The sequence below is a fragment of the Dermochelys coriacea genome, chromosome 24 (genome assembly GCF_009764565.3).
Source record: "Dermochelys coriacea isolate rDerCor1 chromosome 24, rDerCor1.pri.v4, whole genome shotgun sequence".
Taxonomy (NCBI): domain Eukaryota; kingdom Metazoa; phylum Chordata; order Testudines; family Dermochelyidae; genus Dermochelys; species Dermochelys coriacea.
Window position 1 is genome coordinate 6,220,755 of NC_050091.1, and position 72,089 is coordinate 6,292,843.

The window sequence follows — 72,089 nt, forward strand, 5'->3', positions numbered from 1 at the left end:
TACATTGTAGGACACAAAATAAGCAGCTCACCAGGACCCTGGATGGCTGAAGTTTTGGTGCTGGGCAAGCGTGTTATTTTTTTCAATCTTGTGATTTTTAAGACAATCTCCTGATTTTGGAGGGGCATGACTCGTGATTTTTTTTCAGGGCATGGGGCTTTAGAACAGCAGGTACAACCCAGGGTTCTCTGCTCCGTACCCTTCTTGCTGTTGAAAAGGAGGCGATGTGGCTAGTGCACTAGACTGGGATGCAGGAGACCTGGGTTTTATTCCCAGCTCTACCACTGGCCTGCTGGGTGACATCTGACAAGTCACTTCCCCACTCTGTGCCTCAGTTTCCCAATCTGTGAAATGGGGATAATAACACTCACCTGCTTTGAGAGCTAGTGATTAAGATTCTTGTCTCTTTTACCTCACTTTCATCCCGGCACCTTTCATTTGGCTTCTGTATTTAGCTACCTCCCTCTTCATAATGGGGAAGCCACCAGTAGGTCTGTGCTGAGCCCCCCAGAAATCCACTCCTGCAGGAGTCAAATAGACCAGCACCTTCCATCAGCACTGGATTCACTTTGGAAAGTAAAGGTCATCATAAATAAATAAATAAATATACAGTAACAGCCCATACAGAGCAATTTTCAACTGTAGAGCATAGCAGTAAACATCAAAGCATTATTATCCCTATTTTACAGATGGGGAAACTGAGGCACAGAGAGGCCAACTGACTTGCCCACGGTCACAGGTCAGCCCAGTGGAGTGGGAGAAGAACCCAGGTCTCCTCAGTCCTAGTCTAGGGGCCTAGCCACTGGTGACTCATGCTATAATGCTCTGTGAATGCCGATTAAAAGTATATCTAAGGCCCTACTTAATTTGCGGAAATTGCAGATCCTGCAATATTAGGCTTCCATCACATTTTTTATTTTAATTAGCTTACTTTGCACAGTCCACAATTTTGCACACATTTTGAGGTTCACAACATACCCTTTTTACCCCATTAGTACAGTAGTTCCCCATTTATCCGAGCTGACAGCGGCTGGGGCTTGGGCTATCAGCCCCACACCTTAATGACTGAAATATAATTGCAGCAAAATGTCTGGTTTTCAAAAAAAGCAGGCATAACTTAATACTTGAGCATTTATATTGTTCCAAACAAATAGGTCTTCTTCGGCTTTTCCAAATTACCAATATTATTAAAGGTCCATTATTACTTTTCTGTGATTTTCCATATCTTGTCCACGACTCAACTGCAATTGACCCCTACAGCAGGGTCCAGCCCAGGGATCCTATAACCAGCAGCCCCAGTGCCCCATTGCTGTCGCTTCTTCTACCAAGCCTCTCCATCTTCTCGTGCCTGGTTCTGGCTTTACCGTGGGAGTGTACTCCGCTCCCTGTGGCTACCACACCCCCTTCTAGCTCCTTACCAGACACCCTAGTCCAGGGCAGGCTCTCAGGGGTGACTCTCCCCCTAGATTTCCCCTTGCCCCCTAATAAGCCCAGCCTCCCAGGGAATGCCCACAAACTTCTCCCCTGACATCTGTCTGCAACTTCCTGTCTTTCAAATGCTGTCCCAGCCCTTCTCCAGCTGGGCTTCACTTTCAATTAACCCTGGTCCACCCTCTCCCAAGCAATGCCCAGTAACCTAACTGGCCTCTCGGGGCCCTCCTTAATCCCACCAAGGCTGGCATGGGGTGCACACCCCAGCACCGGGGATCTCCACAGACATACCAACTGCTGAAAAAGGGTGAAAGACCCATCGCTCCCTCCGCAAATGGCCTTGAAGTACTTTATATTCCAAGTGCTCAATGTCAATTTTTGCTTCCAGCACATAATGTTTTAAGAGGATTCTAACAGCACAACAGAAGTACATCATCAGTATTCTCACGGCATTACTTCCAAAGTACTTGTGTTAAAATATAGTCGGCTATCAGCAAAGGGTGGGTGTGTGCCAGACTAAAGAATCAGGTTGAACATTTCCACTGTAAAGCTATATCTATCTATCTATCTATCTATCTATCTATCTATCTATCTATCTATCCCCATTAACTCTATCTACCTAGCCCCATACACCCCATCTATCTATCTATCTATCTATCTATCTATCTATCTATCTATCTATCTATCCCCATTAACTCTATCTACCTAGCCCCATACACCCCATCTATCTATCTATCTATCTATCTATCTATCTATCTATCTATCCCCATTAACTCTATCTATCTATCTATCTATCTATCCCCATTAACTCTATCTATCTATCTATCTATCTATCTATCTATCTATCTATCTATCCCCATTAACTCTATCTATCTATCTATCTATCTATCTATCTATCCCCATTAACCCCATCTATCTATCTATCTATCTATCTATCTATCTATCCCCATTCACCCCATCTATCTATCTATCTATCTATCTATCCCCATTCACCCCATCTATCTATCTATCAGCAAGGTATGTGAGCCCCAAAGATACCATGACACCAGTCCTGCACTGTGATGGTTCGGGTATCATAGAACCCGACGAAGGACCCCCAAAATGAACAAAACACCAAGCCCCGGCAAACCCCCGCCCCCCTTCACACACACGCCAATCCCCCCTTTTCAGGGAGTGTGACAACTAAACTCTGAATTATTGCCGTTTGAGCCCGTCTTTACCAGGCACTAGCCCTGGCGAAAACCCCCCTCTCCCGTTCCCGAGGTCTCCCCCCCGCACCCACCCACCCTTAAAACAAACAGGAGGGAGGAAATTGTCCCCTTGGCGGGTACTTCAGCTATTGCACCGCTCGTGGCTGCCGCCGATCCCCGGGAGCCAGCCCCTGAGCCCGCGAGGGGGGCTCCTGGCTCACAAGTTTAGCGGTGCCCTGTGCCCAGGCAAAGCGTCTTGCTCGCCTGGGACATCTGACAACACCCAGCCCTGCCCAAAGCTCGCCCCGGCCCCTCCGAGCCGGCAGCGAGTCAGAAACAAAGAAGAAACCCCTTTGTGGGCTGGGATTCGCCCTTTATTCTGAACAAGGGGACGTCACACTCGCCTGGCTATAGATGGAGCTGTGGGGTCCGAATCAGCCCTTCCGTGCAGCCCCATGTGCCTGGCCATGGAGGTGTGTGTGTGCCACAGAGGCAGGCTGCTCTGTAATGTAACTGGAGAGCTTCTGTGATCTACAAAGGGCGAGGAGAGAGAGAGAGGAGGTCCCCTGTGTATCTCCCATATACCCTCCCCCTACCACCCAAGAACAGACACATCAAATCCAGCCTCATTGCTGTCAGGAGCTCCTCTCTGATCCCCCCCACCCCAAACCCCTCCCCCTCTCCCCTCCAGCCTGATCACACCAAGGAATGATGAAAAAAAATAATTCTGCAAAAAGGGTGAGTTGAAACGGCTTCTTCTTTGGGGTGAGGGGTTCTGGGGTATTTTGTGGGTGGGGGGGGGTGTTTCTTTATCGTTCTGTTGAGACTTCCTCCCACCCCTCTTTGCAAAAAGAAAAAAGAAAACCAAACAACAACAACAAAAACCCCGATCCACCCCTTCTTTCTTTCTCTCCAGCTTCACAGTCTCTTCCTCGACTTGAATTTGCCAGGAAATCCAGTCGTGTTGTGTAGTGTAAAAAAGGATGTAGGATCATGCGGTTTTCATTTTGATTGCAAGGAAGGCATGAAACACACATAACAGACATTGTGTATCTCTCTGTGTCTCCTACCTATATGGAGAGTCTCCGTGTAGTGTACCTATGGATTTATCTGTGTGCCTTTCAAGAGATGGCAAATAAAAACCTGCGCTTGCCTTTCGCCCCCAGGAATAAATTCTTCTTCAAAGGCTCAAATATGCAATTTGCACTGCAGTAAAAAATCAATTAGTTGGAATTCCTCCCTCCCCCGTAGCAAATGCATGTTGGATGAGATGGATGCAACATCACAGCCGTTCTTGTCTCATGCACAGAATGAGCTATAGCTTGTGATTTTTGCTCTATGCCTTGGGTATTATTTTTGCTTCATGTCTGCAGGGGGGAATCTCTGCAGAGTGAAACTGGAAAAGTATCTAAGTGTCAGCATTGGTGGAGAGTGGGCAAGGTGGGAGTGAGGGGGGGCAAACTTGGAGAAAAAGACAGGGTGAAGGATAGGAGAATAAAACCTCTAATAATCCCTTTTCTCTCTCTTCCTCCCCCTCCCTTTGTTTCAGGGGCCACAGGATGGAAACCAGCAATCCATGCAGCCAGAGAAGGTTGGCTGGGTTAGGAAATTTTGTGGGAAAGGCATTTTTAGGGAAATCTGGAAAAACCGTTATGTGGTTTTGAAGGGAGATCAGCTTTATATCTCAGAGAAAGAGGTAGGATTTGTTTAATATGTCTCTCTTCCCCACTTCCCCCTGCAACCCATCCTCCCTTTGCCTTTTGAAAGCAAACTGAGCAGCCAAAGTGTTTATCCAACACCCCTTCGAAACTGGGGAGTCTCCATCCGTCGTGTTTATTAACCATCATGTAATTTGCTAGCTGGAGAGTTTCTATGGGGAATTCTCTTTTCGCTTTCTGGCTCTGCATTGTCAGTTCAAATGAGACCTGGGCTGGGTTTGTGTGTTGATTTAAACAACAACCACCACAACGGTGCCCTGGAGTCTCCCACAGAGGACTGGCAGGGAGACATTTTCCAGCGCCGATACATGAAACGATTTGCTTGACAAATGTTAAAGCTGTTCATCTCTCCTTTCGCCATAGTCACGTATTTCCTTATGTCTGCCCTCTGTTATTGAGTTCCACAATGGCATGGTTTGCAGCCTCGCGCCCTAATCGTTTTCCAAATGGAAATAACAGCAGGGTTAGGATGCCAGACCAACCGATTTACAAGTTGGGGTTATAGGTTCCAAGCCCAGTCCCTTATCGCTCAGTTTTTTTTTCAAAGGAAGGGACACAAGTAAAGTTTAACCACTGCTTTGACATTCTGTTAGTGCAGAGGGTGGACAAAGCACCCTGTCTCAGTTCCAACAGTCTGAGGGTTTTTGGTTTAATGTATTGGATTTAATTGGATGTGGCTTTCTGAGCACAGGCATTGCAATCTGTGACTGTTCTCAACTAGCAGGGGTTGGCTCATCCCTTCCCTATTTCACAGATGTTGGGATTAGTAAATCCACCCAATTGGGGGTTTTGTTTGTTTGTTTGTTTTAAACCAGATGGATCTTTCAAAACAAAATCTTGGTGTTAATTGGTGCCACATGTACCAGAAGCGAGGAGGGTATCGGTGTCCGGACTGGGGTTACAGGTGTGAATGAGGATGGAGAGATAGGCCGGGAGTAGATAAACAACCAAATTCCTCGGCCAGGGGTGCTGGAACAATTTTTATAGTGGGGGTGCTGAGAGCCATTGAACAAAACTGTTAACCCCGTATATGATGGAATCCACTTCAAGCCAGGGGTTCAAAAGCATCCCCTGCACCCCTAGTTTGAGCACCTATGCCCTCGGCCCCATCTCGCAGCACGGTTCACACCAGCAGCCCTTACTCATGTGTGTACAGCCAAGGGAAGGTCCCACTGCCTGCATGTCAGGTAACATCGCCCAGGTTATGGATGAGAAATAACGGGGCGCAGAGGGAGAAGAATCCTTTGGCAAAAAGGCTAATGACATCATTGAGCATTGCAGAGCATGTATGGATCTGAGTTTATTGCAATGGAGAGATGATTGAAGAACTAACTGCAGGGAGCCTGGTCTGGGCTTCCCATCTATCAGTTTTTCACAACTCACTCCAAATGTGCTCTCGATGGCCACAGAAACAGGGCATGGCTGGGGCTTATTCCTTGTAAATTAGGTCTGGGAACTAAGGGATCAGCACATTAGAAATGCACAGACCGAGAGAAAATAGACAGAGAGGTAGATTAACTACTGTAGCAAGATACTCTGGAAAGACTGATACTGATCATATGCTATATGGACAGACAGATAGATACGCAGATATGGAGACATAGATCAGTGCATTAAATAGTTGGGAGAATGTTTCCTTATTCACTGCCCAGAATGCTACCATTGTATGTTAACTGCTCTTCTGCATGAGGGCCCTGATTCAGGGAAGCACGTAACCGCACGCTTAACTTTGATCAACTTCTTCAACTCCAGTTGACTTGGATGGAATTTAAGCACGTGCTTCTGTGTTTTCCTGAATCAGGGCCTAGAAGAGAAATTCACTTTGCTGCACATAGGCCAAAGGGGAGCTATTTGCTCCACCCAAATACTGTGAGCCATCCCATTGGTGCAGGTAGGGAGGGGCTGGGAAAAGCTTGTATTATTGGCAGATAATAATAATGGTAAATTTACAGTGAGCTGCAGGGATTATGCTGAAACAGGCAGGCAGATGTTTAATGACGCTGGCAGGACGCTTTATGATTCTCTGAGCAGATGCGGTAACATCACCGGGACTGCTAACCAATATCCTCATTTGTAGCTGTCTAAGTGGTGGAGCTGAGTTTGTGCCTTTCCAGGCAGGAGGGCAGAAAGCCATGATTCAGGGGTGAGGATGGGGAGCTGGAGTCTGCAGATGTGGTCACCCCATCTCAAAAAAGATAAATTGGAATTGGAAAAGGTTCAGAAAAGGTCAACAAAAGTGATGAGGGGTATGGAACGGCTTCCATAGGAGGAGAAATTAATAAGACTGGGACTTTTCAGCGTGGAAAAGAGACCGCTAAGGAGAGATATGACCAAGGTCTATAAGATCATGACTGGTGTAGAGAAAGTAGATAAGGAAGTGTTGTTTACTACTTCTCATAACACAAGAACTAGGGGTCACCAAATGAAATTAATAGGCAGCAGGTTTAAAACAAATAAAAGGAAGTATTTCTTCGCACAATGCACAGTCAACCTGTGGAACTCCTTGCCAGAGGATGTTGTGAAGGCCAGACCATAACAGGGTTCAAAAAAGAACTAGATAAAGTCATGGAGGATAGGTCCATCAATGGCTATTAGCTAGGATGGGCAGGAATGGTGTCCCTAGCCTCTGTTTGCCAGAAGCGGGAAATGGGGACAGGGGATGGATCACTTGATCATTACCTGTTCTATTCATTCCCTCTGGGGCACCTGGCACTGGCCACTGTTAGACGACAGGATTCTGGGCTAGATGGACTCTTGGTCTGACCCAGTAGGGCCATTCTTATGTTCTTATGTTGTGCAGGATCAGAAATCTCTGGTGAAATCCTGGCTCTTTTGAATCTAATGGCAAGCCCCCCATGGCCTTCACTGGGGCCAGGGTTTCACCCTAGCATGCTAGTCCTGGTTGGGGAGGAGGAAGCCTCTCTGGGGATGACCTATATGTAACCCATGTTGCGTAACCTTCCTGAGTCTGCAGGGAGAGAGACTGAAATAGCCAGGAGCTGAGAGGCAGCTGTCCTGTCTGCGAGCCCACTGGGATCTCCGCTCCCCACACCCACGGATTGCAATGCGGGCTGGATTTTACTCTGTGTCTAACTTCCAGGACAGGCAGAGTTCCCTTCTTCCAACTTCCCCCATCCCGTGCATGCCCCTGGAGCACTAGGCAAATAGATGGATCTTCTGGTTAACGATCTACTGCCGGCTTGGTCAAGGGTTAATGTAAAGGCCCTGCCAGCCTCTGGCACCGACACCTGAGTAGCCTGGGCCCAGGAATTGTAGCACTGCGTGAGGCTGGGTTTTGAATGACTGACACTGGAGCTACTTTCCTCTTCTTTGAGGAGCTAAGGGGCAGCCTCTAAGAAGGGCATGAGTCTCTGTGGTGTAAACAGGCCCAAGGGTGCCGTGGGGTGCCATGCAATGTCTCTAGGCATAGCGGAGTAACGTGCATGTCTGTCTGAGAACTCGCATGTTTGTATCCGAATTTCAGTGACGATCATGTGAGTCTGTGCCAGCGAACATGTACGTAGGGAGAAATAACACATCTCTCCATCGCCTATCACCACAGTATTGGTGTGCCCTGAGCAGGTGTTTAAATGAGCAGTATGTCTGCATGTGAATAGTCATGTGAGTACCAGTTTCTAAATGAATAATGTGTATCCGTGTCAGTGACCAGGCATGTATCGAATGGTAGGGAACAACAAGGCGTGTGTCACAATAAGCAATGTGTGTGAATGAACATGTGCATGGAAGACTGTCCGCATTTGGGTATGAATAATGTGCGTTAGAGAACATGTATGTGTCTACCTGGAAGAATAACGTGTTTGTGGATATATGTGTCTTAAAGGGGTAACATCTGGCTGTGTATGTCAGCATCAAAATGAATAATTTGTCTCTGTGAACGTGTGTGTGTGTTTGCATAAATGAAGAATGGGTGTATGTGCAGGTGGGATATGGTCTCTGTGAGTCTCAACATATGAATGAACATGCGTGGGGTGGAGCAATTCTCCCTCATGTGACATTCTGCGGACAAACAAGCAACATCTGTGTGTTCTGCCTGTGTGCATGTGGTGCATGTGTGTGTGGTGTGTTGCATGTGCGTAAAATGGTCTCTCTCTGCACTTCTAGGTATAACACTCTTTTTAAACCAGATCTTGTGCAGTTTAGGATCTGACCCTGCTGTTTGCTCTCTTTTGGCCATGGCTGGCCCTTGGATCTCTGGACATTTTTGAGAACAAATGCAAACTCACAAGAACTGATGGAAATGAATGCATCCGATGAAATGAGCTGTAGCTCTCGTAAGCTTATGCTCAAATAAATTTGTTAGTCTCTAAGGTGCCACAAGTACTCCTTTTCTTTTTGCGAATGGCTGCTACTCTGAAACCTCTAAGAACTGATGGAAGGACATTTATAGCTTGCAGTTCCTCCCGCTCCAAGCAGCAGGCCCGTAGCCAGTTCCCCATTCATCTCCTCCCTGAACCATAGGTCTTCCCCTTTGCTGGCCATCCTGTGCAAGCTAGCTTTCATGGAAACAGGTGCCTGCAGCGCCTACAAAAAGGTTAATAAATCTGGGTTGGTCGAGCAGAGCAGAATGCAGCCTCTTTTGTTTTTTCACACACCAGATTACACCCAGTGGAGGAAATGGAGCCCCTGCTGTGCTTTCGAGCTGAGTTGAGATAGCTTTCCACTGACAACACTCTGCTACTAGGAAGGGCCTACAGGCAATCCCAATGAGATGAAGGGGGACGACACAGTTGAGGAGGGATCAGAAGAGCAGGTCCCTCCAGGAGATGTGAGCAGGGATAGTTTGTGGAGGTTGCCTAGACATTGGGATAAAATCTCAGTCTCACTTCCCTGGGTAGTAGAGAGAGAGCATATGCTGATGGGAGACTAGATTCCAGGGTCTGTTACAAAAAGAACAGGAGGACTTGTAAAAAGAAAAGGAGTACTTGTGGCACCTTAGAGACTAACAAATTTATTAGAGCAAAAGCTTTCGTGAGCTACATTCTATGCATCCAATGAAGTGAGCTGTAGCTCACGAAAGCTTATGCTCTAATAAATTTGTTAGTCTCTAAGGTGCCACAAGTACTCCCATTCTTTTTGCGGATACAGACTAACACGGCTGCTACTCTGAAAAGGCTCTGCTACAGTAACAGCTCCTCAGCCGGTGTAAATTAGCATCGCTCCATCAAAGGCAGCTATGTGGATTTGCACCAGCCGAGGACCTGGGCCTCTTGCTCTTAAATCTCATATTAACTAGGAAACAAACCTTGATGTTGCCTGTCAATTTCTGTAAAATGGGGAGAATGACACTGCCCTCCTTTTAAAGGGCTGTGAGATCTACTGAGGAAAAGTGCTGGGTAAGAACAAGAGATTATTATTTAGGGGCCCCCATAGGAGATGGGCTCTTCTGAAATCTGGACCCCATTGTGGGTTGAAACCCCCAGCCCTAGTGTATTGAGTTTTGTCAAGAAGAAATGTGAACAGTCTTAGTGTAAATTTGATCCTCACCCTTGTTTGGAATCTGTGCAAGACTTCGCCGACCTGCTCTGTCTCTAGTGCACCCTTTAATAAAGCCACGCACCTTTTGCTGGTTCATCGGCACACCAAACGCTAGCAGGGGCCGAAGGCTTTGTGTATCCGATTGCATCAACCTAACACACAAATCTTTAGCCATTGCTGCAAATTGGTCCCATAAACTATGCAAAACCTTTGTTATTTTGCTTTTGGTCAGTGGCCAGAAAGTTCCCAATATCAAAACACAGGCTGGTTGGAGTTGATTTCTGGTAAGCAGCAAGGCATTTTGCATTCCTTTCCCCATACCCCTCCCCAAACCCACATTTCTGGTAATTGTTCTCTTCTTTCTAGCACTGCTTTGTTATTGATTTACACTCGGGAATAACAGTCAGACTAACACAGCACACAGCTGGGCTCCTACCACTTCCTGCCAGGAAGCCCATGGCCATCAAAAATGGACTCTGTGCTAACAAGAAGTTAATGAGGAAGTGCTTTTCTGGTAGGCTTCCTGAAGCCGCTAATGCAAGCCTCGCCTCAGTGAGCACAAGAGCACTCGAAAACTTGGCTGTGCTCTCGGCTCGTGTTTGCTGCAGCATGTCTGACTGCTGGTGAGCTGCAAGTGCAGACTGGGAGGTTTGTGTTGTGTTGTTTGTGTACATTGTGTGAGTACATGGTGGTGCTGCTTTTGTGTGTGTTTGGAACAGCAGAGGCCACGGGGCTGGGGAGCCCATCTGGGCCAGAGCCCGACCACTTTGAAGCACCAGGTTGCAGTGCTGCTCAGGTTTGGCCCGGCCCAGTCAGGACAGTGGGGTGGCCAGGTCAAACCTGTGTGAGTGGTGGTCTGACCTGGCATATGGGGTTGCAGCTGTTCTCTTTACCTGACACGACACAGCCCCCCTGGAGTAGAGTGTGTTGACTCTGCACTGCGTGCGCGTGGTTGCACTGCTGCTTGTGTGGAGTGGGCTTGTTGCATGTGTTTGGGGGAATGTGCACATTGCGTGAGTGGTGGCGTGTCTCCTCGAGCATGGCATGAGTGTGCCTTGTAGCGTGTGTGCATGCTTACGGGTGTTGGCACATGCATGACAGACGTGTCCGTGCATGTTGTGCGTTGGAAGGCGTTACAGGTGGCGCTGTCATGTGAGCATGTATGGGTGTGACAGTTCTGGACCAGCGTGGCTGAGAGTAGTTAGCTTGGGGGGCTAGGAACTGTTCCCTCCATCCTGGCCTATTCCTGTTTTTGCCCTCCATTATCCAACTTCCTCCCCACCACTTCTCCATTCTCAGAGTCTAGTCCCTTCCCCTCCACTGTGCCCTCTGCAGCAGATCCCACACTCTATACTGTCTACACCTCCCACCCTCTCGTCTTTTCCCTAGGGACAGGGCTGGAGAACCCAGGAGAAGCACTGAGATCTCAGCCTGTACTTAACCTGCTCAGCAAAGAGTTTCCTTTGGTTTGCTACACTGGAGTCCTGTCTCTGCCCTAATGCTGCTGCTCAAAAGGTCCTCGGGTAGGGAAAACATATGGGACTTCCCCACAGAGGGGATATGCCAAGAACGGCCCAGGGTAGACAGGCATGGCAGAGCCTGGTTCGTGCCCTAAGAGACACCTGATGGGTCACTTTAGGGTCTGATAACTCACTTTGCATTAGTCCATATAATGTCATAGTGGTCCCAGGCCCCAGCATTGTCTGGACAAATATCATTCTGCACAAATATCTGCACAAATATCATTAATTTGCTGGTGGAAGGTACCGGCCCAAAGGCTGCTCTGTTCACAGCTGGTTCAGCATTAGAGGGGTGCTCTAAGCTAGGAGTCAGTGTGGCCTCATTGATAAGGGCAGGACCTCTGTAGACCTGGGTTCTATTCCAGCCTCTGCTGCTGACCTGCTGGGTGATCTTAAACAAGCCTCTTTTCTGCTCTGTGCCTCAGTTTCCATGGTGTCTATCTCAAGTGTAAGCTGCATTTGGGCCTTCGTGTAGATGAGTGCCAGGCCCTCTAGATTTAGTTCGCTTGATGATAATCAAAAGAGTTATCCCCAGCAGCCTTTGAGAACAGGCTTTTTGCTTCCTTGGCCCAAGTTTCTGCCCAACAAGGCCTGGGCCAGGTAGTTAGATTCCTGTACCCCTGTGCCCAGCCGGAGATATTATCTCCTGCTGCGCTATAGGGCTGACGCTGCAGTGCTCGGGGGGTGGCAGGAGGCAATGAGAAGGGTGTGGAATGTGAGGGGTGGGGGAGAGAAATGGGGAGGATCTGACCCGCTGCCAGAGTTTTAATAACGCATGAGTGATGACTTCAGCAAAATACCACCTGCTAGCGGCAAACCGAATTAGCCCCTGGACTCACTGCTCTGCCGACAAGGGCCTGGTCTGGAGCCCCAGCAGCTCCTGCTAACTTCAATCTTTAGGTGCCTAAATCCCTTTAAGGATCTGGTCCTATCTCTCTGTGCAGTCCCCACTGCACTGCCGCCTGCATCTTGGCTGGGCTCTCTAGAAGCTCCTGTAACATAAATCATCATCTTCATCATTGTAAGTGTCGTAAGTGGATGTTCCATTCATGGAACACTCCTCCCCGCCACGGCCTTCGCTCTTATTTATTATTTCAGTGCTTATGAAAAGTGCCAGATTGATCCCTTGGAGAAGGAATCCCTTTGCATGCACAGAGCAAGGCAGCAGCTGAGCAACCTTCCCCAGCAGCCATGCCACAGCCTGGCCATGGGAGCATGGAGATCTGTCTCCCTGGCCCATTCGCCCCTTCGCCTTTCTACGGGGACTGCCCGCCCAGGGGGCCCTAGACAGCGATGCATTTGGGCACATCTGTGCTTTGAGCTGAAAGTGTGATTTCTTGCTGGAGGAGACACACCCGTGCTAGCCGCAGCAGTGGGAAGAACTAGCCACCCTGAATCGGTCCCCATCCCAGACGCTAGGCACATACTCAGGGCACTTAGCTGTTCCTGCCCCTTCTCCACCACTCTGTTTCTGGTGTGAGTAGGCCTGCTTGAGCTAGGAATCACACCCCCAGCTTGAAGCTTTGACATATTCTGTGACTGTTCCCTCTAAGCTGTGTGCGTGTGCGCACACACAGATCCTAAACCCCGTGGACACAGCAAAACATCACACGCACAAACCTTTGCACAGAAGCACAAAAATTTGCACAGAAGAAATTTTTTGTGCATACGGCTTGTCAAAAATTAGAGGGAACATTGTGACCTGTGCACTAAGCTGAGATCCACCAACTCATTACACCCAACAGCTATTAGATAGTAGTGATTGCCAGCCCCTCCTAACCAGGACCAGATGGGAGCTAATGACCCCAACCAAAATCCCATTCCCAATTCCTTGAGCCATTCAGCTTCTGGGTTGCTACAGTGTGGGTTGCCACGGGGAACCCTAGCATAGGTGGTCTGAAAAAAATTCCTCTCTCCCTGCTGCTGACATGGGTCTTTGCAAATGTCCTGCTGGGCTGAGTTTGATCTTGAGAACGACTTTTGCTGACCAGGAATGTGCAAGAAAGAAAAATAGCCCAGCCAAGGGAGAAAGCGGGACTGGGAGAGAGGAGAGGACGGGGAAGGACGCAAGATATTCAGAGCCTTCAGCTGCATGATGCTCACCCTTCACAGCCCTAAAACGTGCACGTAAGAACTGCTCTGTCAGCAAAGATCACTAGCTGTTTAGCCTAGCGTAGATGCTGGCCTGTAAGGGCTGATACCAGGGCTTAACTTGTGCCGGGGCTTGGCAGGGCTGAGCCCTGGCACCTCTAGGCTTGGCAGTTCATAGCCCAGATACCTCTTTCATTACAAATTAAGCACTAGCAGATACCACCCCTACAGTCTGTTCAGACCCTTCCCTCAGGGTGCAGTTTGATTTTCCAAAGGAAAAACTCACAAAGTAACAACAAAACAAAGGTATTCCTCCCCCAGCAGAGCCCAGCAGGCTGTCCTCAGAACCCCCTTACTCCTTGTGGCTCTCCTCATCTGAGTAGCTTGATCTGTCCCAGCTTGATCTGTCTGAAGCAAGAGGGTTATTTGTAGTGACTGGAGTGTCTGAGCACTCCCCAGCGGGAATGGATCCGATGTGGTGATCTGAGGCAAACTGCCTTTCAAGGGGCTGTATCCTGCCTTCCTGAATCCCCTGTGGAGTTTCCACTGGATACAGCATTCTCTTTCACAGCCCCCTGAGAGGTACGGCACTGTCATTCTCCCCACTGTACAAATGGGGGAATTGAGGCATGAAGAAATTAAATTACATGTCTAGGGTCATCATGGCACCATGTCCCCAGGACTCCTGAGCTAATGTAACTCAGGATTTCTCATTAGCAAAGAGACTTTTTAGAGGCCTTCTGAGCTCTTGAACTCACATATATCATGTGGCTGGGGGTTCCAAAGGTAAATTTTGGATTTTGTTAAAAAAAATTCCTGTGATAAGTTTCCAGCGGGGTTGCCTTTTGGTTGCACTGAGCAGCTCCTTGGTCTTATCAGAAAGGGTCAATTGAAGCATGTGATCTAGTTCTCTGTCCCACTCATTGTTCTGTAGGCCTTTTTCAGGGATATGTAAATCTAAAGAGGCACTGGGCTTCTTTCAGACCTGCTGTCTTTTGGAAGAGATGTGAAAAACTCTGGTATGTGGTATCCAAGATCCCTGGGGTCATTGTAGTTACTAGGGCATTTTTCACAATAGCTGGTTGTCCTAGCCAAAGTGAGCTGTAGCTCACGAAAACTTATGCTCTAATAAATTTGTTAGTCTCTAAGGTGCCACAAGTACTCCTTTTCTTTTTGCGAATACAGACTAACACGGCTGCTACTCTGAAACCTGTAATTCAAGGGGTTTACATTCTGCCTTCCTATATTCCCCCTGGAGTTTCAAATGGTGACAGTATTCATTTCACTTTCTGCCCCAAACTGCTGCATGGTGTTAAACAGCTCACATTTTCCACTGAGAGAGGCCTGCATTTCAGTGCTGGGGTACATCTGGGACCCAAAGCACCAGATAAATATGAGGCTTAGTCTTCTGTTCTAAAGATATACTGAAGTCTCGCTATGTGTACAGGGTAACTTAACTCATTTAGGGAGGCAGTGTGCCCTATGGGACAGGGCACTAAACTGGGACTCGGGGCTCCTGGGTTCTATTCCTGGCTCTGCTGCTGGGTGACTATGGGCAAGTCACTGCCCCTCTCTTTGCCTTGGTTTCCCTATCACAGATTCCAAGGCCATTTTGATAATCTAGTCTGATCTCATGTATATCACACGCCATAGAACTTCCCCCAAAATAATTCCTAGAGCAGATCTTTTATATCAATCTCCTTGGTAAGGCACTTTGAGATCTACTAATGGAAAGTGCCAGATGAGAGCTATGGACTATTATTATTCATGTAATTTTTTTCTGGTTATCCTCTGCTAGCAGGTAGGCAGGTAGCTAAATGCATAGGGCCCAACCAAATTCACAGTCCATTTTGGTCAGTTTCACGGTCATAGGATTTTTAAAATCGTAAATTTCATTATTTCAGATATTTAACTCTGAAATGTCACAGTGTTCTAACTGCAGGGGTCCTGATGCAGCGCAGAAGTAAGCGTAGCATGGGACAGTTTTGCCACCCGTACTTCTGCTCTGCTGCTGGTGGGGTGCTGCCTTCAGAGCTGGGCGCCCAGCCAGCAGCCGCCACTCTCTGGCTTCCCAGCTCTTAAGGCAGCACAGAAGTAAAGGTGATAATACTGCGACCCCAGTACAATAACCTTGTTTCCCCCCCACACACACACAACCATTTTTTGGTCAGGACCCCCAATTTGAGAAATGCTGGTCTCCCCTGTGAAATCTGTATAGTATAGGGTAAAAGTACACAAAAGACTAGATTTCATGGTTCATGACACATTTTTCACGATTGTGAATTTGATAGGGCCCTATAGATGCATAGTGCATTCGCATATCAGACAACTGAGGATCAAAACCTACAGGGTACTGCAAACTTGGATTAATGGCGAACCTGACATAAGGATAACATCGCTCTTCACTGGGTCATTTCACCACCGTCTTGTCTACACTAATTACCTCACTGTCCACATAACTGGATCTGCTTGGCAAAGGAAAAGAAACTCCTTAGCTACTTAAGCTTTTTTCTGAAGCTAGAAGGTGAAATGGGAAAGCCTCTCGTCTTGGTACCAATGAATTCTATTCTCAGCTCTGTGTGGCAGGGGCCGTCTTTTTGTTCTGTGTTTGTACATTGCCTATTACCAAAGGTCCTGGCTATGGCTGGGATTCCCAGTGGCCTATTATGATAAAATCACCATCATCTCAATGCATTGAGTTTTAGCTTTAAGAACCACGGACTCCAATCAAGGACCAGGCCCACTATAATAAAAACCCCAACATCTCATCAAGCACTTTCCATCTGCAGATCTCACAGCACTTTACAAAGGAGAGCTAGTATTATTCTTCCCAGGAGACAGATGGGGAAACTGACATACAGAAAGGTGAAGTGACTTGCACGAGGTGACAGAGCATTTACAGCCCAGATATCAGACCTGTGATGGGTGTGGTTAGACTTTGATAGATATTTGGCTGCGTGTGTGTGTTCCCTCTGTGTGATGACCCAGCTCTGCACAGATAGCTGGCACGGCAGACCTCAAGCGAACCACCCAATGACCACAAGATCCGTTAAGGGACGAAGGCACCCAGCCAGGTTTATTAGTGTCCCGCAGACTCTACTAGACCTTGATACATGTATGCCCGTAACAATGGACCAGCTCAGTGAATGGCAGGACTTTCCAGACAAAGATACTTCCTCTGAGATACATCTTTATGCCCCAATACAAACAAGTTAGTACTGCCTCTTTGACAAAGCTAGTTACTGCCCCCTGACATTGCTAGTTATCACCCATCATCTTGTACATGTTGGTTTGATTAAAACATCTCTATTACATACTGACATCCTGATCTATCTTTTAGGAGGGGTCAGTGTGTTCCTGTTATCCTTGGGGAATGTTTTTGTACCATCCTTGATATCGGGATGTTCTGGTACCACTTGATATTGGGATGTTTGCGCAAGCACTCTGTGCCTAGCACTTCTTAGGAATGTTTTATTTCTGCAATATCAGCCCTGTTCTTGTGAGCAGGTCCTGCCTCATACCAGGCCTCTGATACAGGGGCTTATGTGTCAGGCCCTCTTCCTACTACAATGGGCAGCTAGAAAGGGACAAATAGGGTGGAAAGGAGGGTGAGGCAACAAAATGAACATAATGTAGCATAATGTAAGCTTGGCTCGTCGCTTGCCTGACCAATACTGACTTAATGCCCCTGTAGACTCCTTTTCATTTTGGGCCACATTCTGTCTGATTAAATTATTCTTACTATGTATTAGTTGTGTTGTGGTAGTGCCTAGGAGCCCCAGCCATTAGCCAGGACACTGCTTTGCTTGGTGCTGTACAAACACAGAGTACAAAGACCATCCCTGCCCCAAAGAGCTACCAGTAGAAGGGAAACCTTTGCAAATCCATTGGCTACAGTGACGGGGCATGGATGGCAAAAGAGGGCAGTGGATCTGAGTGTGATGAAACACGCCAGAGCAATAGCATTGGAGACCTAAGGTCTCAACAGACCAAATACAGCAGCAGGCCAAGCATCCTCCCCAACCTGCCTTGGTTACATGTCTCACCCCTGCCCAGGAGAGAACCCCCTCTAAGAGGGAGCGGGAGCTCGATCTCCATTTGCATCCTTGCCTGGAAAGAGTCAGGATGATTTTCATAGTGATCCTTGAATGGATCAAGTTCCTACTCTAGCACATACTTTCTCTGTGACATTGGGCAAGCCACTCCCTCGCTCTGTGCCTCAGTTTCCCCATCTGCACCATGAGGATAATAGCACCGCCCTGCCCCACAGAGGGCTGTGAATATAAATACATTAGAATCTGTGATCATGGGGGGTCATATAGGTGCATAAGTATGGTGGATGCTGCACAGAGGGACCGTAGTATAAATGAAAATCAGGCCCTGACAGTGCATTCTCTTCTGAAGGGGTTGCATAAACACACTGTGTGTGGAAGCAGCCGATGAGCTGGGCTAGCAGCCCATGCCCACCATTAATTGTCTGGGTTCCAGGCTGCTGTACCCTGTGCTCTGAAGTTTTGTGCTTTGATGGTTTTTTCCTTCGCGATAGATGAGGCTCAGCAACAGGGGATGTGGCTTCTTTGCCATATTAGAAACCTGGGACTGGCTCCTGAATCAGCTGTCGTTGCTTCTGTAATAATACAGCCAGGTTAAAAATAGAAAGTACTAATCTTTATCCTCCAGAACTTTTGTTGTGCCATCTTCCGAAAGGCACTGAGAGCTAATGTGATTGCATCTGCTAATCTAGAGACACACGCCCAGACGCTCCAGCTCACGCATGCACACACACAAAGGGACACAAGCGCGTGCACAAAGATGGAGCGCCCCTTGCTGATGCTGGTGTGACTCAGGATCAGTCTGGCTCAGCGGGTCAACAGGGGGACACTGGTGTAAAAATGATACGGAAGATGGAGTGTGTCTGAATTTTAGCTCAGCAGATCGTGTGCAGTGTTTTGGCACCATTTGGAGTTGATTTTCGAGGCGCGAAAACAAGACCAAAGCTATGTTTTTCAATACAGAATTATATATATTCCTTCCTCCAGCCTATGCCCGCGGTCTGGTCTGATGCATAAGTGGCAGGGAGGAGTGTTAGCCAGGGCAGGGATGTGATCAGTTGTGAGAGTCCAAGGGAGAACTGTAGTTCTTTCTGACAGGTCTGTCTGCAGATAATGGCCACCGTTTTGTGTGTGTAACCCACTGCGTGGCACAGAGCTCTCTGCAAACCCACCCCGCAAGCCAAGGAGTGGGATCTTATTCATCTCACAAAACGGGGCAAAAGGTTTGGTTCTCTTGGATGGGGCAGTGGGTTCTTGGGACTTATGATCCACAAGGGGGCCCTGATTTTGGAGGCCCCGTTTAAGACTCCCGAGGAGCTTGATTTTCAGAGCTGAGCAGCTACCTCTGCTGGTGACTTCCTTTGGTGTTGTGGAAGCCCTGCCCAAGCTGTCTCACATTGGGATCCCAAATACTGAGGAGCCCCGTACCCATAACCGCTTTAGGAAACACTGGCCATGAGCACTAAGCTCTTGGGGGGGGGGGGCCGTTAACAGCTTCCTTACAGCACGTTTTGCAATTTACATGGTTAATTTCATTGTGTGTATGGCTTTTAAAAATTGTAACAGTGCCTAGCCCTAGGCTGTGATTTTCAGGGGCCTAAGGAAGTTGGGCACTCTGCCCCCCTGCCCCCTTGAAATCCCTCAGGAATCAAGGAGGAGATTTTCATAAGGGTTTAAATAGAGGAGCACAAGGCAGATTGACTTTGAAAATCTCAGACTAGGTTAGAAATCAATGGAGCAGGTTTTCAAAGTTGCAAAGGATGGTTAAATAGAATTTGACCTTCAATGGGAATCAGGTCCCTGTGATAGTTATATGACCCCGCATCACTGTAGTACCTGAGCAGCACCTCACAATCTGTAATATAGTGATCCTCACAACCCCCAACTCCCTGAGATAGAGTGCTATTATACAGAGGGGAAATTGAGGCAGACAAAGTGACTTGCCCAAGGTCACACAGGAAGCCAGCAGCAAATCGTGGATTTGAACCCCAGGTCTCTTAACTGCTAGGCTAACCACATCCTTCCTCTTGAAGGGTAGGTGGACACCTAACTCCAAAGTGTGTCACTGGAAAGCACCCTCAAAAATAAATGAGTATACTACTCTGACATCAGTACTGGGTGGACTACAGACAATGTTCTAGCATCAGGTGTGGGGCTCTGTAGATATGCAGTGCAGCTCCAACAGTGGAAAGCAATTATAATATGCACACACAGAGTTACACCACACATGCTATAAATGTATAAACCCTGAGTGATTCCATCAAAGCCATCGCACCAGTAGCCAGTCTGGAGCGGAAGACCTTTCTCAGCTGCGGCCCGCCACTGACAGTTGCTACTTTTTGCTTCGTAGGTCAAAGATGAAAAAAACATCCAGGAAGTGTGTGACCTGAGTGATTATGAGAAATGCGAAGAACTCAGGAAGTCCAAAAGCAGAAGCAAAAAGAACCACAGCAAGTTCACGCTAGCACACTCCAAACAGCCTGGAAACATGGTACAGCTTCCTACACAGCTTGTGCTCACCTTCACCAAGAGATCAGGCTGTATTGACTATGGCAGCATGAGTCAACAGCCCAGTCCCCCCCTTTGTCTTTCTACAAGATCTAGTGTCCCCCCCATGCCCAAATTATTGGGCTGGGCACAAGAATCCCTGGGAGGAATTCTCTGGCCTGTGCCATGCAGAGGGTCAGCCTAGATCATCACAGTGGTCCCTTCTGGCTTTAAGACCTATGAACCTCCATCTGTTGGAGGCAGTAGGTCCTGCAATGATGAGTGATGGCTAGGAGTTTTTGCCATTGACTTGTAATGGCAGCAGAATCAGGCCTCTGGCATCTCTAATTAAATAAGCCAATCATTTAGCTCCAGATCCTTGGAGTGGGATGTTGTGAAGGCCAAGAATATAACAGGGTTAAAAAAAGAACTAGATACGTTCATGGAGGATAGGTCCATCAATGGCCATTAGCCAGGATGGGCAGGGATGGTATCTGTAGCCTATTTGCCAGAAGCTGGGACTGGGTGATAGGGGATAGATCACCTGATGATTACCTGTTCTGTTCATTCCCTCTGAAGCACCTGGAATTGCCCACTGTCGGAAGACAGGATACTGGGCTAGATGGACCTTTGGTCTGACCCAGTATGGCTGTTCTTATGTTCTTATGTAGTCTAAAGAAGGGACAGGCAAAGCATTTGGGATGGTCCCAACGTGGACCAGATCCTTCACCGGTAACTGAACCATTTAGCAAGACTGGAAACATTTCAGCTGTTAGTGGCAGTCATGGATTGACTGGTTGGATATGCTTCTTCTAGTTCTCTGCTACCATAAATTGTGTTCTGGGTGGAGCTGCGCTGGCTTGCATTAGCGGAGACTCCGGGCTTTGTACATATTCCCACACCCTTTTCTTGGCGGCTTCATGGTGGCCGGGGACCGAGCCGACGCGTTGCCGCCCAGGCGCTGTGCACAGCACTGACGTGAATTCCCTCTCTCCTAGGCACCAAATCTGATCTTCCTGGCCGTCAGTCCGGAAGAGAAAGAGTCCTGGATCAACGCCCTCAACTCCGCCATCACCCGAGCCAAAAACCGCATCTTAGATGAGGTGAGAAGCTCTCTTGGAGCTTGGCCCCAGCTTTGTTGTCTCAGCCTTAAGCTTGAGTGAAGCTTTCGGCTTCAGCTCTCCTGCCTCAGGTACGACTGCACAGCAGCCAGTCTCCCAGCCTGCTAAAAATAGCTGTGCAGGGGTTGTGGCTTGGGCTATGAAGCCTGGGGTGGGGGGTGGGCTTCAGAGCCTGAACCACGACTTAAAAGCACATTCTGCACAACTATTTTTAGCACAGTAGCACGAGCCCTGTGATCCTGAATGTGTCAGCCCGAGCTGGGAGGCTGGCTGCTGTGAGCTGCTGCTGGCTGTGAAGACGAACCTGTCGTGGGGAAGGCCCCCGGCACTTCCCAGGCCAGTGCAAGCATGTCCCTCTTTCTCAGCCTCAAAACCAATGGTGCAAAGCCACTGGGCTCTGGCTAAGGGCAATCGGTACACGGAGGGATCAGCGTTTGCAACGCTGGCTCTGGTGGACGCTCCGTGACCATCTAGCTCGTAATAAGCCAGCAGTGATTACATGCCGCGCAGCATGACTTCCATATGCCTCAGGCAACTCCTAGGTTATCTCCAGGGGCTATCTATCCTGGGAGAACAGCCTCCTGAGGCAGAGCCCCATAAAGCACCCAGGGGGTCACCTGGAAAACAGATGAGATGCGAGGCCCATCTTGCCCTCACCAAAGTGCACAGGAATCCACGCTGTTGTCTGTCTTGTCTGTTTAGACTGTGAGCTCCTTGGGGCAGGACTGTCTCTAGATAAGTGTCTGCGCAGGGCCTAGTTAATAGTGAAGGATGAATTTGGGCCTTGTATTTTTAACTACCCGGAGAGCAGCATCCCCTGCCCCATCTATCCCACCTCCCCATGGCAAGTGTGATGCAAAGGGGTAAAGATGAGAATGAGGCCCTGAGCAAGGCCTTACCTGCACCCAGAAGTTGCACCAGGTTAACTCAAGATGGTTTTTGAGCCAGTGAAAAGCCCTATGTGGATGCATGTCAGAGACCGAGGTGAGGATGGGTCATGCCTAGAGGTTGGAGCAATGGCAGTTGGGCCTGGGGGTCAGAGCTGGAATCAGGAGTCAAGAGCAGGGTGAGAACAAGTAAGTAGGGCTGGGAGCTGGGCTGGAGCAGGTTAAGGCCCATGAAGTCTGTCAGCTCTCTCAGGCACAGGACGATTCCAAGCCAGGAAGCTACATTGGATATACTGAGCTGCTCTTTCTCCCGTGAGGCTTATATACCTGCCCTGAGAGTCACCTGATCAGCTCCCAGTTTATGGATTGGCTGGAGCCTAACACAGGAGTGACTAATCCCTGCGTGGAGTTCAGGGATGACTCATCCCCTCACAATGCACTTGTATCATTTTAAAGCTGGCGGTCTCCATTCAGCTTGCGCTTGTAGGTGTGGCATGCACACAGGTAACCAGACAGGCCAATCCAGCTGTTCACCAATGCTCTGTACGATAGCAGCAGGAGGACAAACTGTAGGGGCACAGGCCAGCATGGGGATATGATCTCACTCCTGTTAGAATATTGTCACTTCCAAAGTGGCTGCATTATTGTGAACTAAAGTGCGGGAGGAACCAAAACAAGGCTGTTTGTGTGAGGATGCGAGGGAGTTTCTGCTGGAAAAAACAAAGATGTATTGGTCAAACTTCCCCATGCAAACAAGGCCTACATTTATCAACACAAGCAAAACTGATGCAAATCAGGTTTAAATAGATAGGAGTGTCCACACGCAAAGTGGCATCTGTTTAACTACATCAGCATAAAATTGCACCTTTATCTCAACTGGTGCAAGCAGCTCTCAGTCTGGGAAAGCAATGCTCTTGCATATGGTTTACCATGGCAGATATGGAGTCTGCAAGTCAAAGGAGGGCCATGAAATGGTTTAACAGCCTAGCAGATGGTTTTACACTCTTCCAGAACTCAGATGTGATGCCCTGTGATCAATCCAGCCCACATTCACCTGTAATTCAAGTCTAGGAACTTCCCTATTATGAATTGTTTTACACGGAAGCTGGTCAGATACTACAGTGATGGGTGGCAGTATAAAAACCTAAGATAGATGGTTAGATTCTCATAATTCTCTTGCTTTTGATCCCACCAAAAGCTCTACCATTTAGCGCTCTGCAAACACCTTTCAAGGATAGACAGCACATCACGTGAATCTTTGCCAGTGTCTGGAAGGTTCGGATGAGTTACCGCCAGTGGAATTCTTTTGCCCCTCCCAAATAACTGATTCCAGTTCAAAGCAAGTTATGATTCAAATGGTGTTTGGCAAACGTTAGAGCTTTTGAGTTTCACTGGTGCATAATGCAAAGCTGGGTTTTTTATTAGCTGACATATTTGCCAGGGGTGACTTGCAAACTGTATGTTTGACTGTCGGATTTGCAGTTTGCAATTCAAACAATCTGCCGGCTGAGAGTTACTCCCTGAAGAAATGAGCAAATTTTTCTGCACAGTGGCAACACTGGAAAATGTTGCCATCAGCTCATGGACAGATCTCAGACAGAAAGACAAAACTGGTTAAGTAAATTATGCACCAGGAATTATCGACCCGGCTCCAGTTGCACAGGCAGGGAGTGATGGCTTGTGGTTTGCATTTCTCAGGCACTGGGATGCTTGACGGCCTTTATTGTCACGCTTATGTGTCCTTGCAGGTGACTGTTGAGGAGGACAGCTACCTCGCCCATCCGACCCGCGACAGAGCGAAAATCCAACACTCCAGACGGCCTCCGACACGGGGACACTTGATGGCTGTGGTATGTAAGCTAAACCCTGGGCACAAGTTCAGATAGGTCACCTCCGACGTTAGCAATCCCTTATACATTTATTTATTTTGAGATGGATGAAAGAAGGTACAGAGTCTTTTATCTCTGGGTTGAAATGCAACCCGGATTAGTGAGGCCTGATGCTGTCTCCTGGCCTGTGTGAAATGAAAAGGCATGTCTCATTCTAGTTCCTAGTACAGAAGTACCTTACAGGTGGGAAACTGAGGCACGGGGTGGATTAAAAGACTTGTCCAAGGTCACAGGAGGTGGCTGTGTCTGAGCTGGGAACTGGACCCAGGTGTCCTGAGCCTCAGCCCCTAAACTCTCCCTGCTGATGGGCTCATTAGAAATGCACAGAGAGGTTGATTAGTGCTGTTGTTGCTATGACGCTCAAAGTAATGGGAGAGCAGCCTCTGCATCCATCCGCTCATGACTCCTGCCTTTCTCACCACACTCTGCAGGCATCTACCTCAACATCGGATGGCATGCTGACACTGGACCTCATCCAAGAGGAAGACACCTCTCCAGAGGACCACGGGACTTGTGAAGAGAGCTTTCGGGTGGACCTGGATAAGTCCGTGGCGCACCTCGCTGCTGGCCGGCGCCGGTCGGATTCGGAGAATGTCAAGTCCTTGGAGAAAGGCCGGACAGTGAGCCTGCTGAGACGGGAGGCAACCTCGTGGGACAAAACTGGGAAAAGCAATGACGCCTTCGACAAAGGGACCATGTACACCCCGCAGGTCCCCAAAAAGCTCTCGCACTCGGAAAAGAACAAATGTGCCTCCATGGAGGAGATTTTGTCTCGCCAGGACTCTTCCGCACACCGGGCGCTGCTGAGGAAGGGGCTGGAGGCTCAGGTTGCCTCGGGTGAGCCCGAGCAGCTGGCCCGGATACAGGAACTGGTTGCACTGAAACTGGAAAAAACTCAGGAACTGCTGACGGAGGTGAAGGGCTACGGGGAAGGGAAGCGAAAGACAAAAGATTTCGCTGCTGCTGCCACCACCACCTCTTCCTCTTCCAAGTCGGACTCTGAAAGCATCTTGCAGGAGACAGAGAGGTTGCTGGGTGAGGCCTCCTCCACCTGGAGCCAAGCCAAGAAGGTGTTACAGGAGATTAAAGAGCTGAGGGACCTGTACAAACAATTAGAACTGCAACCGTCGGACCCTAAACCCAAACAGATCTCACAGTCTCAGTACAGGAAGAGCATGATGTGAAGGCACGCTTCAGGGTAAGATGGTGGTGATTTCTTTTTATTATTATTTACAGTGTTCGAAACAGTACAAGGTGCCTGTTCTCATCAAAACTTCTCCTCAAGCTTGACCCCTTCCCCTCCCCAGATCTCCCCCTCTCCCCCCATCCCCAGATGAAACAAAAGGTGTTCAAATAAATCAGTTTGGATTCCTACTTTTTTTCAAAGTATCCTTTCTCTGCGTTCTTGGGCTGCTCATGTCATGCTTGCAGGATGGAAGATCACCAAGACCTGGAAAGCTCCTGGCATACTTGTGGGGACATATGCACAGCAGCAGGGTAGATATTCTCCCTCTATAGAAGCCCTGGGTTTGCTGCTCTGAACCCAGTGTTCTGCATTACAACTCTTTGACCAAGAGCATTGGCAACATGGCGAATGTTTTTCCTCCTCTTTAAAAAAGAGTCAGCACATGGAGGTCCCTTGTTATCCAAAAACTGCCTGGAAGATGCTTGCCAGTGACATCCAAGCCGGGGTTGGAATTCCGTTGTCAGAACAAGGAGATTCCCAGCCTGGAATGCAGTCTGACGTGTCATGAGAGGCATCGGGAGCTCCTTCCTGGACTGCAGTTAACAGGGCTCTTCTCTGGCATTGTTCCTGCACTGATCCCAAACCCTCTTTTGCAAACTCCTGTGGCAGGCAGCTGTTAATACATGTGGTACATATACAGCCCTCTGTACAGAGGCAACAGGTATGCAATCTGTGTTAAAACTAACCCTGTCTGTCAGCCGATGCTTCGGAGACACCCCCTGGCGTGGTGCAATGAGATTTAGCAACCACAATGTCTTCCTTCTTGTGCAGATGATCAAGGCCTGGAGTCCAATGGGCAGTCATTATTTGTTTTTCATTGTTCTTTCCTTCATTTAGGCTGGAGTGAAATGGAAAGTCAGGGTTTGGCACAGAGGGCAACAGAAAAGCTGAGAATTGCTGTTGGTTTAATGGGCCTGATTCTGTTCTCACTCACACTCTGTTTACACGATTGATCCTCACACAATTGTCTCTTAGATGACATTGATGTGAGGTCAGTATCAGGCCCACTGAAACTCAAACGGATCCCAAATTAGAGCTCAGATATCCTCGCCTCGTTGATGTCTAACACTTTTCTAAGTAGGTGGCTCAGCTTTCATGCACTTAAGCAGCAGGACAAGAGGAAAATATGCTAAGATTTCTCTCAGGGCTTAAAGTACACTGGCAAATTAACATCAGTTGTTTTTTCAAAGAAATCTAATTTCCTTGCCTATGTTGCAAAGAACCCCTGAGAATATTAAAAACAACTGAGTTTTAATGTCTAATTTCCTTTTCACTGTTTACATTTTGTACTTCTCACATATTTGAAATGAGACTAGTTATGTTGACATCTATGTCTGGTCAGTTTCATTCATATTGCCCACTAAGGCTGTGATGTTTGGGTTGCAAACGCTGCAAGGAAATGTTGATCTGTGTTTTTTAAAAGCTCTCACCAGTTGGAATTAAATAACATTGGTGGAAATATTTCCATTGGCCTAAGCTTCTTTAACAGTTGGTTGTTTGCAAAGCTTAAATTTGGGGCCCAATTTCACCTCACAATGTCCTTTTAAGATATTCATATCTCTTTTCAAAACCTATCCTTCAAACATCAGAAAAATCTCTGGCTCACTTCAGTTCTTATCACAAAGCCACACAGTCATGCTGTCATGATAGAAATGGGGAGATTTGGCTTTTACAGAATTTACAAGAAGTATCCTTTTCTTGATTTGTTTTTTTAACATTTTGACCACTCAATGGGTGCATTTTTACAGTCTGTGGAATCAAATTTCATCCCTTAAAAAAAAAAGAGAGATTTAAAAAAAAAAAACCCTGACATGTAAGCCATTCTGACAGTGCCCTTCTATGTCATCTCTCTTTGATCCAGAAGGAAACAAGAAAAAAATCTTCAAATAGTTTTCAGATATAATGTTAAGCATTAAAAATAACTCAAAATAGAAAAGCTGTTTTAAAATCTAGAGGTTCTAATTACACTGGATTAGCATGGACATGTGTCATGAGTGGGGTTGAGATTCTAGGCACTGGAATAATATCAAAATGTATGTATGTAAAAACACTGATTGAGTTATACAATTCGAGCAAGATGCCCAAAGTCTAAGGCGCATATGGGGTTACTGAACACACCTGAGAATCCCACAGTTATGTAGAAACTTGCTCCTTAAAAATCTGTCTTGTGCAACCTGCTAAGATAATGACAAAAACTGTTTGGTTAACAGGGGTGGTTATCTGACTATAGGGAAAACAAAACAGTCCTAGAGACTTCGTAGGTGTCTTGAATAATCACCTAAGACGGGTGGATTTGTCCATTGGAGGTGGGCTTGGTGCAAGTTTCACTCTATGGGAGTAATTACCCAGGGTTCCAGGCAGGTTTGTACAGTAGCTTTGCTACCTTGAAGCTAGCTTGGGTGTATCTACAAGAATGGTGGTTACATCCTGTGGCTACAGTGTAGACATACTCTGTGTACTTACGGAGCTAAGGAGTTGCAGCACCTGGGCAGGAGACTACCTGTTGGTTTGGAAGCAGGTTTGTCCTACAACGAAAACTCACAGGTCACATAGTTGTTGGAGCTGTGCAAAATTTTGCAACAGGTCTAAGCTTGGGACCAGGTTTTGCTGAGCTTCACCAACCTTCCTGCTAACCTACAGTGGACTTCTGGGCAAACGGGGGCGGGCAGATGGTTTGTGGAGGGAACCATTCCGGATGGATTTGCATGGTTTTGACGCCTGAATTGGGCAGTTGTGGGTTTGGTTCAACCCAAAAGTCCTGTGATACAAACCCAGTGAAGTGAGTTCAAAAAAGAAACCATCACACTAGTGCCCCTGAAAAGCAAAACAGGCAGGTTTCATACAGCTCTAGCCACAGCATTTATGTCTGGACATCATGATTCTGCATCAGAACAGAGTCATGATGTGATGCTGTGAGATCACGGTCTCCTCATCATGCCACGGTGACATTGATCTTACCCTGGAGCATCTCAAGAGATAGGGATTCAAAAATCACCCAATCAAAAACTGGGATGAGCGGCAACTCAAAGGAATTGGAATCCTCCCCATCCAATCAAATTCCTAAAGTCCCCCCTGCCCATGACCTCAGAGCGGATGTTGGGGATGGGAGGGAAAGAGGTACAGTGGGCCATCTCCCACTCCTTGCTTCTGTGCCTGGGTCATGAACATCACCAAGGTTTTCATGACCCTTCCGCGCCATGGGCACCTCCAAAATGCCTACTGCAGCTGCTTCTGGGTGAAATTCTGGCCCCACTGACATCAGTGAAGTCAGGATTCCACCTTCTGACTTGAAGCAGAGCTAACTTTAAGATTTTAAGGGTCCCAACAAAGGGGTTATTTTTGAGGTGCTCATTCCCCTTCTATATCCCACCTCCATCTCTCCTTCTCCCTCCCTGGTCAATGAGCATAGACAGCGCTTGGCTTTTACAATCCCATGCTGTGGCACAAAGAGAGGCCCCAAAGCTGGCCAGACCTGTCCCACTCCTTTGGCCTTTCCTCCACTCAGCAGTGTTGCCAGAGAATTTGGTAAGACTGCGAGTTCACATTATCATTCATTATTTGTAGAGCGGGCTGGAAATTTTCCAATGGAATGTTTTTCCTTTGGAATCCAAAACTTCCCATGGGAACATGTCGATTTTGATAAAATTTTGTTTCGGGGGAAAAAAGTGAGGGGGGAAAACAAGAGTTTTGATGAGTTCAAAACATTCTGTTTTGACATTTTCAGAATGGAACACGTCAGTATTTAGTTTTGAAATTTATATTATAAAAATGTAAACTCATTTTAAAACGCCAACACTGAAACAAGAGAGACAAGGTGGGTGAGGTCCTATCTTTTATTGGACCAACTTCTGTTAGTGAGAGAGACAAGCTTTTGCGCTTACATGGAGCTCTAAAACATTTCAATTGGCCCCAAACCAAAACTTTTTCAGAAATGTCAGTTTCTGGAAAATTTTGAAATTCTTTGGTTTTGTTCTTAGTTTGTAACTACGCAAATTTAGAGATCACTGAATTTCCTGCAAAACAGAAATTCCAATTCCCACACAGCTCTAGTCAGGTATCAGGACTCACTGTGTGAGATGTGGTACATTTTTATTGCTAGTAGGTCTATTACAGTAGTGCCTTAGAGTCCCGGTCTTGGATCAAGTCCCATTGCGCTAGGTGCTGTACAAACACAGAACAAAGAGACAGACCTTGCCCCCAACATGGGATACAATTCCCCCTCCATTCACTTGTAATCCCTTTTATTTTATTTTAAATTTCACCAAATTTTCCCCATTTGTTAATCCCTTTTGTGGGATTACAGAGAAAAGCCAAATACAAGAGAGAGTGGCATGTGTGCAGAAAACATGCCAATCAGTTTAGTACTGCTGTTACCTTCCTTCCCAAGCACATCTTTCTGAGTTAAAAACGGCATGAGGAATTGTGGTGGGGAAGGGAATAATGTGTGGGAGGAATGTTCGTGAGGACTCGGGGTCTGCGTAAGGAGGAGATGGGGTAAAGAGACCAAGGGTGTGATTCTCCATTCCCTTGCACTTTCTGCAGTCATGTGCGTCAGTGCAAAGAGGGTGCATTTTACACCCATTATGCACTGATACAAATGACTGAACAAGGGGCAGGGCAAACAGAGAACCCGGCCCCACATCCTGTCTGTCGTTGATTCATCTGACCTTTCACAGCAAATTGCAATTTTGATTTTAAACCTTCTGTGCATCAAGAAACAAAAAATCGAGTCAGTTTCACTGATGCTCCATAGTCGGATCTTTTCAATCCAGCTGTGCATGTTGGGAAGCAGCATGGCCTAGTGGATAGAGCATTGGACTGGGACTCAGAAGATTGGCATCCTACTCCCAGCTCTGCTGCTGGGTGAGCTTGGGCAAGTCACTTTCTGCCTCAGTTTCCCCAGCTGTGAAATGGGGAGAAAGATACTGACCTTCTCTGTAAACCACTTGGAGATCTATGGATGAAAAGTGCTCTGTAAGAGCTAGATATTATGATGCGCTGACTAGCTGCTCTCTGGTTTATAAGGCACTGCACACTACTGTGGAACGTTTGTATTGGTATTAGGTTTTCTGGTTCTGAAGCAATTGCATGGCCATTGTTTTCACTGTGTAGCTAAGGGACTGTCTGACCAAGGTGGCCAGTGGCAGCTCTGATGGCCCTCAGAGCAAGCCTGCATGCTCATTGCTCTGTTATACTGTATCCCATGCTCTTGAGGTCAAATTCCTTCAGGCCGCATCAATGCCGTGAGCAAACTGAGGAACCAAGGGCTACAAAGAGCGTGGCTGTAATGAATGGGTTTGCAACCAAAGTATTGTAACTCCTGAAAGACAAAGCCAGCAATCATCCAGGGAAGGGAATCATTCTCCTGTTCTCACTGACCTGCCACTGAAATCAGTAGGGGTATGTTGGGAGAATAGAGGACCTTAGAGTTTTTTTCCCCCAGCTTCCTCTGTAGTATGGTTCACCTGTGGTGATCATCCGGACATCTCAGCTAATCAATTCCCTGCCATTGCAGGAGCTTGGGATACTGGGGGCACCTTGGTCCCACTCGTTCTCTGCCTGTGGTGCAGTTTCATTTCCTGCAGACTGAAATGTTTTGGTCTAACTAAAATCTTTGGGCACAGCACAAGGGTAACTGAGTGAAATGTGATATACTGGAGGTCAAACTAGATGATCGATCTGATGGTCCCTTCTGGCCTTCAACTCAAGGAGCCTATGAAATAGCGGGGTGAGGAAATAAGGCTTAAGCTCCCCTGCTCAAATGGCGTTTTGTGACTCCTTTGACCCAAAACGTACAGTGAATAACACCATGGCCGTGGTTCCCCGATTCTCCATTGGCTGCACCATGTGTGATTCACCGCTGTGCCAAGTGGGCTATAATGCGACAGAATCAGAACACCAGTGTTTACTCCCACTTTGCACTGGTCTAAATGGGGTGCAGGATGATTGGGAAAAATCAAGCTTTGGGGCTTCAAAGCTAGTTTTTCACTCAGTGCAGTCCACCCATTTGCTGGCTCTGCGCTCAGCCAGCTGAGACCAGCTCATGTTTAGCCTGAGCTAAAAAGACAGAGCAGCAGGCTCAGCTTTAAAATTCCTCTGTGGCTTTATTTAATTAATTAACTTAGTTAAAGAAATGGGTCCGGAATTGCCCCTGGCACCAGGCAGCCACATATTCATAGCTCTAATTGCCAGCAAATTTTCATTTAGACCGAAAAAAAGGGGTCATGAATAAAGCAGCATGGAAAATGCTACGTGAAGGGGTCTTTTATATCCTTGCTCCCCACCCACTAAGATCAAATCAAGGGGAGAATATGCCCAGAAGCCAATCACTTTTTTTTTTTTGCATGCCTCTTACTAAAATCTTTTGCTGCTGGCTCCTTGATTCTCATTGCACCTGCCAAAAACCCAGTCACACTGCAATGAAATCATCGCTATATATGGCAGGCATTGCTAGTTCCCCCAGCTCTGCCTCCTGGGCGTGGCAGGTGGAGGACACCTTGAATGGTACATTCAGGAGCTCAGCAGTCGTGTTCCAGCTGTATGTACCTGGGGCATTCAGCACTGTGGGTGGGTTCTCCCTGAAAATAGCAAGATGGATAGGTATAGTCAAAGGGTTAAAAAGAAATGGGTAATCAATGTTTTTATCAAGTTTGATTTAAAAAACGAGATCCATTTTGCATAGAGCCCTTCGTGTCAAGCCTGAGCTGGCTGAAATGGCATAGCCCAAGAAGGAGAGCGCTTGACAGGAGCGCCACCAAAACATAGCAGATGCCTATGGCTCCCACGAGCACAGCAGTGCAGCGACAGCAGGGGCCCTTTGGTTGACTCTGCAGGAAGACAAGGCATCTGGAGGATTGGTTTGGAACTGGGGTAAATGCAGCCCCTGAAAAATTTCACGCCCTGAGCACTGCACTTAGGTCAACCTCACCCCCAGTGTAGACGCAGCAGGGTCGACAGAAGAATTCTGCCATCTGGTGAAATCCATGTCTTTTTGTGTATGTTTTTATGTTGGAAGAAAGAATTGCAGATGCTAAGATTGTTTTCGGCACAAAATTCAAGAAGTCTTGTGCCACTGTCTGTCATTGTTCCAGTTGTATGTGGACCGATGACTGTTTCCCAACCTCTTCTTTCACTTCTGATCTGGGCATTAAAATCTCCTGTAACCAGGACAAGATCGTGGTTTGGTATTTCTTTCTTTACATTGTTCAATTCTGCATAGAATCGCTCTTTGTCTTCTTCATCTGCATCGTTTGTTGGAGCATATGCCTGGACTCTGGTGCACTTAATGTGCCGAGAGTGGAATCGAGCTGCCAGTAGCTTATCTGATATTGGCTGCCTATTCATATGTGTTTTCTTTGCAGCGCTATTCCTGATGATTTCTACACTTCCCTCATGTTCAGTTCCACCTGAATATAACATTGTTTTTTCTCTAGATGTTATCATACCTTCATCTTTTCATCTAACTTCACAAAGTCCTAGATTGTCAATTCTATATCTATCCATTTATTTGATTACCTGTGCTACTTTTCCTGCACTATTCAGAGCTCGTACATTCCAGGTAGCTATGGATTTATTCTTTTTGGCTGTCAGAATTTGGATCATCGAGTAGGTGACTTCCTTATGGATTTGATCATCCACTGTCATAATGCTTTCCATTCTTCTCAGGCTGTGATTTTTGGTTTATGTGGTTTATGTGAGTAGTTTCTGTAGCTAGAACTTGGGGGTTTTTTTACGGTGATGGGAAGCCGCCCCATCAACTGACCCTCCTCCTTTTTGATCCTGGCTTGGGTCCGGCACTGACGGAGTTGCATTATATTATATATAAACAAAAAGTTGTTTCAGACTGAAATATTGAAATTTTTCATTCCAAACATGTCAAATCAGGATGTTTTGATATTGTCAGAACTCTTTCCCACCCTGTTTTTTCTCCCCCAAAACAAAATTCCAGCAAAATCGATCCCATTTTGCGGGAACCTCCTATTCCAATGGAATGTGGTTCTATCTGAATTTGTCATGACAAGGAATAGGCCATCTGGCTGTTCCTCTGTTTACATCTCCCCTCACTCTCTGCAGAACTACTGTATCTCACAGTTCCCCTTTGCAGTGTGGCAGCTACTGGTCACCAAACCACCCGCTCCCCAGCTAGACTCATTCTCTGCTCAAAGGTTAAAAAAACAAACCAACAGAGACCACAGCGCTCCTCAGCAATGAAAATCACCAGCCCACGGTGCTTTCCTGTGCAGCGCTGCTGGGAAGAGTGTTATGGGACACTCAAACTCTGTTCTGTTGCAGCTCACTTCAAAATCTTACCCGCTAGCCTCCATTCCACCAGCGAGTTTGTTGGGTCACGGGGGAAGGCATTAAGTGGGCAAGGCGGACTTAAAAGCTGGGACTGTTGCATGCATCTTGTTGCTACTATCTAAGGGAATTGGCTTAGTAGCTAGCGGGCTGGACTAGGAGTCTGCAACCTTAGTTTTGTTCCTGGCTCTGGTGCTGCGTGACCTTGGGCTAGTCATGTCACTGCTGCGCCACCATTCCCCTTCCCCACCCTGTGCATAAAGAGCACTGTAAACCTGACTCTCTTTGGTAAAGAGTGTTGAGAACTGCTGTGCAGGTCTACGGATTCCTGATGTATAGGATGGGAGGGCCTAGAGGCCCCAACCCAGATTATGCCTGGTGCTGCTCAGACACAGATAGTTCCTGCTCCAAAGAACCCGTGGTGTGAACAGACAAGGGATGAGAGGGGAAACTGAGGGTTTATACCACCCCTGCTCAGTAGAAGTCTAGCTGGCATGGAAGTGAAAACATCAGGGGCCATATGAGTCATGTGTACACTAGTGCTGGCACCACCAATGCGAGAGCAACAGTGGGAGATTTTTAAAAGACTAGTGTAAACGAGGCTCTATTGTGGTTTTGAATCTAGTGGGTTTCACTGAGTTTAGCAATAAGTCAGACCTGGGCTTGTCTGAAACTTGTCCCCCAGGCTGGCTTGATACTCTGCCCCGATCTCGCCTGAAACCCAGCCCTGGGCTTGCTCAGAATGTCTTAACTTCAACAAACCTGACTCAAGTTCAGGGCTCATAACAAAACCCAGAATCTGGGATGTCCTCATACAGCCGTGCATGTGGGCCCTTAGACAACTGCCTGTCCTTAAACCAGTTCTCTAGGAATGGTTCCAAACAGTTTTCCTGAATCTCCTACTCTGTGCTGTTTATCCTTTCATTTCAGAGAATCGCTCCCTGTATTCCTTTTTCAGGGAAATATTTCTCACCCTCTCTCCCCCCATATACTCACACTCCTAAACACTCACGTCCCTCCAAAAAAATCCCTCTTAAACCCAGTGGAGTTTACACCCAGATACATCCCTATTTTGGCATCTCCAAATGTCTCTGTCTAGTGGGAATGAACAAACACAAATACCACACAGGCAGTAAACAAGATGCCAACTTTTCTCCTTCCTCTGCCATCAGACTGGACCCCCCTAATTCTTGCAGGCTCCTATTCCTAGCAACGTTGGTGAATGATTATTTATTTTTGTTTAACTCTCTCAATAGTAGGTTGGACACTGCCGGTCCAGGCAGGCGCTAAACCCCTAAGTGATTAGTTTAGCTTTCCGCCCACATGCCCCTCCTCCCCTGCTAAACTGACATTGAATTTCAATTTGCAAGCTGGGAAATAAGTGATGGTCCCATTTCCCCTCCCAATAAACACTGACTGGCTCTCCAGACGACTGGGAGATTGTTGTAGCTGAACTACAGGAAACCACAGTGAAACAAAAGGCTGCTGGAGGAACAGAACACAGGGACGAGGATGATTATGACACAAATGGGGTGGGGGAACTGCAGGGGGGTGAAGAGAGAAGAGCTTTTGGAGACAGCAATAGGACTCTTTAAAAGCAACGAAACGAGACTAAAAATAAGCGCCAGTGCCAGAGGGGAAGTGGGATAATCTCTGGGCAGGAGGCACATGGATCTCTCCCAAGCTGGTTAGAGAAGGGAAGAGAGAGCGAAGGTGTCATAGACCATTTCCGTCACCACTGTCATGGTTAGAGAAGCAGGGGGAGAATGAGTACAGTGGGCAAAGCCAAGGCTCGGCTAAGAGTATATTCCAAGCAGTCGAGACACCTGCATGCAGATCTATTTGGGCATGGCCCAAGGGCTAAGTTTGGTCCCATTTCAGCAGTCCACCCCATTCAGCAATTTGCTCTCAGGTGCTTTGCTGGACAGGGATGTGCTTAAGGACCTGCTTAAGTATTTTACTGAACCAGGCTCCTCAAATGGAACCTGCAGCTGCTCCCGCCGTATCACAGAAAAGCCAGTACAAATGCTGACTGGCCAGTGGTTCTTACTGCTGCTGAACTCCTCCAATGAGCCATTTCTGTTCATCCGTCACATGTGGATGGTGTTCAGGGCCATATGAGTTTTATTTATTTGTTACAAAAGCAGAGGCAGATTGTGATCATGACGAATTGCCATCACAGCCCTGGACACTGCAAATTTTGGGCAGCCCCTCTTATGGGTTGCAAACTCATGATCCGGTTTCACCTGGTATATAAAGAGACTGATTCTTTTAGTTACAATGTAGCAGCTGCTCTAAAAGCAATGGGCTGGATTCTCATCTGGTGACCTGCTGACTTCCATGCAGCCATGCCACTTTATATCAGCTGGGGAATCTGGCACCAGATTGTTTTAAGAGTGTTGCATCCAGAAATAGAAAACTATTAGCATTCTGAGTGTGTGTGTTGGGGGGGGGGGGACCCATGTGAACGGACACAGACCCCTGCCTGCAAACATTCCCCTAGTACTGCCACCTAAACTGAGGTTTGAGACAGACCTGAGGCACATAGTGTTTCATTAGCTGTGAGGGATGCATTAGGCAGGCAGAATTGTAGGTAAGATCTTTATTGATCCAATGCTACATGCATAAAGGCCAGTGTTTGTCCAGTCGTAGTCTGGCCACCTGTTTGAACCACCAAATAGCGTCCTTCCTGGAATTGGACCCTCTGTCTCCAGTCCTACTCATCATATGCCACACGGAGAAAATTTTGATCTGAACTAAGTTTGGAGGGATATAACTGGGTTTTGGTTCCAGGACTTAGGCTCAGCGCATTAAAGAAGCAGAAACCAGCTACAACACTTAGATCCCATTGGAACTTCTTCACAGTGCACAAAAACTTGGATATTGGGATTTTGTGCAGACCCATCTCTAATAAAAGTACCACCCGATCTCCCTTTCCTGGGAATAACTTCCATTTTTAGAGTGTTCTGTTTTATAAAGAAGCTTTTTTCATTTTTCACTCGACTGTTAACAGACAAGTGTATTTTTGTATATCCAATACTTGAAGGAATCAGATACCACTTTCCCCATCTCATCTTTATTCCTGCTATTGTAATTAAAATTCTGCTGACTTCCTTCCCCGATGTATTTCCCATCTCCCTCCGTGCTCATCTGCTGCCCTAGACTCACATGCGTGAGAACTGAGACGGTGAATGGAAATCAGTCCCTCACGATTATGATACCTTGTGCCTAAAGAACCTCGTGGTTCTGCCCCCAACTCAAATAGCAAGTCCTGGCTCAGAGAGAATGGTGGGATTTTCAAAGGAGGCTAATGGGAAATGGAGGGATTTTTCAAACTGTCTAAGAGATTTAGGAGCACAAATCCTATTGAAAGTCAAGTCATTGAGGCCCAGATCCTCAAAAGGTACCTAACTCTCATTGATTTCAATGGAAGTTAGGCTCCTAAATACCATAAAGGGTCTGGGCCTTAGGCACTGAGGAAAATTCCATCACTTACTCCTTTAATTGTCTTGGAAAGTCCCATCTTAAGAGTGCATTGTATCCAGGAGCTTTGAAGATGCTAAAACCTTTTGCTACAGCCACTCAATGAACTCTTTACAAATGTGACACGATTCTATCTGCAGGGTTGCTGTAGCTGTGTTGGTCCCAGGGTATGAGAGAGACAAGTTGGGAGAGGTGCTCTCCGTTATCAAACCAACTTGTTTTGGTGAGAGAGACAAGCTTTTGAGCTTACACACAGCTCTTCTTCAGGTCTGAAGCTCAAAAGTTTGTCTCTTTCACCAACAGAAGTAGGTTTGATAACAGAGGGTACCTCACCCAAGTTGTGTCTCTCTAACAGGATTATATTGTTGCTTTATTGGTCAATTCTTTTCTTCCCCCCACCCTGCCCATCTGTATTTTGTGTTTAAAGTTCTCCCTCTTCCTCTCCGCTTTTTTTGTGTTCCTTTCGGAAAACAATCTGCACTGATTTTTATGTAAAATAAACCTCCCATGTGTACAGACTCTGGGGCATTGCTCCAGTCTGTTGCAGCTCTGTTTATTTTGATTGATTTTAAGACTGTGACAAAAAAAATAAAATTAAAATGAGAATTTAAAAACAAAAAAACCAAGAAGTAAGTGTGTGTTTTTTATGGGTTTTGCTTCACTAGTACAGATACTTCTTTCCAGGTATAATACTTTGAGCATCTGGAGCATCTTTCCATATGGATGGATCGAATTCTTTCCCAGGATCATTTCTCAGTTATAGCACTGTGTTTGGGAACAGGTAATTACACAGAGGGCATTATAACAAAGAAGAATGCACAGTACTGCTTACAAAGGGAGACATGGGCAATGATTTGGAATCTACCACTGAACAGCCAAACACCCCATATCATGGAGGTTAACCCTTCAGAATCCAGCTTTCCAAAAAATCAGGCCAAATGGAGCCCTGTAGTAACCCTCTTCTCAGCCTAAAGTCAGAAGCTGTGACGCGCTGCAGATCTCTACTGGTGGTGAACACAAGCAATAAGCCATTTCTAGTCTGTGCCGATACAAGTAATGAGGCGGTGGGTGTTAATTTGTGGTGTCAGACCAAAAAAATCAGGTGCAGCCCTTTGCAACCCAGAATGTCTCCAATGAGACGTTGGTGTTTGGGTGCCCCTCCAGCAGCTCCTTTTGAGGCATGTTTGCATGCCAATAACATAAAGCAGGTGAAACAAACTTGATTTCTACAGTCATAGAACCATAGAAATGCCGGGCTGGAAGGGACCTTGAGAAATCCTCTAGTCCACCCGCTTCACCATCTCGCGCTGAGGGAGGACCAAGTAAACCTAGACCATCCCTGGCAGGTGTTTGTCCCACCTGTTCTTAAAAACCTCCAATGATGGGGATTCCACAACCTCCCTCGGTAATGTATTCCAGTGCTTAACTATCCTTGTAGTTGTACCCTGCAAATGGAAAGACATCCAATTACTGAGCACAGTGAGGAGAAGAACGGCTTGGCAATACGGCTTTATTCAGAAGCGCACATGGTGCGTTCCCCAGCGCCTGCTAATCAGTTGGTAATAATAAACATGGAGACTGGTTCTCATCTAACAAGCTGTTTGCTGAGTACTGCAGCATGCCCTGTGCTCTTAAAGGGTTCCAGGTCCATTGTCTGTGAACCCATAATTTACTGATTCCCAAAAGACCTCTGAGAGAGACCAGAAGAGAGTTCTTTTCACTGGCAGGGGGGCAGATTGATTTTAAGCAGTACCCTTAAAAGAGAGGGAGCTGGCTATATCTGAGCCTCCTTCTTAAGCCTGCTGTGAATCTGCTTTGATATCACTTGCCTTTTAATGACAGGTTTCAGAGTAGCAGCCGTGTTAGTCTGTATTCGCAAAAAGAAAAGGAGTACCTGTGGCACCTTGGAGACTAACAAATTTATTTGAGCATAAGCTTTTGTGAGCTACAGCTCACTTCATCGGTAGCTCACAAAAGCCTATGCTCAAATAAATTTGTTAGTCTCTAAGGTGCCACAAGTACTCCTTTTCTACTTGCCTTTTAGAGGTTCCAGCATTGCATTGTACGGCAGCCACAAATTTGGGCTTGGACCAAACACTTAGATTGTTCGCTCTTTGTACAACACCTGGCACCGTGGGGGTCTTGGGAGGGCTAGGGCTGCTGGGTGCCACTGCAAGACAAATACATAATAATGGGCTGTAGAGGAGTTGACTCAGCACGGGCGCATGACCTTGTGGCTGGGTGTAGCAGAGCAGACTCCTCTAGCGTTCCTGGTGATGGTCATGACGGTCCTGTGGTGGTCCTCCTCTTCTTGCGACTCAGCAGGTCATCATGTGGGCCCACAGCAATCACCATATTCTGCAGCCATTGCCTTTCAACTGCCCAGGGTTTTCCCTCCCTCCAGTGGCCTTCCCAGGGTTTTTTTCCAGGTCTTACCCTCCCCAAGCTCAATTCCTTCCTCAGGCCTTCATGTTGGAGCTCAGCCTAATGCCTGCAAAGTTCGTTTTTGTTCTTATTTCAGAGCAAAGGGTTCCTCCTGGCTCAGGCCCCACTAGCTGTGGCTCCCAGCTGCAGGCCTCTTTCAGCCTTTAGACCAAGAGAGGAAACTCCCAGCTAATTCTCACTTGGCCTTTCATAGAATCATAAAATATTTGGGTTGGAAGAGACCTCAGGAGGTCATCAAGTCCAATCCCCTGCACCAACACCAACTAAATCATCCCAGCCAGGGCTTTGTCAAGCTGGGCCTTAAAAACCTCTAAGGATTGAGATTCCACCACCTCCCTAGGTAACCCATTCCAGTGCTTCACCACCCTCCTAGTGAAATAGTGTTACCCAATATTCAACCTAGACCTCCCCCACTTCCCTGCGCTCCTTCCTTTTTGAAGCCCCAACTCCTCCTGAGCGGGGTTTGATTGCCAAATGCCAATTATGCCTCACATCCCTCCACAGGTGCTAACTGGGCTCAGGCTCCTGTTAACACATGCTTAGCCAGTGTGGGGTTTATACAACACATCCCATGGACCAAAATCCAAGATCTGAACACTTTCCGCCTCTGGGAAACCTGAGCCCTGATTGCAAAATGGGCAAATGCAAAATGAGCCCTCTCTTTGCAATGGGCTTCACCCAAACCTTGCAACGTTGGGCTGCTTGAAATCTAGATCGAACTCTGGTGACGTGAGCCCATCTCTGATCAATAGGTGGCAGAGCCTTTGCTGGATGGCGTGGTTGTTTCCATCTCATAGCTTTCACTACATCTCACCCACCACCATCGCCACTGCTGCTTTCAAACAAGGCATGAACACAATTAAGAAAAAGAATCTGGGATATTTAACAGCCACAGAGAGTACCTATAAGATGCTGGGTTTGGGGATACCCACACAACGAAGTGCATAGTATACAAATGCTGGGTCAACTACTGGCATCAAATTCATGGGTTCAGGGAGTGTTAGTATTTCAAAGCCAATGCTTATTTGCTAATGGCTTCTCCATTGGGAAGTCCGTTGGGTTTTTGGCCGGGGGCCTGGGAGACGTGCAGAACGGAAGACAGAATTTAAATGGAGTAGGCCCCTTTGATGCATGGAAACCCTCAAAATACACTCCGTCACTATTCAGAGACGCAGCAATCGTTTCCCTCCACTCGGCCGTGCTGTCCAAGCTCTTCGTGTGTTTATACTTATTGGGGAGAATCCAGCACAGCAGCAGCTTTCAGATATGAGAGCAGCAAAAAAAAATCAATCAATAAAAAATTAAAGCCTGTTATTGTGTTGCTATGACTGGAAGCTTTTAAAAACCAGCTCAGTTTCACACTGGAGGTTTGCAGAGCAGCAGGTTGATAGGCCAGTTGCTCACTCATTGCTGCATGGAAGGTCATCGGCTTCTGGTAATGCCTCTATACCTGCTGAGCCTGACAGCACCATTGACCAGCCTTTCAGACAGGATTCATTAACTCCACAGAGGAAGAGATTGTGTGTAGAGCGTGGGGGGGGGGTTAAAAAGGGGGAGGTTACTAGAGGGCAGACAGTAGCTGGGAGCTCAGTTAGGACTTATCGTTTCTATTTCCATCCTTTGCAGCTAATCTCGCTCTGGGTTTCTATTGGAAGCACAGAACCGTTGCAGGGAGCAATACCCCATTTTCTTCTGTTTTACAAACAAAGCCCCCTTTGACTAGACCTGCTGGAACCACCAGCAAGGAAGCCAGGACTTCTTTACTTTGGGTGGGTTTAGTACTTGTCAAAAGCGCTGGATTGACAACTCTGGGGACAGACCTTCTCCACACTTCGGTGCAATAAATAGCCTTCAGGCCACAGCACAAACTCATTTGCTGCCCCTACCTCTGCTGTTAAGAAGGCTCCATCTCTATCCAGCCCAGTCTCTTTCCAGTCCTTGGCCTCTCTGCTAATGCCGCCAGCCAGGAGACAAGTTAATACCAATTGTGATTTAGTGATAGAAACCTGCCTGACACCCAACAATTTATTTCACATAAGCCACCAAGCAGCCATCAGATGGCAGCCTCTTGCATTACCTACTGGCTTTTACCTTTTAAATGGCAAGTTCAAGGACAGGCCTTCTCTCACTCTGTATCTGTGCAGCGCCTAACACAATGGGGTCTTGATCGCAGTTGGGGCCTCAAAGCACTGCCAAAATACACGTAGTCGTAGTTAAATTGTAATGTTGGCAATACACCATACAACTATCACAGACATTAAAGCTGGAAAAGACCCACCCGAGAGGCACTCAGATACCATGATGATGAAGGCCACAGTATAAGAACCTGAACAGAACAGATACCAGCATTAGCTCAACTTTTCCATCCTCCAGGGGTAATTAATCCTGGCAGTCTATTCTCCAGTGCTTTGTCCACTCCTGTTAGATGACTCAAGGCACAGAGTTTCCACCTCTTCTTTTGGAAGACCACTCCATAATAATAATACCATAGATCTTGGTGTTCCTGATAATCTAAAGTATGCAGAATATTTCTAAATCACTCACATAATAGTCTGTTGCACTTCACAGGACTGTCATGGGAACTGGCCCTTGAGAAATCATGCATCCAGGCTCCCTGTGACAGACCAAATACAGAGTAAAATAATCTCTCTACTCCTACTCGAGATTCCCCTATTTAGGCATCCAAGAATTGCATTAATCCTGCGAACTCACGTCAGCTGATCATCCACCACGACCCCAAATCTTTTTCAAAGTCACTGCTTCCCACGACAGACAGGGTCCCATCATGTGCCAGCAATGCCCCTCTGCCATGTACACTGGTCAAACTGGCCAGTCTCTACGTAAAAGAATAAATGGACACAAATCAGACGTCAAGAATTATAACATTCAAAAACCAGTTGGAGAACACTTCAATCTCTCCGGTCACTTGATTACAGACCTGAGGGTAAAAAGAAAAGGAGTACTTGTGGCACCTTAGAGACTAAGAAATTTATTTGAGCATAAGCTTTTGTGAGCTACAGCTCACTTCATCGGTTGACAGATGCTCACGAAAGCTTATGCTCAAATAAATTTGTTAGTCTCTAAGGTGCCACAAGTACTCCTTTTCTTTTTGCGAATACAGACTAACACGGCTGCTACTCTGAGACCTGAGGGTGGCTATCCTTCAACAAAAAAACTTCAAAAACAGACTCCAACGAGAGACTGCTGAATTGGAATTAATTTGCAAATTGGATACAATTAATTTAGGCTTGAATAGAGACTGGGAATGGATGAGTCATTACACAAAGTAAAACTATTTCCCCATGTTATTTCTCCCCCTCACCCCACTCCCCACTGTTCCTCAGATATTCTTGTTTACTGCTGGAAATAGCCTACTTTGCTTGTCACCATGAAAGGTTTTCCTCCTTCCCCCCCAACCCCCCCCCCGCTGGTGATGGCTTATCTTAAGTGATCACTCTCCTTACAGTGTGTGGGGTGAAACCCATTGTTTCATGTTCTCTGTGTGTGTATGTCAATCTCCCCTCTGTGTTTTCCATCAAATGCATCCGATGAAGTGAGCTGTAGCTCACAAAAGCTTATGCTCAAATAAATTTGTTAGTCTCTAAGGTGCCACAAGTACTCCTTTTCTTTTTGTGAATACAGACTAACACGGCTGCTACTCTGAAACCGGTCCCCCATTTTGTAAGTTTGGCCTGCATTCTTTGCTCCGAGATGTATAAATATACATTTAGCCATATTAAAATGCATATTGTTTGCTTGCGCCCAGTTTACTAAGCAATCCGCATTGCTCTGTAACAGTGGCCTGTCCTCTTCATTATTTACCACTCCCCCAGTTTTTCTGTCCTCTGCAAGCTTTATCAGTGATGATTTTATGTCTTCCTCCAGGTCACTGATAAAAATGTTAAAATACAGAAAGGAAAATCCTGAGCCGAGCACCCCTCAGGGGAGCTAGGTAGGAAGCTATTCCCCTGACATCTCCCTGGAGAGCAAAGGCTCCCAGAGAGATGAACAGCCCCCAGAGCACAAAGAGAAAGAGCTCCAGAGGGGAGAGACTACAAAGCTGTCCAGGCAGGGAGGCCTGAGACATACCCTGAGTCTGCAGGAAAAAGACTGGAGAACTCCAGGCCCTGGAGAAGCATAGGTCTTATAGCAGAAGGAGAAGGCTTGTTTACATACCCTGAATGGGCATTGTTCCCTTGTACAAGCCTCATTGAACTTAATGAAAGCGCACTAGGGGAAACTGAGGCAAAGACATAACTGCAGTTCCACTCCAGACAGCTAGGGAGTGCTCCAGAAGTAAGTTCCCACCATTACAAAGAGAGGGTCTGTTCTCAGCTACCCCAGAGTAAGGGCTTCATTCCAAGTAAGTTGAAGTCAATGGGAATCTTTCCATATATATGACAGCCAAACAGTTCCATTACATCATCTAGTCTGGCGCATAATGCAGGCCAGTGAGTTTCACCCAGTGATTCCTACCTCAAGCTTAATAACTTGTAGTTGAGACCCAGATACAAAGCGCAGGTTCCAAACTCCAGGAATGGGCCTTTCACTTCATTGGACTCAGTGGAATTATTCTAAGGTTACGCCTTTGTGACCAGGAGCGAGATTTGACGCATCGTAACCTCTTTAGCAGTAAGTGGCAGTTTTCATAAAGAAACTGCATAGGCTGTTTTTACAGGTAGCATTTACACAAACTGAGATATGAAGAACCTATGGTAAAAACAGATATTGAGTAGACAGAAATATGAATTGCTAGGTAGATTTCTATACTTGCTCTTAGAGCATGAGATGTACAATGGATGTTGGTTCTGCTTACAACAATCTTGCCTGCAAATGCCAACAACCTTAGTCTGATTTAAAAAAAACCACATTTTCTCAAATATCAGATTTAGCTAAAAACATTCACCAGATGTAGGAGCCAGGATGTAGGATTTACATTCCCTCTCTGGTTACAAAACTGAGTCTAGTTTTATTAATCCTGCTGCAGGTTTACAAATCCTATTAGAGATTTACAAATCACACCAATCTACCCTAAATGAAAAGTCCTGATTTGCAAATCCACACTTTACACTTAGGATGCAAGGCCATGTTGCAATAAATAACCTAGTTTATAAACCCTGTTCTCATATTTTTCTCTCAGACACCCCAGTTCTGAGCTGTCTTTTAAGATGTACACCTTGGTGACAAGGGGAGAAAGTGGCTTTAAATCACCTTATCTAGCTATCCATCCATCCCCATACACATCCCTCTAGCTAGTTAGTTTTTATGCTGATGCTCATCACTGTAGTAGCTGAGTGCCTTGCACACAGAATGGACAGCAATTGCAACGTCCATACTGGATTTCATGGAGTCTTTTGCACTTCTTCATTTTGGGGGTAAAATAATCTGCTTCCCAGTAGTTCCTTCAAGATGGTAAGCTTCTAAAGAGCACAGCGAGCAAAAACTGACCACAGGGCACATGTGACTGCAGCAGATCTGTCATCATCTAACTGCAATTCACTGCATGAAAGGGGTTCCTAGTGGTGGGAGAACCTCAAAAGGTTCAGAGTTCAGGTCTGATATGGATAAGCACTCCGAAATCTGGGAGTCTACGCAACAGACTTCTCAGATTTCCCCATCCTTCCTGCACCAAGATGATCTGGAGATACTTGAGGAATTAACTCATTCCCCATGGCATTTCAGTGCTTTGAGTCCCACACAGAACCCAGGAGCACTAAAATGAAAAATAACTGGAAGTCGTCTCTGCTGCTTTGATTGCTGCATCATTAGCATTCAAAAATCATGAGCCAGGCCCCCAAAAATCATGAAAATATGATTTTATGCCTTTTTTTAAAAAACAAGAACTTCTGAATTCTTTATATTTGTCTCCTGGTGTCAGAGCCTTTAGGGGTCACATTCTCTATTTTTTCTCTGCAACTGTGAGGGCCAGAATTTACTGGTGTTTTTAAAATGAAAGCTGAGATTCTCACATCATCACCTGACTCCAGCAACCTGGGTCTTTAAGAAAAAGCATGAAATATTGTGCCAGTTGGCGACACTAAGTACTACTGTGACCTCCCCTGCCTCCAACCTGCCCAAACCAAAATCCCTTTCCTAACCATGCTGACCATGTTGTTTCCCCATCCTTTGAATCACTGCACTGGCTTCTCCTTCCAGGGTCTTCGCTTTCAAGACTTCTCTCCAGCTTCACTGCAGCCTCTTGTTATTCCATCCCAGACTGCCTTCTTAACCGCCCCCTGCCCCCTCATTTTGTTTCCCTCTGGTTCCGAGCTTTCAGCAACGCTGCCCCTTTATGCCATCCCCAGCCTTTGCGTCAACTCAAGACATTTTTGAAGAACTTCACATCTTGTGGTGAACCATCATGCAGCCTCAACAAAAAAACAAACAAAAATAGCACAGACCTTTTTTTTTTCCCCCTTTAAACATCATGCACAGACATTTTCTCGACTCTACCCATGTGGGGATAAAAGGCACGCAAAGGCAATGCTTGGCCCAAAGAGGACAAGGAGAGGCTGCTGTTCCCAGAGGGAGCTGGCTGTATTGGCCAGCTCTATTATTTCAGCTCCAGAGACAGACATTTGTTTTAGAACAACAACAACAAAGAGCAGCCTGGCACCATAGCACAGAATGGGCCAGTCTGGGTAGATCTCCATAGGCCAACAAATTATGAGCATGATTATGATTGTGTTTTAAAACCACACACGAGGGGTAGAGTGGGAGGAGGGTCATTTCTTTCTAAACATTGGTGACACCAGATCAGGCCATGGGATATCACCTGAAATGTGCTGGCTACATGTGTGATTTTAAAATAGCTTGGATTTGCTTGACAAATTCTGAGCGTGTGGGTCGTTTTGCTTTGCTTGTCAGCTGCCACTCTGTGGCCAGCTAGATCAGTTCCCTTAAGTCTCATTCTCTCCCCCCACCCCCCTTCTTCTTTTTCTTCTTCTTTCTTTCTTTTGCTGTCTTACTACCTCTGGTCTGTCTGCCCAGCCAGCCAATCACTGACTTACTCAAGCTCCGCACCATATAAGGAGAAGTAACGCTGAGGCAATCCTGAGCACGCATGTACACACACACAAACAGAACTCAGTCACCTGACCAGCAAAAGGGACACTAACAACAGGCAAAGTGAAGCAGAACTTTTTGTAACCCGCCCTCCATTGGGCACACTGCCTCACTGTAGTTCCCACCTGATCAGTATTGCTAGAAAATGTCGGATTTATTTGCGAGCCACAATCTGGGGCTGACGGGTTGAGAAATACAAAGAGGAGCAACCCTAGATCACACGTCTCAATTTCACAAGTAATATTAAAAGCCACACATCACTGGATTGCTGAATTGATCCAAATGTCACCTTTCATTACCATGTGTCCCAACAATCGTACACCTACTAACCGAGGCAACAACTTCCTGTCACAGAAGAAAGTTTATGTCAGCACTGCACTGAATGCTCCTGCAAACGGCATCTTGTCTAGTGGAATCAGCACCATGGAGACAACAGTGGTATCCATGTGCAGTGGGAGAGGGGGAGGTAAGGGGGAGTCATCATTGCATATTCCTTAAATTCTACCCAGTCCAGACTGGAGGGAAGCAAAACTTTACATGTGAAACCCTTTGTTAACATCTGCAAACCGTCTTACACATATTTCGTTATTTTCATGCTAAGAACTAGAGTGGCTTTTGCTACACCCAAGAACTGTGATGCTTTTAAGATCAGAGGTATTCGCAGTTTTAACAGTACCAATTGACCCTACTTCTACGACAGGTCAGAAGCACTGGAAATGAGCTGTGTAGCAGAAACATGGGTGTCAGAACACCATTAAGTTATACTACCTTTTGAAAAGCATTCTGGCACACGGGTTAGGGTGCCACAGGGGAATCGGCAACTGGGCTCACTCAACAGCAGCGTGGATCAGAAGTGAATGGGAATTGTTAGCATCTGCTGGCTGTTCAGTGACGTACATCCATGGCTCTCAGCTAGCATTGGTTAGAAAACGGAGGTGTTTTCCCACAGAAGATTTTGATGAAAAAAAATTCTTCTCAGGAAAATTTTCCACAGAAGATTACAAGTTTTTGCCAAAAAAACAAAACAAAAATAAGCAAACAAACAAAAAACCCTTGAAATATTTAAATTCCGAAATGCTGCCATGGTGCTTCTCGGGATTTGTAGTTTGGGGTGCTTCATCTTCCCATTCCCCTCCAGAGGCCAGGCTCCCTGGTTAGATTACATCTCCCATGGTGCACCACAGTCTCCCCTCTTGTGAGTGTACCAGAGTAGTCACATGGCTGTGCTGCATCATGGAAAGCGACACCTTTCACACAAACCATCAATAAACAGTCTCAAGAGGAACATTTTCCATCTGGGGACTCCCTCTCTCACCACGCTGGGATTCCCCTTCTGTTTTGCAATGTAAGAAGAACAGACCCCTAGCACAGGGAGGTTGTGACCCGTACACTGAGAACCCCTGACTTATATGAACTGCATTAATGGGTCTCAGTTCAGTTCCCAATGGACAGGTGACTACAGCTCAGTGAGCACCAGTGTCTTTGGTACTGTTTGGCTATTTAGCCAAGGTTGACGAGACCACATAGGCTAAGATTCTCCTCTCAGTCCCTTCATTGGCAGCTCCATGACCAGGCTGAGACATACTGGTGCAAGGGGAGCAGCTGGAATTAGATTGTGTATTGTTTACTGTGTTCTTCCACCACTGTATTTCAGTCTCCAGGGCCATTAATTCACAAGCACTAAATTCTCATAAAAAAAGAATAAATGTTCAGTTGCAAAACTATAGAATAAATGAGATGGCAGAGAAGTTCCCAAAACGTGGCCCTTAGGAGCGACAGCTGCTATTTTGGCTGATGTACCAGGGTTTGAACAGAGGGCCACCAGAGTTAGAAGAATGCGCTGTTACAACTTTAGCAAAAGCTCTTAAAATATAGCTGCAATAAACTCACATCCTCTACAGATCAGGCACAGAGAAGCACTGGCACCCATAGTGGTATGCATGGGGGTAGCAGCACCACTCAGGTTTGGCCCCACAACTCCATCATGACAGACGGGCCACAGGACCAAACCTGAGCAGGCAGCGGTGTTGCCAGTGCTGTTCCTCCTTGTTGGTGTTGTGGGAACAGCTCCTGCACCAGGACTACCCCCTGCCCGGCCTTGCCCCACTTTCAGGAGCCCATGTCCCCTCTGGTCTGCTCGTAGAACTAGTGGTGAGGGCCTGATCAGGGAGCCAGCCTGGAGAGAGGTGGAAGAGAGCCCTGGGGTGTACCAGGTGAAAAATTTCTGGGGACACCCTGGCAGAGAGAGATCTGTACCACACACTCACCAGTGGATCACAAGGGGACTTGGTTCTTTGCAGAGAGCTGGCTGGCCACACGGTACTAGCAACTCCTCCTGATTCTCTGCTCCTAAATTCCATTCAGAGAACCTAAACACACATTAAATGCTCCCCTAATGTTCCTTTTCCACGTGAGCCATTGCTGTGGCTCTCCAGGAACATTATGTGGTTGTAATTTGGAAGGGAAGTGGCAGATGTGACCATATTTGTGTTAAAATGGGGTCCATGTTGGAAAAGTTCCAGGATCTCTGACTCATATTTTGGGGATGCTAAGATGATGGCCACCATCTTTGGCTAACACCCCGGAGATTGAACCAGGGAACCTCTAGAGCTAAAAGCATAAACTGCTGCAGCTTGAGCTAAAAGTACTCACATGCGGCCCATATCCTAAGAGACTGATATTCTCTGTGGTTCTGGCACATAGGGGCCATATAACATATGCTCACCAATGGGTTGCGCTTCGTAATCAATACATTCAAACTGGCTACATGACACTCCAGTTAAACAGACATTTCACAGCTGAAAAAATTTGTCATCTTGTGAGTGGCACCTCCTTGTGGTTGCTCTGGGGGTCAGCTCTCACCCAGCTTGGTGTCGTCTTCCATCAGTTACTCAAGCAGTGACGCACCCCCCCCCCCGCCCCTTGTTCTCTTCAGGACTCGGGGTGCTCCCTCTTCGTGACTTGACCCTCTGGCCAGGTCACTGTGTAGTCCCCCCGATCTGGGGTAACAAAGTCTCTCCAGACCAGCTGTCCGGCTGACATCTCTGGCTTTCCTGTGCCACTTGCCAGTGGCTGGTAGGGGAACTCCCGCCTGCCCTCTACACTGGATTCCAGCCCAGGGTCCCTACAACAAGCAGCCAAGGTCTCCACAGTCCTTCCCCTTGCTGCTGTTTCCCTGGGCTTCTTCCTACCTAGCCCTCTCAAGCTTGCTTTCCCCTCAGTTCCTCTGGGGCTGACTTTCTTCCAGGGTTACAACCCCAGGGTTTATTCTCCCTCTTGGGTTTTCCTCTCTGCCCGCAGAGAGTGCCTGCAGACTCCCTCCCTAGAGTCCCCTTCTGCTGAAAACGTTCTGGCTTTAAAATCCAGCCCATGCTTCTTGTTCAGTTAGGCCTGACTCCCTCCAGGTGCAGCCAGGTGACCTAATTGGTCCCTCAGGGCCTGTGACAGATACATATCTCCTCACACAGATAAAAAAGGCAGGTAATTGTGCTGCAGTATATTTTGGACGAGGTAGTAAGCACGCCGCAGCAATCAGAGCCCCATTGCACTAGACCCTGTACAAACACAGCAGAGACAGGCTGTCCATACCACGAAGAGCCACTCAAGAGATGAGGTGAATACAACAGCAAGATAGACAGACTAAGGCAAATGTCTGTCATGCTTCTGTGTACTCTCTAAGTAGGAGCCTGATTCTGTTGTCCCCTAGGGTTTCTTTACACTGTTCCAGTAGCGTTAAGAGGCTTTTTAGGGGGATGTGACTAGAAGTTACACCCACTTGAAGGTCACATTACACTGCTAGAGTGGTGTAAATAAAAACACTTTGCATCCTGCACTTCCATTTTACAAAAATATGGTCTATGATAATAAACCTTGGGTAGGTAATTTCATATTCCTCCAGAAGCGTTCAGTCTGCAAGGCTTCCATTGCAGTAGCAAACAACACACACACACACACAAACCCAACCACCACCCAGCATCAACAATCGTGAGTCACGCCGTCAGGCTTCTGAAGCTAGCGTGGTGGGTGGATAAATGCAGGTTTCTGATCTGACTGTGAGTACTTGCTGTGCGCTGGTGAGGAGAACAGAGCACCAAAAGGGATTTTTTTTTGGTACAATAATAATCTCTAGCTTTTATATGGTACTTTTCATCAGTAGATTTCAAAGCATTTGACGTATCACCTCCATTTTACAGATGGGAAAAGTGGGCCACAGAGAGGGGAAGTGACTTGGCCAAGGTTACCTAGCAAGTCAGTGGTAGAGCTGTGACTAGTCCTCAGAGCTCCTGAGTCCCCACCCCAGTGCTCTATCTACTAGGCTATACTGCCTGCCAAGGCAGGGTATGCTGAAGAGATGTGGTTTATTTCTGGAGCAGGGCAAGAGCTCTGAGCCCATTTATTCCAAACATTGACAGCAGATTACAGTGGAATTATTTATGCCAAATATATTCAGCAGGATTTGAATTCTGCCATCCACATAATTATTAATTATTATTATTATTATTATTATTATTCTCACTATTCCCAGAGGCTCCAATCAAGTGATCTGGCCTCATTCGCAATGTTGCCAAATCTCACAACTTAATCACAAGTCTCACAATATGTGTTGTTGTTTTTCAAGCCCCAGCTCCTGGATTCTGGTGACTATGTGAGAATCTCAGCTTTCGTTAAGAGACAAGTAAATACGTTTCTAGCTCTGCAGAGAAAAGCTGAAAAAATGTGACCTCTAAAGGCTCAAAAACCAGAAGGCAAATAAAAAGCACCCCAAATTTATTATTATTTTTTAAATTATGATTTTTTGGGGGCCTGACACAGGATGTTTGAAGACTTTGGGTTAGCAACATGCATGCTGTTATCACTTATGATATATATATCTAAAGTATCCCAACTGATTTCACTGGGATTACACTGCACTTACGTGGTGTAACTGAGAGCAAAATTTGGTCCACTATGTGGAGATGGTTCAGCCAAAATAATCTGAAAGACCACCTCACTGGAGGTGAGCAGGAAAGGATTATGTTTGAAGGAGCCCTGCTGCCAGCTGCCTATCGTCAGGATGAAACTGGAGGGTTTCACAATATTTATCTGAACTCCTGGGATCTTTCAGATATCTGATTGGTAGAGGATAGGCCGCCTCTTATGGAGAGGATAGCAGCTCTGTCTGTAGAGAATCCTTATGTAACCTCATAGTCTAATGCCATAGACTAATGGCAAAAAGTATCTTCTCAGTCTGGAGGGAAAGAGAGAGAATATTCCTGAGATCCTTTGACCTATATTCACAAGTGCTAATTACTGACTTAACAAGATCTAACTAGTTTCCTGAATTAATGTGGATGATTCAGCTTCCCTTGAGAACAGCTTCTCTTTCCTTAAAATCTCAAATATGACAATATTATTAGATGTCAAATGTCCATGTGTGAGTGTACTTATGTATAGTGGATGTGTGAATGTGTGTGCATACAGACTATATGCTTAATTTTCATCATGTGATTAAGTGATTTCCTGAATCAGGCCTATAGGAAAGGAAACAGCATCATAAGCAAAAAGGCACTGATTCATCTTTTGTTCTAATTCCCCATTATTGGGCTCAGTTTTAAGAGTGCGCTTGGGTCTCTCATTACACCACAGGTAATTGAAGCTGGCAGTGATTTGGTTAGGATCCAAATTTTTGCTGATACTTTTGTGGACAAACACAAAAGGGTAATTTCTCTGGTGAAGAAAAGCACAGTTTGGCCTTATTTATTTTTGTATATATAGTGTGTGTCATACAAAAAAAAAAAAGAGAGCACTGACCTAACTGAATGCACCAGATCACAGCCTAGACAGACAGCGATAAGTAATCATGTGTGTCCATACAGACCGGCTGTGAAACAGAGCACTTACAGAGTGGAGGTGTGTCTGGGAAAGGAGTGAAACAAAAGCTAGGAGAATCACTATTTTAATTTGACCCTGGTCTAAAAAATTTGTGGAATGAATGTAGCATCTGGGAAAGGCTTTGGATACTTATCCAGCCATCATTGCTGTAGTGTGTGAGCATCTCACACTCTGTAATGTATTTATCCTCATACACCCCTTTGAGATAGGGAAGTGCTACTATCTCCATAGTAGAAAGAAAACGAGTACTTGTGGCACCTTAGAGACTAACAAATTTATTTGAGCATAAGCTTTCGTGAGCTACAGCTCACTTCATCAGATGCAACACTTAGCTCACTTAGCTGTAGCTTACGAAAGCTTATGCTCAAATAAATTTGTTAGTCTCTAAGGTGCCACAAGTACTCCTTTTCTTTTTGCGAATACAGACTAACACGGCTGCTACTCTGAAACCTGAGCAGAGAAAGGAAGTGAAGTTTAGTCTTCTAAAGCCCAGGCTAGGGCCCTAACCACTGGCCCATCTTGAAGTCCCTTACTAATGAAATAGGTACAATATATGCTTCCTCCACAGCTGGCCCCACTCATGTCCTCCCCTCATTGTTCTGCAAGAAGTGCCTCTAAACATGTCTAAATAGTCTTTGTCACCCATTCAGATACTTGGGCTCTTCGTTGAGGCTGCCAATTAGTAGCAGTGGCTTTTGTGATGTGGATGGTTTCCTCCTGCAAACTGGACTGAGAAGGACACATTTCACATAGGCCACCAAACGGCCATTAGACAGCCTCTGCCTTTCAGTCATTATGAACTTGGACTGAGTTCAAACCACCAACCTTTGGATAAAAGTCTCTTTACAACCTCAATTGCCCTAAGACAGCATGTGACACAAAATGAACGTTTTTTTAATTTTCAATTTGAGGAAAATTCAGAAACATTTTATTATAGGGTCAATCTGAAAAAAATGTTTTTTTTTTTCTGATTTTTTGGAATGGTCAGTGAGCTGAAAAATCCATTATTCCACAGCTCTAGCCAGGAGCTCTTAAATTCTAACCACATCTGACTCCCTCTGTAACTTTGGACAAGAGATTTTGACCTCTATGCCTCAATTTCCTCATCTATAAAATTAGGATGATCCTTTACCCACCTCGCAGAGATCCTAGGGGGAATGATCCATTTAAGAAGCACTTTGAAGACGCTAATGCTGTTTTTTAAGGCTATAGCTTGTTCCTGGGAGTCATTAACAGGTCTCAAGGCATCACGACCATTCTCTCTTGCTTTATGGCTAGGTGGGGGAATTCTGAAATTTCTGTTGTAAAGTGATGTCCTGGTATAGAAAAGGTTGAGAACTGCTGCTGTTGGTTATTCTCTTTGGAAATATTTATACAAACAGAGCTCAGCACAGGAAATCTTCTGCTATACTTTTGGGCATGTAGAATCTCTTGAACGCTTCTACAAACTATTTAATGCAAAAACCTATATAGAATCTTCCACTCGATTAATTTTTGATGATATGAAAGCCAAACAATGCTGTGTTTTGCCTCTTTCCAAATTGCCCGACTCAGAGGAAACCGAATGAAATTTCTTTGCCCTTCCTGAATTTCCTGAGTGCATGGGAGGGGTCGGACAAGTCAGAGTTCTAAATGTCGGTGGTCGACCCTTATGACGCTAGTGGCATGGGAGTTATGCATATAAATGACTTTTGCCTGTTCCCAAAAGAGCTGTATATTTCTGGAAACTCTTCCCTTCAGGCAGATAAAGAGAAGGAGACGTTCCATGGCTCTGTGGTCAGAATAAAGGATTCATACGAGCGTCACACGCAGACAGAGGGTGATTATTCGGAACTGTAATAACTAGTGACTGACAATATGATCCTGAACAGTGCACAAGTGCTGGCATTGACTGGAACTGCCGGGGGGAGATGGTGGATATTGTACTTTAAGGGACTGGGTTTCAGCAGATGGGCCCAGTGGCAGCAAATGTTTATCATAGCTGTTCAAAAGAGAAAATGCTAATGCATTGGAAGTGGATGATTATGCTCAGGAAAGTGGCCAGCCTCTGTGTTTTAGGGGATGGGCATATTTCTTCCTCCCAAGGATAGTATTAAAAGTCACATATATATCTTTGTAAACCTTATCACCTTGTGCTATGACCACATTAGATCTCACAAGCTACATAGGGTCAGGCCAGGAGCCTACTTGAATACGAGACCGCCAAGGAAAACCCAAGTTGCCGCTCATAGTAGTCTTGGTCAGTATTGATTCACCACCCTATTGTGGTGATGACAGATGCTGTACTATTGGAGGTGCCATGCTATGGCTGAGATATAAAACGAAGATGCTGACCACTTGTGGTCATTGGAGGTCCCTTGGCTCTTTTTGTAAGAGAAGAGATGCAAACATCCATTGTGTTGCTCTTTGCTGTTCACCAGCTGCTGTGTTCTATCTCAGAGGTGGATGCATTTTAACAGTGGGTGAAGTTGATCTCCATATATATCCCTTACTTACTACCCATGCTATTATATGGCTTAATTAAGTGCTTTGAGATCCTTAGAAGCAAGGCAAGATTGTGAGGTGCTCAGATATGGTAATGAGGGTTCGATGAGTATCTAAAATAGTTAGAGAATACAATTTAAAAGCCTGAGAATTTGAGGCTTGGATATCTCTGGTGGTGGGAAGGAGACAGGCTTTCTCCTCCTCTTCTTGCCATACCCATGCTGGGTCAGGACCACAGATACCCAACAGCTGTCATACCAGACATCTTGACTCCAGGAGACTCAATCAGTCACGCGATTTAGCTGATCTCTCCACTGAAAGGTGCTTCAGGACAAGATGGCACTTTGGCTTCTCCCCATCAGGAAATGGAAATCCAATTCCTGAGCAGATGGCTCAGCTAGATCCCTTCCAGGTATCTCTGAATTGATGAACGGGAACCAAGGTGTGAATTCTAAAGGGTTTACATACGAGTTTGGGTTCTGTGGCTGGCTATAGGAAGAGGATGATTTGATGACCGAGAACATCTTCTTTCTGTGTTCTCCTCATTGTCTGTGCACGATTCTAGTTCAGTCTACTTATAGAACCCCCATTGGTGGACTATCTGAGCACCTCACTGTCTTTTATCAGGGCACCGCTATTATCCACAGTGCACATGTGGGGAACTGAGGCACTAAGAGGCTACAGGGCTTGCCCAAGCTCACTCAGGAAGTTGGTGGCAGAGCTGGGAATTGCGCCTGAGTGTCCCAAAACCGAGCTAGCCCCCCCTCCCCCAACCACTGGACTGACCATCCTTCCTCTCTATCAAGATATCATCTAGGTTATTTTAGTGGTGCCAATTACCATAGTATCTGAGCTCCTCCCAAGAGAAAATAACACATTGTAATGGGCCAGTGATCTAAACTGTCTACAATCACTAGACAATAGAGGGGAGGGAACCAGTATGGTCTAGTGTAGGGGTTCTCAACCTTTTTCTTTCTGAGCCCTCCCCCCATCACGCTATAAAAACTCCACAGCCCACCTGTGCTGCAACAACTGTTTTTCTGCATATAAAAGCTAGGGCCAGCATTAGGGGGTAGCAAGCAGGGCAACTGCCTGGGTCCCCTTCCATACAGGGGATATGGAATACAGCTAAGTTGCTCGGGCTTCAGCTTCAGCCCCAGGTGGCAGGGCTTGGGGTTGCGGGGCTTCATCTTTCTGTCCTAGATCCCAGTGAGCCAAACGCTGGCCCTGCTTGGCGGACCCCTGAAATCTGCTCGCAGCCCCCCAGGAGGCCTCAGACCCATTTGAGATCTGCTGGTCTAGTGGGTAGAGTTAACAACTGGGAGTTAACTTTTTAGAGTTAAGAACTGGTTTCTGTATTGACTGGCTGTGCAAGATGGAAAAGTCACTTAATTTCTCTGAAACAGCCTCCCACTTCCTGTGAGCCAAGTGCCCTCACCTTCCTCCTTCATGCCCACTTGGTCCTATATAAGCTCAGCATTGCCAACCCTCTGTGGTCAAAAATCATGAGTCAGGCTCCCAAAAATCATGAGGCTGCATTAAACATCACAAGGTTTTGTGTTTTTTAAAAATAAAATACGTTCTGATTCCTTTTATTTGCCTGCTGGTTCCTGATCCATTAGGGGTCACTGGGGTCACATTTTCAAGCTTTTCTCCACAATCAGGAAGGCTAGAAATTGATTTTCTTTAAAATGAAAGCTTAGAATCTTACATATTCACAGGATTCCAGAAGCTGGAACTTTAAGAAAACCGCCAAATATTGCACAACTCATGTTAAAACCACAAGAGTTGGCAACACTATCATCTTTTCTTTGACAAGGTCTCTGCACCTTCTCAGCTGTTGCCCTGTGTGACATATTCCTCTCAGATAGGGCCTGATCAAACTCCTTCTGAAGTTGATGGAAGTTTTTCCATTGATTTCAATGGGAGATGAGCTGGGTGATTATAGAATAAAGTCTTCAGGCCAGGCAACAGTCCTATTAAATGATCTGTAAAGCTCGGTGCATATTTAAAGCACTGTACAAATAATAAAACATTCTGTTCCCTATTGAATATTTCATTGAAATAAATAGGAGAATGAGGAAAGGAAGTTCCCTAACCTCTGGTGGATTCTCCATCTCTTGATGTCTTCAAAGTGCCTCTCTAGAAGATGTGCTTTAGTCAAACACAAGTTATTGGCTTAATACAGGGGTAACTCGAGGAAATTCTCTGGCCTGTGATATACAGGAAATCAGACTAGGTGATCTAATGGTCCCTTCTGGCCTTAAGCTCTATGAATCCAAGAGCGGTGCCATCTTGTGCTAGGAGCTGTACAAACACAGACTGAGCAACAGTCTCTGCCCCAAAGACTTTACAGTCTAAACAGACAAGATAGAAGATGGGTCGTTATCCCCATTTTACAGAAGAGGATCTGAGACACAGAGGATGAGTGACTTGCCCAAGGTTGCACAGGAAGTCTATAGCAGAGCCAGGAATTGAGCTCATGTTTCCTGAGATCTAGTCCAGTACTTCTCCCAGCCCCAATAGCTTTTTAGTCAAGCACCCCTATTAGGCCAAAGTTGGAGTCTCTTTCCCTGCTCCTCAGGCCAGATTAGCAATAGTATAGCTAGTGAATTTACTCACACACAAAAAGGTTTCTTAGGGCTTGTCTACACTGCGAAGTTGTCGACAAAACTTTTGTCTTTCACGGGATACTTAAAAAAGCCCCCTCGCGAAAGACAAAAGTTTTGCTGATGCAAGTGGCAGAGTTACCATGGCTTTGTCAGCAGGAGCGCTCTCCTGCCGACAAAGCTAACGCCCCTCATGGGGCTGGAAGTATTTTGTTGGCAAAAGTGCTGACAAAGTACTGATGAAGACCGTTTGCACACCCTGACTTTTAGCGACAAGACTGTGTTGACACAGCCTTGTCACTAAAAGCTGCATGGTGTAGACAAGCCCTGAGGGAGGATATCTGTGAGATGTCTCCCTTTGATTGGAGCAGAGTTGAGGGGAGTCTTGTAATCCATGACATCTAGAATGCTTGGGGACAAGAATTTCCTAGTTAAGGGGATAGAGGTGTTGCTTTGAGGTTTATAGTGACTTTTAAACACAGGAGTTTATGAACTCATGTGCATAAATGGACTGATAATGTTCACCAAACCAAAGGAGCTGTATGTTTATTTTCTAGGTCCATCAAAACAACTTTTTAAGTCCGTATTCCTAGTGATTTCCTAGGGAAATCAATTTATCTGTCTCCTTGGACACAAGTACATGAAGCAAATTCCCCTTCTGTCATCTGCTTTCTCCACAGTACAGTTTGCAATGAAGAGTTAGCTACCAGCCAGGCAATAAGAAGCAAAAGATTACATGTTTTCTGGGTGATGGCTGTCTGTTCCAGCATAGATTCATAGATTCATAGATACTAAGGTCAGAAGGGACCATTCTGATCATCTAGTCCGACCTCCTGCACAGCGCAGGCCACAGAATCTCACCCACCCGCTCCTATGAAAAACCTCACCCATGTCTGAGCTATTGAAGTCCTTAAATCATGGTTCAAAGACTTCAAGGAGCAGAGAAGCCTCCCTCAAGTCAACCATGCCCCATGCTACAGAGGAAGGCGAAAAACCTCCAGGGCCTCTCCAATCTGCCCTGGAGGAAAATTCCTTCCCGACCCCAAATATGGCGATCAGCTAAACCCTGAGCATATGGGCAAGATTCACCAGCCAGATACTACAGAAAATTCTTTCCTGGGTAACTCAGATCCCATCCATTAAATATCCCATCTCAGGGGATTTGGCCTATTTACCCTGAATATTTAAAGATCAATTACTTACCATTATCCCATCATACCATCTCCTCCATAAACTTATCGAGTAGAATCTTAAAGCCAGATAGATCTTTTGCCCCCACTGGTTCCCTTGGAAGGCTATTCCAAAACTTCACTCCTCTGATGGTTAAAAACCTTCGTCTGATTTCAAGTCTAAACTTCCTGGTGGCCAGTTTATACCCATTTGTTCTTGTGTCCACATTGGTGCTGAGCTTAAATAATTCCTCTCCCTCTCCTGTATTTATCCCTCCGATATATTTATAGAGAGCAATCATATCTCCCCTCAACCTTCTTTTTGTTAGGCTAAACAAGCCAAGCTCCTTAAGTCTCCTTTCATAAGACAAGTTTTCCATTCCTCGGATCATCCTAGTAGCCCTTCTCTGTACCTGCTTCAGTTTGAATTCATCCTTTTTAAACATGGGAGACCAGAACTGCACACAGTATTCTAGGTGAGGTCTCACCAGTGCCTTGTATAACGATACTAAAACCTCCTTATCCCTACTGGAAATGCCTCTCCTGATGCATCCCAAAACCGCATTAGCTTTTTTCACAGCCATATCACATTGGCAGCTCATAGTCATCCTATGATCAACCAATACTCCAAGGTCCTTCTCCTCTCCGTTACTTCTCATTGATGCGTCCCCAACTTATAACTAAAATTCTTGTTATTAATCCCTAAATGCATAAACTTACACTTCTCACTATTAAATTTCATCCTATTACTATTACTCCAGTTTACAAGGTCATCCAGATCCTCCTGTATAATATCCTGATCCTTCTCCGAATTGGCAATACCTCCCAGCTTTGTATCATCTGCAAACTTTATTAGCACACTCCCACTTTTTGTGCCAAGGTCAGTAATAAAAAGATTAAATAAGATTGGTCCCAAAACCGATCCCTGAGGAACTCCACTGGTAACCTCCCTCCAACCTGACAGTTCGCCTTTCAGTAGGACCCGTTGCAGTCTCCCCTTTAACCAATTCCTTATCCACCTTTTGATGTTCATATTGATCCCCATCTTCTCCAATTTAACTAATAATTCCCCATGTGGCACGGTATCAAATGCCTTACTGAAATCTAGGTAAATTAGATCCACTGCATTTCCTTTATCTAAAAAATCTGTTACCTTTTCAAAAAAGGAGATTAGGTTGGTTTGGCATGATCTACCTTTTGTAAAACTATGTTGTATTTTGTCCCATTTACCACTGACTTCAATGTCCATAACTAATTTCTCCTTCAAAATTTTTTCCAGGACCTTGCATACTACAGATGTCAAACTAACTGGCCTGTAGTTACCCAGATCACTTTTTTTCCTTTCTTAAAAATAGGAACTATATTAGCAATTCTCCAATCATTCGGTACTACTCCTGAGTTTACAGATTCATTAAAAATTCTTGCTAATGGGCTTGCAATTTCAGGTGCCAATTCCTTTAATATTCTTGGATGAAGATTATCTGGGCCCCCCCGATTTAGTCCCATTAAGCTGTTTCAGTTTTGCTTCTACCTCAGATATGGTAATATATCTATATCCTCATTCCCATTTGTCATGCTACCATTATCCCTAAGATCCTCTTTAGCCTTATTAAAGACTGAGGCAAAGTATTTGTTTAGATATTGGGCCATGCCTAGATTATCTTTAACCTCCACTCCATCCTCAGTGTTAAGCGGCCCCACTTCTTCTTTCTTAGTTTTCTTCTTATTTATATGGCTATAGAACCTTTTACTATTGGTTTTAATTCCCTTTGCAAGGTCCAACTCTACTCGACTTTTAGCCTGTCTCACTTTATCCCTAAATGTTCTGACCTCAATTAGGTAGCTTTCCTTCCTGATCCCTCCTTGTATGCTTTCTGCTTCTTCTTAATCACCTCTCTAAGATGCTTGCTCATCCAGCTTGGTCTACAACTCCTTCCTATGATTTTTTCCCCCTTTCTTGGGATACAGGCTTCCGATAGCTTCTGCAGCTTTGATTTAAAGTAATCCCAGGCCTCCTCTACCTTTAGATCCATAAATTCTTCAATCCAATCCACTTCCCTAACTAATTTCCTTAATTTTTAAAAGTCAGCCCTTTTGAAATCAAAAACTCTAGTTGCAGATTTATTTTTGTTAATCCTTCCATTTAGTTTGAACTGAATTAGCTCATGATCACTTGAGCCATGATTGTCCCCTACAACCATTTCTTCTATGAGGTCCTCGCTACTCACCAAAATTAAATCTAAAATGGCATCCCCTCTAGTCGGTTCAGCAACTACTTAATGAAGGAATCCATCAGCTATCGCATCTAGGAAAATCTGAGCCCTATTATTATTACTAGCACTGGTCCTCCAGTCTATATCTGGGAAGTTAAAGTCTCCCATGATCTCGCAGTTTCCATTAGTATTTACTTTATTAAAGACATTAAAAAGGGCTCTATCCATATCCAGATTAGATCCCGGAGGTCTATAGCACACCCCAAGCACTATCGTAGGAGAGGCTTTACTAGTTTTTTTCCCCAATGTAATTTTTGCCCAGACGGACTCTGTCTTATCCATTGCATCGCTTCTTATTTCTTTACATTCTACCTCATCATTGATACACAATGCTACTCCACCCCCTTTACCTTTGTTTCTGTCTTTCCTAAACAGCACATACCCTTCAATACCTGTAGTCCAGTCATGACTACTATTCCACCATGTTTCTGTTATCCCTATAATATCTGGTTTCACTTCCTGCACCAGTAGCTCTAGTTCCTCCATTTTGTTACCTAGGCTCCTCGCATTGGTGTATAAACATCTTAATTTTTGCTGTTTGGCCTCGCTCACATTTTGTACCCTATTAGGCACAGTCATTCTACAGCCAGTATAACCTATTAGACTAGTATCCACACCGCCCTCACTCCTTATATACATTCTCCTACCCACGGCTGTATCCATTCTTACTTCATCTTCTTCCCTCTCAATGCTAAAATCTGGCATGGAGATTTTCTGGACATCTCCCATCCATCTCCCCCTAATTCCTAATTCCTAGTTTAAAGCTCTCTTTATCAGTTGTGCCAGCCTCGATCCTAGAAGTCTATTTCCTTCCCTACTCAGATGAAGTCCATCCCGAGAGAACTGTCCTCTGTCCGTGAATGCCTCCCAGTGGCCATACATCCCAAAGCCCTCCTTATAGCACCACTGCCTAAGCCATCTGTTGGCAGTCATAATCTTGTCACACCTTTGTTGCCCTTCTCTAGGAACAGGAAGGATCCCGCTAAAGATCACCTGAGCCTCAATTTCCTTAAGCGTCTTCCCCAGCCTAGCATAGTCTCCCTTAATACTTTCCAGCAAGAATCTAGCCGTATCATTTGTTTCCACATGAAGGATAATTAGGGGATTCTTTCCCACTCCCTTTAGGATCCCTTTAGCATGTCTGTCACCCTTCACCTCTTTTGTAACCACAGATTAATTTCTCTAGAAATTAACCCTGAGCTGAGGTCCTTCAACAGATCTATGCCCTACTTATTCACCAATGAATGGACTGCAGCCATATCTGGAGTGGGACATGGCAGCTGTTTAACAGTGCAGAGCAATGTTTTATAACAGTTGAGGGTGGGAATTAAAGGTAACCCCCACAACCAATTGAAACTGGAAGGAGAGTTTAGGTGAACAGGTCAGCTATCACTCTCAGGTCTTTTTCGTTATCTATGCTTTTCGGGTTTCTTCTTTCTCGTGAGCATCTCAAGGGTTTTCCCTAGATCAGTTGACCCATCTTTCTTTCTAAATGGCTTCCATCAGTGGGCATCTGAGTCTTTGCATTTTTCATAGCTGAATCTCATTTTATGCCCATATTTCTAATCTAAATCCATGCTTATTAGAAACAGGATCTGCCATAACAGTTGTGACCCAGTGGTCCATTTCTTGGTGAGGATTTAAGTGGTACATTGGCTTTATGCTGCTTCTCAGCACGGGGATGAATTTTCATTCTGAATGATTGACCTTAGAGACAGAAAATACCAGGGTGATGGGCACAGTGTAAAAAAAAAAAGACAAAGAAACAGATAGAAAAGACCGATTAAACAATCCAGCCCACCTCCCAGAATCACCCTGTTAAAAAGAAGTTGAAATGATTTCAGCACAGTAAGGCTTTGTATTTATCTAGCATCTTTCATGGGAGTTTCTTGAAGTGCTTTGCAAACATTAATTGATTAAGCTTCACAGCACTCTGGAAGTAAAGAAATAGAATGATCTGCCTGTTACAGATGGGAAATCTGAAGCACAGAGAGTTAAACTGACGGGCTCCACATTATACAGCAAGTCAAGAGATATATTCCAAGAGTACCTGCTCACAGAGATCACTGCTGGCCCTGCTCTAAACACTACACTGGATTCCCTGAAATAACCAAATTAACTCCACCAAACAATTCTGAGATCAAGAGCAAGATTCCACTACATTTAAGCCATTTGGAGCGCTGGTTAGGGTACTGATTTGGTGGCTGGGTAGAATAGAGATGATTATGCCTTTTTATATAAAATGTGGGTAACAGTCCAAATTAATGTATTCAGAATCTGCAAAAACTAACATGTATCAACCTTTAAAGCTAACCCTTTGGACCTCTGAAGTAATCTGGAATTTTTGCTCTGTATGGCTTTCCTTAGCATAAATGAATCACCAAAAACAGCTTGCGACCTTTTATTCCTCTCGATTTCTTTTTTAAAAAACTAATTGTGTATCTTTTAAGATTTCTTGAAAACAACTTTTTAAACAGCTTAAACACCCTCTCACCAGTCCTACTTTCTCTTCTGACTTGCTTAGCAAGCTTGAAATGTTTCCACTAGTAACAGAGTTGTCTAAATTAAAGCACAAATACCGTAATCCTAAAAATAAAAGACTCCTGAATTCAGAGAAACTTGGAAATCCACTCTTATGAAATTTCCAGCATGGTTCCAGCACAGAGGTTCATATAGGAATTCAGTTAAGCATTAGAGGAGCTGCAAGATTTTTGGAGTACTGTGTACAGTTTTGGGCACTACACTTTAAGAAATGTATGGACAAATGGGAGAGAGTCCAATGCAAAGCAACAAAAGTGATAAGAGAGTTAGAAAATATGACCTGTGAGGAAAGATTGAAAGAACGGGACATGTTTAGGCTAGAGAAGAGACATCTGAGGGGAGAACTTGATAACAGTCTTCAGCTATATAAAAGGTTGTTATAATTGGTTCTCCATGTCTGCCAAGGGGAGAACAAGAAGCAATCAGCTTAATTTGTAGCAAGGTAGATGTAAGTCAGATATTAAGAACAATTTTCCAACTGTAAGGATAGTTAAACACTGGAACAGGTTACGTAGGAAGGTGGTGGAATCCACATCACTAGAGGTTTTAAGACCAGGTTAGAGAAACACCTGTCCGGGATGGTCTAGGTATACTCGGTCCTGCCTCAGCTTGTGGGGATGAACTAGATGACCTTTTGAGGTCCCTTCCAGCCCTACATTTCTATTATTATATTAGGGATGCCACTTACTGGAGTTTGACCACTAAACCTCCCACCCTGTAGGGTCCTAGAGCCCGGCCTCCATCCCGAGCCTGGAAGTCTATACAGCAATAAAAGAGCACCCCGGCCCAAGCCCCAAAAGTCCCAAGTTAGCTAGCATGGGCCAGCCATGAGTGTCTAGTTGCTGTGTAAATATACCTGACAGGTCCTGAAAGCGATACATTGACCAATAAACATCCCAGTAGTAGTGACATTTACCCATGAGAGCTCAGACTAAGGGTGGAAGAGTTGGAATACAGTGACTATAATTAACTTCCAGGGCAAAAATAGTGTGAACTGAGAGAGAAGGCAAAATGGTCTTGTGGTTGGAGCACAGGCCTGTTGTAACTCCCTTGGTGTGATCTTGAATGAGTCACATGCTTATTCTGGGTGAAACTGACCCCTATGTGAAAGGACAGCATGAGACCTAAGTCCTCAGAATAGGATTCACATGATGCATAGCATTCTCCTGATTCTCTACACAGGGTTGGATTTCACCCTCTGTATCTCTGCAGCTTCCCTTGCACAATGGGGATAATGACATTTACTCTCCTTTGTATAGAGTTCTGAGATCTTTGCCTCAAAAGAATTCAAGAGAGGGCAACATATTATTCATTAATTGACAATGATGAGGATTCTTATTGAACACTACCCTGTACAAAGCACAGCCCTGGAGAGCTTCCCTTTACATTTGCATTGAAAATAAAAACCAGAGGAAGCAATTTAGATCAAAAGAGGAGAGGGGAAGAGGTTGGCAGAATTGGAACAGGCAGGTGCTTGCTACAGGGTAAAGCGATGTAGGTACCAGATAGAAGAGAGCTGGATAAGAAGGATTGTGAGCATATTTACGGCCATCTGGCACCTCTAATTATCCAAATGACGAGGCTGCCTGAGCATTCACTGAAATGGGGAGAGGGAGAGAGTCTGTTTGGGCAGAGGCTCTCAAGTGGTGCATGCTTTTGACGTATGTTTTTTGGAAATGTTTTATATCACTTACAAGATTATTTATGTAACTGGGGAAGTATGAAAATGAGTCCAGAAGGAGATTTAGAGGCTATTCCTTTGAGCTTTCCTTTCATGCCTGTACCAAAGAGTCAACAGGAAAGAGAACTGGTACATCTGTAAGGCAGTGTGTTCTGTGAATAGGACACTACATCGGAAATCAGGAGATACTGACTCTTATCCCAGTACTGCCACTACACTAACATGAAAAGGAGTACTTGTGGCACCTTAGAGACTAACAAATTTATTAGAGCATAAGCTTTCGTGAGCTACAGCTCACTTCATCGGATGCATTACTTTGTTAGTCTCTAAGGTGCCACAAGTACTCCTTTTCTTTTTGAGAATACAGACTAACACGGCTGCTACTCTGAAACCTACACTAACATGTTAATTCTTGCAAACTGTATCTTCAGTCTTGTGATATCTGGTGATTATCTTAAAACCCTAGCTCCCAGAGTCGTGTTGTTTCATGAGAATCTCAACTTTCAATTAAAAGACATAAGTAAGTTTCCAGTCCTTGTGGCTGCAGAGCGAACTTGAAAATGTGACCAGAGTACATCCTAAAGTTTCAATAATCGGAAGGCAAATAAAGAGAACCAAACTGTTATTGTTATAATTGTATTATTTAAATGAAAAAAAATCATGGGGTTGCAAAATGCATTGTGTGTGTGTCACAATTCAGGGCAACTGCACCAGATTCCAACAAGGGCTCTGGCCAGTAAATGTCCTTCAGACCCCACTCAGTGTTTTTCCTGTGGTCACAAGTTCATCACAGCTTCTGCTCAGAACAAGCAAACGCAGTCTAATGGGGCCTCAGTAGGCGCAAGTCCTCCGACCCTTCCCTAAGGATTGGGGCCCCATTGGACCAGCAGTCCTGTCTGTTTGCTGGATCAGACAGAAGGCACTGAGTCAGTTTAAACTCAGGCTATTTATCCCAAAATCCTTTCTTTGTCTGTTGCTCCCTGGAGAATCTAGTTTGATCCAGTACATATGAGCCTCTCTCCAGGTGGTGGTAGCTCATTGGAAGTGTTACAACTGAGTGAATTTGCTTAATCTGCTCTTAATTCTTGGAGGACTGTGATCTCCTTCCCCCACAGAATTACATACAATCCCTTGCCCATAATGATACTTAAACTTAATTCAATAAGGTTTAACTTAATTTCATAAGGTTTGTCCAGGATATTGCAGGAAATTGCCATCTCTGTCACAATGCTCTTCCAACAGAGACGGGATGCTTAGATGGACCAGTGATTTGATCTGGAGTGGCAAGAAGCCAGATAATTTACTTAACAGAACGTCTGTCTGATTTATTATGGCAATTCCTCCACTCCCACGAATATAATACAGTTCTGTGGTAACCTAGAATCCTATTTTCGACACCTCCGATTCAAGGAATATTTCCAACACACCTCTAAACAACATACTAACCCACAGAGAGCTTCCTACCAAGACTACAAAAAGAAAGATTCTGGGTGGACTCCTCCTGAAGGTCGAAACAACAGACTGGACTTCTACATAGAGTGCTTCTGCTGACGTGCACAGGCTGAAATTGTGGAAAAGCAGCATCACTTGCCCCATAACCTCAGCCGTGCAGAACACAATGCCATCCACAGCCTCAGAAACAACTCTGACATCATAATCAAAAAGGCTGACAAAGGAGGTGCTATCGTCATCATGAATAGGTTGGAATATGAACAAGAGGCTACTAGGCAGCTCTCCAACACCACTTTTTACAAGCCATTACCCTCTGATCCCACTGAGGGTTACCAAAAGAAACTACACCATTTGCTCAAGAAACTCCCTGAAAAAGCACAAGAACAAATCGGCACAGACACAACCCTGGAACCCCAACCTGGGATATTCTATCTGCTACCCAAGATCCACAAAACTGGAAATCCTGGACACCCCATCATCTCAGGCATTGGCACCCTGACAGCAGGATTGTCTGGCTATGTAAACTCCCTCCTCAGGCCCTACGCTACCAGCACTCCCCGCTATCTTCGAGACACCACTGACTTCCTGAGGAAACTACAATCCATCGGTGATCTTCCTGAAAACACCAACCTGGCCACTATGGATGTAGAAGCCTCTACACCAACATTCCTCACAAAGATGGACTACAAGCCATCAGGAACAGTATCCCCGATAATGTCACAGCAAACCTGGTGGCTGAACTTTGTGACTTTGTCCTCACCCATAACTATTTCACATTTGGGGACAATGTATACCTTCAAATCAGCGGCACTGCTATGGGTACCCGCATGGCCCCACAGTATGCCAACATTTTTATGGCTGACTTAGAACAACGCTTTCTCAGCTCTCGTCCCCTAATGCCCCTACTCTACTTGCGCTACATTGATGACATCTTCATCATCTGAAGCCATGGAAAAGAAGCCCTTGAGGAATTCCACCATGATTTCAACAATTTCCATCCCACCATCAACCTCAGCCTAGACCAGTCCACACAAGAGATCCACTTCCTGGACACTACGGTACTAATAAGCGATGGTCACATAAACGCCACCCTATACCAGAAACTTACTGACCGCTATTTCTACCTACATGCCTCCAGCTTTCATCCAGACCACACCACATGATCCATTGTCTACAGCCAAGCTCTATGATACAACTGCATTTGCTCCAACCCCTCAGACAGAGACAAAAACCTACAAGATCTCTATCAAGCGTTCTTAAAACTACAGTACCCACCTGGGTAAGTGAGGAAACAGACTGACAGAGTGAGACGGGCACCCAGAAGTCACCCACTACAGGACAGGCCCAACAAAGAAAATAACAGAACACCACTAGCCATCACCTTCAGCCCCCAACTAAAACCTTTCCAATGCATCATTAAGGATTTACAACCTATCCTGGAGGACGACCCATCACTCTCACAGATCTTGGGAGACAGGCCAGTCCTTGCTTACAGACAGACCCCCAACCTTAAGCAAATACTCACCAGCAACCACACACCACACCCAGGAACCTATCCTTGCAACAAAGCCCATTGCCAACTGTGTCCACATGTCTATTCAGGGGACACCATCATAGGGCCTAATCACATCAGCCACACCATCAGTGGCTCGTTCACCTGCACATCTACCAATGTGATATATGCCATCATGTGCCAGCAATGCCCCTCTGCCATGTACATTGGTCAAACTGGACAGTCTCTACATAAAAGAATAAATGGACACAAATCAGACGTCAAGAATTATAACATTCAAAAACCAGTCGAAGAACACTTCAATCTCTCTGATCACTCGATTACAGACCTAAAAGTGGCAATACTTCAACAAAAAACTTCAAAAACAGACTCCAAGGAGAGACTGCTGAATTGGAATTAATTTGCAAACTGGATACAATTAACTTAGGCTTGAATAGAGACTGGGAGTGGATGGGTCATTACACAGAGTAAAACTATTTCCCCATGTTTATCTCTCCCCCCACCCCACTGTTCCTCAGACATTCTTGTCAACTGCTGGAAACAGCCCACCTTGATTATCACTACAAAAGGTTCCTGCGCCTCCCCCGCTCTCCTGCTGGTAATAGTTCACCTTAAGTGATCACTCTGGTTACAGTTTGTATGGTAATACCCATTGTTTCATGTTCTCTGTGTATATAAATCTCCCCACTGTATTTTCCACTGAATGCATCCGATGACGTGAGGTGTAGCTCACGAAAGCTTATGCTCAAATAAATTTGTTAGTCTCTAAGGTGCCACAAGTACTCCTTTTCTTTTTGCGAATACAGACTAACATGGCTGCTATGCTGAAACAATTCCTACCTTAGTAATTATACATATCTTCTTGTGAGAGTAATAGTGGGAAATAAGCCCCCGTAATAGTGCACAGTGCTCTCTCTTGCTATTGAGCCAATCTCTCCCCAGCAAAATGCATATTGTTGATAGCATTAAAGTAAAAGTGGATTCTAGGGTGACCAGGTATCCAGTTTTCGACTGGAACATCGGGTCGAAAAGGGATCCTGGTGGCTCTGAGCAGCACCGCTGGCTGGGCCATTGACTGTCCAGTTGGCAGCGCTGTGCAGCGGGGCTGGCAGGCTCCCTGCTAGCCTCCGCACTGTGCAACTCCCAGGAAGCAGCCAGCATGTCCCTGCTCCAGCTCCTACGTGTCCGTCCCAAGCACTGCCCACACAGCTCCGCGGTCAATGGGAGCTGTGGGTATGGCACGTGCAGATGGGGTAGCGCGTACAGCCGCCCGGCCGTGCCTCCGCATAGGAGCCAGAGCGGGGACATGCTGCAGTTTCTGGGAGCTGCTTGAGATAAGTGCTGCTTGGAGCCTGCACCCCTGACCCGCTCCCATGCTCCAGTCCCCTGCCCCAGCCCTGATCCCTCTCCTGCCCTCTGAACCCCTCAATCCCAGCCTAGGGCACGCTCCTGCACCCCAAGCCCCTCATGCCCAGCCCCACTCCGGAGCCTGCACCCCCAGCCAGAGCCCTCACCCCCCCACACACCCCAATCACCTGCCCCAGCCCTGATCCCTCTCCCACCGTCGGAACCCCTTAGTCCAGCGCAGAGCACCCTCCTACACCCCAAACCCCTCATCCCCAGCCCCAGCCCAGAGTCTCCACCCCAGCCAGTGCCCTCACACCACCCTACACCCCAACCCCCCCATCCCAGCCCAGAGCCCCTTCCCATGCTCTGAACCCCTTAGCCCCAGCCCATAGCCCCCACCTGCACCCCAAATCCCTTATCCCCGGCCCCATATCAGAGCCCGCACCCCCAGTCAGATCGCCCCCCACACCCCAACTCCTGCCCCCACCCGGAGCCCCCTCCCGCACTCTGAACCTCTCATTTTTGACCCCACCCCAGAGACCGCACCCCCAGCCAGAGCCCTCACCTGCTCCCGCACCCCAGCCAGCTGAGCCAGTCAGGTGAAAATGAGCGAGTGAGTGAGGGTGGGGAGAACGAGCGACAGGGTGGGGGAATGGAGTGAGGGGGGGTGGGGACTCAGAGAAGGGGCAGAGCATGGGCAGGGCCTCAGCGAAGGGGAGGGACAGTGGGTGGGGCAATGGTGTTCGGTTTTGTGCGAGTAGAAAGTTGGCAACCCTAGTGGATTCCCAGCAAACAACATATTAGTGTCCTGCAGCCTAACCTCAGAAGTCTGTTGCTGCTTGAGATAAGACTTACTGAAATGAATATTAATGTGATTCCAGTAATTTATAAACAAACAGGAATTGAGTTTGAATCTAAAACCCAGTGTTAAGAATGAAAGTTTATCAGTAGCCAAAGAGGACTAAAAGACCCTGTCAGAGAAGAGCTGATTTGAGGCCTGGTCTACGCTATAAAGTTAGATCAAAGTAAATTGCCTTGTGTCAGCTTAGCTGCGCATGTGTCTACACTTAAATTTGTCTCCCACCAATGTAACTTCTCCTTTATGCCGATACAGGAACACCAACTCCGCAAGCAGTGTTGAGCCATGGTTGATGTATTGATGTCAATGCTGTTCCTGAGAGGGAGAAAGGATTTGAGCAGGGGCACTGCCACCTTTTAGGCAAGTGTGCTAACTATCGGGCTATGAGTCTCATGGGGAGCTCTCTCAGTCTCTCCTGTTGAAGCTGTTATAACTCTGGATAAATAATTAAAGAGTCAGTTGAGTAGTGGAACTGGATCCTGGGTCTCCCACCTCCCAGTGGACTGTTCTAACCAGCCAGCTATAGAGCCACTCTTATGCCTGTGCTCTCTTGACTTGAAATCCAGATCTCCTAAATTGTACGCCATTGCCCTAAAAACTGGACCAGCCTTCTTCCCATCAGAGCATAGCTTGCAGGTCTTTTTTTAAGGAACAGCAAATCATGCCCACAGAGTAAATGCACAGAGGTGAGCAAAGGAGGAGTGACTTAGGATAAGGAAAGCACTTTTAGAAGCAGCAGGCATACCATTGCTTGTGGCTAAAGACCAGAACTGATAACGCTGGAAGTGTTCATCATAAAATAAAATAAGGCTGAAAGTGACTGGATCTCATTCTCATCTCCAGCATGCATAGTTGCCAGGAGGCTGCGTTCCTATCAGTGCAGAAGCTCCTCAAGGCATGGCATTGGCATTATTAGCATACATGGGCTCTCTGCTGCAGGTACTGCAGCACAAGCAATTACAATTATGCAGCCTCAGGGCTGGGACACAGCCAAGTTTTCTGTTTCACCGTTCACCCTCCCAACAGATGCTTTTAAGAGCAGCACTGGAATTCAGTTGCTAGGCCTCTTTCATTTAGGCCAATCTCCCCTGCTGATTGCTCACCTGTCTAAAGCACTTTGAGGTCTTTGAATGGAATGACTGAATGCCAAGGATTGTTTTTAGCAGTACAGCCCTGCTTGTAAAAGAGAATTAGGGAAAGTTGTTTCATGCTAAAGACTTACTAAGGGGCAAATTCCATCCTTTGACTTCAGTGAGAGTTGGATGCACGTATCTGAATGCTGAAATTAGCCACCCATCCGTAGCTGCTCTTTAGCCTTTCTGAATTAAGTTTACTGGAGAGTGAACAAAATCTTGTCTTGCTCTGCCTTCTGTCCAAAGATGGCTTCATATCCCTGGCTGTTCTTCATCAGCTGGTTTTTGGAGACATGTTTATGTAGAGATGAGTGATATGCCTTTTTACTGTTATATGGTAGTATGGGGCATGTAGGAAATTATTGGGGTTATGTCCAGCACTCAGGATGGCCAGCAGCAATGGAGAGGGGGAAGTGTATGCTGCTCTTGAAATCTGTAATGCACACTTGAGAGTGTACCCCCAGCCAGGCACTCTCTGCAGTATTACATCAGCAAAGGATGTGATACACCAGGTAGCATTTCTCCTTCCCCTACAACTGCCAGCCTTGACAGGTTTTGGCCTCCAGGTCTCTTCATTCCCAGTCTACTGTCCTAACCACAGGACCATCCTTCCTCACAAGTGATGAAGAGTAAAATAGGCTTTTTTTTTTTAAACAAAAATTCTTTCAGACTTAATAGTCCAACACATTATCAACAACACAGGGAAGGGATTTTACATAGATATAATCTTTTTTTAGC

The 72,089-nt window shown here is 45.9% G+C and overlaps 1 protein-coding gene across 1 annotated transcript; it reads left to right on the forward strand.

The window, feature by feature from the left end:
* Positions 1 to 2,859: 2,859 nt before the first annotated feature.
* Positions 2,860 to 37,481, forward strand: PLEKHO1 (pleckstrin homology domain containing O1). The gene is made up of 6 exons (XM_038383080.2): positions 2,860 to 3,359; positions 4,171 to 4,317; positions 19,849 to 19,989; positions 20,984 to 21,088; positions 23,742 to 23,843; positions 24,314 to 37,481. The coding sequence occupies exons 1-6, from the start codon at positions 3,330 to 3,332 to the stop codon at positions 25,064 to 25,066; spliced, it is 1,278 nt and encodes a 425-aa protein (XP_038239008.1). The 5' UTR covers positions 2,860 to 3,329; the 3' UTR covers positions 25,067 to 37,481.
* Positions 37,482 to 72,089: the final 34,608 nt, after the last annotated feature.

Bases quoted from the DNA above. Each gene is read 5' to 3' on its own strand.
- PLEKHO1 (XM_038383080.2), top strand. From the start codon at position 3,330: ATGATGAAAAAAAATAATTCTGCAAAAAGG. The intron at 4,318-19,848 runs GTAGGATTTGTT...TTTGCTTCGTAG, and splicing joins TTTATATCTCAGAGAAAGAG to GTCAAAGATGAAAAAAACAT. The intron at 19,990-20,983 runs GTACAGCTTCCT...CCTCTCTCCTAG, and splicing joins CCAAACAGCCTGGAAACATG to GCACCAAATCTGATCTTCCT.